The sequence below is a fragment of the Panicum hallii genome, chromosome 2 (genome assembly GCF_002211085.1).
Source record: "Panicum hallii strain FIL2 chromosome 2, PHallii_v3.1, whole genome shotgun sequence".
In the NCBI taxonomy this organism is placed as follows: Eukaryota; Viridiplantae; Streptophyta; class Magnoliopsida; order Poales; family Poaceae; genus Panicum; species Panicum hallii.
In genome coordinates, this window is record NC_038043.1 from 5555578 (window position 1) to 5612960 (window position 57383).

The 57383-nt window shown below is 47.2% G+C and overlaps 5 protein-coding genes across 5 annotated transcripts; 3 read left to right on the plus strand and 2 right to left on the minus strand.

Annotated features, from left to right (window-relative positions):
- Positions 1-5920: 5920 nt before the first annotated feature.
- On the plus strand, positions 5921-10741 carry LOC112882004. Its single transcript, XM_025946951.1, has 6 exons — positions 5921-6278; positions 6399-6472; positions 6570-6632; positions 8865-8966; positions 9076-9135; positions 9716-10741. Exons 1-6 carry the CDS (start codon positions 5966-5968, stop codon positions 10511-10513), a joined length of 1410 nt encoding a protein of 469 aa, XP_025802736.1. The 5' UTR covers positions 5921-5965; the 3' UTR covers positions 10514-10741.
- A 508-nt stretch (positions 10742-11249) lies between these two features.
- LOC112881558 (BTB/POZ domain-containing protein At4g08455) lies at positions 11250-13685 on the minus strand. Its single transcript, XM_025946302.1, has 2 exons — positions 13257-13685; positions 11250-11958 (listed from the first exon to the last, which is right to left on the minus strand). The coding sequence occupies exons 1-2, from the start codon at positions 13548-13550 to the stop codon at positions 11485-11487; spliced, it is 768 nt and encodes a 255-aa protein (XP_025802087.1). The 5' UTR covers positions 13551-13685; the 3' UTR covers positions 11250-11484.
- A 318-nt stretch (positions 13686-14003) lies between these two features.
- On the minus strand, positions 14004-19750 carry LOC112881734 (metal transporter Nramp1-like). The gene is made up of 13 exons (XM_025946569.1): positions 19091-19750; positions 18740-18818; positions 18617-18657; positions 18412-18490; positions 18227-18331; positions 17693-17802; positions 16408-16589; positions 16089-16158; positions 15798-15971; positions 15604-15708; positions 15070-15201; positions 14805-14900; positions 14004-14707 (listed from the first exon to the last, which is right to left on the minus strand). Exons 1-13 carry the CDS (start codon positions 19178-19180, stop codon positions 14411-14413), a joined length of 1560 nt encoding a protein of 519 aa, XP_025802354.1. The 5' UTR covers positions 19181-19750; the 3' UTR covers positions 14004-14410.
- A 6400-nt stretch (positions 19751-26150) lies between these two features.
- On the plus strand, positions 26151-28508 carry LOC112880790. The gene has a single exon (XM_025945542.1). The coding sequence runs from the start codon at positions 26151-26153 to the stop codon at positions 28506-28508; it is 2358 nt and encodes a 785-aa protein (XP_025801327.1).
- A 3522-nt stretch (positions 28509-32030) lies between these two features.
- On the plus strand, positions 32031-36963 carry LOC112879301 (metal transporter Nramp5-like). Its single transcript, XM_025943523.1, has 13 exons — positions 32031-32304; positions 32530-32608; positions 32689-32729; positions 32920-32998; positions 33084-33188; positions 33640-33749; positions 34045-34226; positions 34477-34546; positions 34667-34840; positions 34946-35050; positions 35539-35670; positions 35908-36003; positions 36417-36963. Exons 1-13 carry the CDS (start codon positions 32200-32202, stop codon positions 36738-36740), a joined length of 1602 nt encoding a protein of 533 aa, XP_025799308.1. The 5' UTR covers positions 32031-32199; the 3' UTR covers positions 36741-36963.
- Positions 36964-57383: the final 20420 nt, after the last annotated feature.

A 57383-nucleotide genomic window follows, 5' to 3' on the forward strand; every position in this document is an offset into this window, starting at 1 on the left:
TTTTACCGATGCAGTTGTTGAGTTGTCCACTCATATGTTGCTTTGGTGTTGTGGTGTTTTAGTATGTTTGCTATTGTTCTTTACCTGTGCATTGACTTCTTTTGGAGTGGCCTTGCATTGCAATGTCCTGAGTGTTGAAACTACTTGCATGCAAGACACAATAATTTTCCAAGAAGCAAGCTGAATTTCCCTACTATGCATCCCAAACCCATGCTGTGTTGATGGTATTTGACCATCTAAGAAGTTTTGTCAACTGTACTAGAGTAGATGGCTTCATGGCCGTTTCAATGGTTATATATCAAACATTAGCACACGAGGTTATATGTGTCTTTCTGATCTGTAGGGCGAGCACATCTACGCAAGACATTGTTTTATGATCCTATCATCGCCTTAAATGTCACTGTTACATATGTCTAATGAGAATAACTACGATTAGTACAGTTTTTTATATAGAGCATAGAAGGTTGCCATGGCCCCTGTCCCTGCCCATGCATGGCTCGTTGGAAATTCAGTGTAAACTATAAGGATGATTATTGTGGTCGAAGTTGGATCTAGAGATGTTGAATTCCTCAATATATTGCTTAAATAATTGGTTTGCGTTGGTGACCCATCATAACTGAATTTAGAAACATAGAAATTTAAAGCACAAACAAATGAAAGCACAAGAGGTAATGATGCGCGCAGTGTTATAAATCTCCGGCTACACGGGGTTTCAGTGGCAGCCGGACTTAAAACAGCTAATACGAAGAGAGCTAAATGGGGCTATATTGCAGGCTATAATAGCTAAATTATACGAGCATAAATATATAGATGTACCCGTCTCAAACAGCTATAGCCATTAGGGATGGCGACGGGTCGGGTATATATGGTGCGGGTAAGACATTTACCCGAAATTCCCATCTATACCCATACCCGCTACACGTTTTGGGCGAAAATTCCTACCCGTACCCGTACCCGCTGGGTACCTGTTGGGTATCGGGTACCCATCGGGTGATAGAAAAAATATATCAATAGGTTCATATCAATGAGTAAAACAGCAATTTGAAAGCCACAATACCATTTAAACAATAAACATAGTTCAAAGTTCACAACCAATACTCCATTACGTCCCTAACAACCAGTGAAATAGTTCAAAGTTCACAAAGATTACAGCCAAACATTGTGCAGTACTGCAGTTCAAAGTCTCACTTTCACACAAGCCAAATAAACATTACAATACAAGGATTTAATATTGTCCAGCCACACACAAGCCAAATAAATAGAGCAGCACAAGCACAGCTCTTCCAGCCATCTCATAAGTCATGGATCAATGATGTTGGATTCGATATCATCCTATGAACAACAGAAAAACAGTGCCAATTAGTCAAAGGTACCCATTGCATATTCAAGGCAAGTACAGTGATGTAATTTATAAAGATTAATACAAGAAGGGTAATTACAGAAGCTTCCTCTTCATCATCAAGACAAGTCATCAATGCATTGAGAAAAGGCGACTCAGGCCCTAATAGAACAAATCAACTCTTCAAGTTAGAGGGGGCAGCACGACCACATGCCAGCCCCCACTGCCCAACCCTTGCAAAGATCGGGTCGGCGGCGCTGCAAATCTTGCCGTGCATTGATCTCTTTTGGTGTGGCCTCGCACTGCAATATTCCAAGTGTTGAAATGGTCTCCCTGCAAGACACAGCAATTTTACAGGAGGCTGAATTTCTCCATGCATCCCAATCCCATGCACAAAGTTTTCAAGAGAAATTGTATTGTCCATCCTACAAAGTTTTGTCAGCTGTACGTGTGCTAGTGCAGAAGGCTTCACGGCCGTTCCAATGGTTAATCATCAACCATCTGCATAATAATGTAGTACATGGGCACGTGTGGAGATCAAGAGAGGTTAGCTGAACAATATTGTAGCATTCTCTTAGGACACGATCACATCTACCCATCAGACATAGTTTTATATCATCATGGCCATGTATAAAAAGTGCCATTTCCTTATGGGGTTGCCATGGCCCCTACCCCCTGCGGCCCTGCCCATGGCCAGTTGGAAATTCAGGGTCAACTACAGGGAATACGGTGATCAAGGGCGGATCGAGATATATATGCTAAACTATCCTCAAATGCAATATAAACAAATAGTGGATCTTGCTTAATGTAACTGATTTGGCCACGCATCTGAACTTAGAACCATAATAAAAATGTAAAGCTCGAACAAATGAAGGAAAAACGGTAATGCCAAAATGTTTTGTCTAGTACTAATATAATAATAGTTAGCTAAGCTAATAGCTGCTAACTATTAGCTGGCTACTGTATATTAGTACGTGGTTATTTGGATCCAGGTGGTTCGATAGTCGGATATACTGTTAACACCTATTAGCAGTCTCCAACCAACTAATGACCGAACTAATTGTTAGAAGGATATGCTGTAAATATTTAGCAGGCTTGTTTGGATCCCCACCTTCTAATATTAGGAGGCACATCACGGGAGCCGCCTCCTGTTGCTGCTGCTTGTTCGTCGTCGGCTCGCCAGTTGTGCTTCCCTTTGTCGGCGAGGCCCTCCCACGCTCTGTGTCGGCCTGCAGCGCCCTTGGGTGAGTAGCCTTGGTTGTCCAGGGGCGCAGGGGGTGTGGGGTCATGGTCTCCGGCATCATCCTTGTAGGATTCTGGGGGCAAGTTATTGAGGATTCACCATTGCTGGATAATGAAAGTGTCACGAGGTGCCCCGCGTCCACTTGGGGAGGTGCCCTACCTCGGCTAGCAGATCCGGTGAATTCTTGATGGTCTTATCCCTGCTTGCTACCTTGCAGCTGCTTATTCTTGCGGCGGTCCGACCGATAATGGAAGTGTCACGCCCAGTGCGCGGGGAGGTCCCGACCTTCGCTCGGTCCGCCATCTCGCAATCGCTTAAGCTACAGGTTCTTCTCCTTTAGTCTTGGTCCTTGATCTGCGTGATTGTTGATGTGCCCGCTTCTGGCACCTCTTCTTCGTCGCTGCTCTCCTTGTTGGTGGTCTCATCAAATCAAATGCCAGGTGCTCCTTGTTGCCGGCCCTCCCTCCTTTGAGGCTTCCTCCCCTTGTTGGACGTCGGATGGCGGTAGACGGGAACCCGGATGTGCTGTAAAAGGTGCTGCCATTAGCTTGAAGAGAGATTGGTGTTTCCGGTGAAGCTTCGTTTAGTGTTCTCCCCCATCATTAGTCCCCTTCCGTTGTGGCGGTCTCTCATTCCTTCGAGGCTTCCTTCTCTTTTGTTGGACGATGGAGGGCGGCGGCGGCAAGGCGTAGCTACGAGGGGTTGTGGGTAGCGCATTGGTTTTTATAAAGCTGGCAAGTTTGTTGCTTGGTTGCGGTGCTCAATGGAGAATAGTGAATTGCCTTCGACCGGTGTAGGTCTTAGTCTTTGGTCCAATTTGAGAGTTGTGTTCCTCCTTTCTATAGTCTTTCTTCTTATTTGTTACATCGTGCTTGCAATGTCATGTGTAATCCGTTATTCCTCTTATGTTGAGCTGCGCTAGCAGTTGCTACTGTACTTTATAATTTGCCACACCTTTAATATATCGTTCAGACTGGCAATGGCAGCTTGCCCGCCGTAATTCCTAAAAAAACTATTAGTACTTATGGATCCAATAACAAAGAAGAAGTGGAAACGACTTACTTATACGAGAGAGTGCACACCACCACATACTAACACATACATTTCACACCCCACCGTCCGAAACCCATGACCTAGTGTTCAAAACTGCCGAACACTAACCTATAGCGTGACTCTGGTCCTAGTAGTAACTAGCAAGCACGACAAATCATCTAGGTTTTTTAGATAATAGAGTATATATTTCTAACTTCGGGCGGCACCCTCTAATGAGGATAAACACACAATTATTAAAAAGAATTAGTTACCGCTATAAGGTTAGGCCCGAGCTCTAAGAAACATGTACCCAACACTTCAGGAGCCTATTTGAATAACCAAAAATGACAAACTAAATGAAAATAAAGAAATTCAAAATCACCAAATTGCAGCTTAAGTAATCCTCCTTTATTGAAAGCCTATTTCGTAATGTCAACTTCAAATGAACCAACTTCGCCTGAACTCGGGTGAATGTAGAACCTGAGTATAAGAAAAATCCAATCCAGGGGGAGTAGAAATATTTGGGAACCCCATCAAAAAAATAAATAAACAATTGGGACCACCAAACCAATACCGCTACTATGATGATCCTCAATTCTGAATCAGTAAAGTACACTACTTAACCAAATTATTTCTCTATTAAGGCTCATTAACTACTTAACCAAATTATTTCAAAACGTAGGAATAGAAACAAAAAGTACATGATTCAAGTTGGTTGTCAATTGCAATCCCATGGGAATTCAGAATGCATGAAACCTTCCAACGGAATGTTTGGATACAAAACACAAAATAAAAGAATTTGAGAGAAGAGAGAAAAAGGAAAGTTTTCAAGAGGTTAGAGCTCATGTTAGATTTTCTCTAAATTTCTATGGATTGAGGCATTCCATAGGGATTTTGTAAGCTTCTTGGATGTCCAATCCTTTATTTTAAAAAGAGATACATGGAATTCCTTGTACCCCTAGTTCTTCCTGTCCCTGACATTTGGTGGTCCTCACGCTTTTTCAATAAGGAAAGCTAAATCTCATTAGGGAAATCTAAATCTGTAAATGTTCCTCTCCTCCATTCTTCTGCTCAGCTACAAGAGATTAATTCGAAGAGATCCGTACACATACCCCCACACAGTTTGAAGAGAATCTTTGGATGGCATCTGGTGATAGGATGATGCTACTTGTATAGACTTTGAAAACAAATACAGACTGTGTGGGCAACTTTAAAGAACCCAAATGATCATTCATTTATTTATTTATCATATTTCACTTGAATTTTGTAGATCACCGTGGATTCAGCAGAGCAAACATTGAGCAGAGATAGGCCATGTAAATTTTTCTTTTGTCCAAAGATTTCGTCACATATTTATATGTAGGTTTCTTGCCAGAGATTGGATGTAGCTGTCTAGCTTTAGCAGCAAGAATGCATGGCCACCCGCCACTGTTTGATGAGGACATTGGGTGATTGATCTATCATCATTCTATCGTGGCATATGATTTCGCTCCAGAGGAGATATCAGCTGATGCAGGGTACGTAGCTGTCACCCTGCCAAATGCCAAATAAGAGGGGAGTCTATGGAACAGGAGAATTTTCAGAATTCGGGACTCAATTCTGAAACTTCTGCTGGCTGCTGTCCGTGCAACCTGGAATAAATCTCCCCAGAACTATGACGATACCTCTTTAAAGCTTTGATTCAGATGAAATTTTTCTGAATTGTAAACCCTTTCAGATGAAATTTTGTTGAAACTAGCCTTAGATAGCATCGATTGTTGAAGACTCCTAGTGAACTGATAAAAGGCCGCCAGTATGGCTACCAATTGCATTGGCTGAACTATGCTTGGGAAACCTAATTAGGGGGTAACTGTGGTGTGCCGGACAATCCGGTTGATAGAGTAACTGTGGTTAGCAGCTTAACAACGCTTTGCCTTGTGCAAATGGGTTGTGTGTGCGTGAAAAATTTCTTCATTGCACATACTACTATGCATGAACAAAATTATTTCTCTATTAAGGCTCATTTTTCCATTTAAAAAATACCTACCTTTCACTAAAAGTATAGATATGTTTAGGAGAGAGACACAGCTAGGTACTTCTTGCTTTCATAATTTATGGATCCTTATTTCTACAAAATTCCTTGATTCGAGACGATATTTTAAGATCTATTTTTATTACTCTCTTGGCGAAAGCTACAGCGAACGCCCACCAAACGCACCTAAGCCCAGGTCCGACGGCCCGTGCCACCTCCCCGACGCTGGGCCGGCTTTCGGCGCCATCACAAAACGAAGCCCACTACCACCAGCCCTCTTTTGCCGCCAGTTGCCGCCGGCCACCGCCTCTCCCCTCCCCTCGGCGGCTCGGCCCCTTCCATGGCGCAACTCCCAACCCCCACCGCAGCCGCCGTCTGGGAGGTCGAGCTGGACCTCGACGACTCCGGCATCCGCCTCGACGCTCCGTCCCCATCGCCCATCCCGCGCTCCTGCACCACCACACCCTCCCACGAGGACAAAACCCCGCACGCCGCCCGCCACCACCGCATCCCCGAGCCCGCCTCCGCCGTCCAGGATTCGATGCGGCGCCGCCTCGCCGACGGCTCACCTCTCGCTCTCGGACGCGCGGGCGCGCGGGCCCCGGACGCCGACTTCCTGCTGCCCCCCTGGCTCTGCGCCCTCCAGCTCCTCGGTGAGGGATATCTCCGAGCATGTCGCTCGGGTCTCGCCGCTGATGAGCTTCTTCACTTTTCTTACTGAGTAAGATCTCTATGTGTGGTTGGTCCAACATTGTGGGCTGGGTGGGATTCAGGGAAGGAACGCGCGTGGGCGCAGCCAGGGATCAAGGAGATCAGGCGTGAAGAGGAATTGCGTCGAGCACCGCTGGTGCGTGTTCCACACCTGCCTGGCTTTCAGCTTTTCATCTCATCCGAGCTTGATTTCGTGGTGCACTAACCATTTTGGGCGTTTGCATTGCCATCAGGTGGCCGGGGTGGTGACGTCGTGCAAGCCAAATGGCCTGGGTGATCTCCTGATTATGCTAAAGGTTAGCATCAGGCACTAACGCCGTATTCTGCTCCATGTGCTGTCTTTTTTCTTTTCAGTAACTAGTTTAATGCCTGTTCGATTGCTACTGCCACAGAATTCTGTGTCACCTAATGCGATGTGCCCCACTATCCATTCGTACCCTCAACTCTTGCCCGTACTTTGCGGCAGAAAAAAAAAACAAACCATGCACATGGTAACATCAGAGTTTCAGTCCGAACCAGTAGATGTTGCAAATTACAGGTTCAACAAAATTTCAAGCTTGTCTATGTAGATGAAAATTTCATAGGATGTGGTCAATAGACTTCAAGCTATTGTTCATTGCAATTTTCCACCATGTCCAGCATTACAACCTCTGCATATCATCCTTCTTCCACATTCATAGTTCTGTGTAACCTGATGCACTTTTATCATCTCATCTTCTAACTTTTGTCTACATAAGGATAAGGATAAGTGTTGTGATGAGCACAGCACCATCTATTGATGGTGTGTGCATGATGATTAGTATAGAAATATATGTAATACACATACAACTGCAATGGCAAGACTGGTCAAAATGAAACCTTGAGTGAGAATAGGGTAGAAAATGCCCCTGGCATTTCAGGCTGCTCAGTAAACAGAACAGCCATAAATGTGCCAATGCAGTTTTTTTAATGTGACATAAATCTACTCGACCCACCTAAAGCTCAATGAACTATAGGGACCAATTTAGTGCTGTACCCACAGGGAGTCCAACAACATCAATCACACTCCAATATTTACAGATCCACAGGCTGCCTTCCATGGTTTGTTTCCAACTTTCTCACACCAAGCAAACCAACTAATGAATTATATTTGATTGTTTCTTGTTATTTACATCCACTCAAGTAACATCCAGAAAATAGATAGAGATATAAAAATGAATGTAATATAGCCAGTCTGAGCAGTTTAAGTTTGCTAGTATATCTACCATATAGCTCTGTTCCATGGAGGCATTACCAATGGAGCATCTATTAGTACATCTTACTAAACTGAAAACATCACATCATGCGTACAAGGATTCGAACCTATCTTTGACTAATTCCATTATCCTAAACAAGTAAATTAGATTGAGTAAACTCAAATTGGTGTTTGGTTCGGTTTGCGGTTTTTCAGTTGAGTTGACACCAAAAACTCAAATGGGAGTATGGTGATTCAGCAAGGGAGAGGAAAGACGACGTCATCAGCCAACTGTGTGGCTGATACATGGCCAGGCTTCACAACCACCTTGCCTATGCTGGACAGCAGGACTGCCATTACCAGCAGCTTCATCCACGCCCTGAGCAAAAGTCGGCCTCCCTTGCATGGTGCGACAGATCTGGATGGAGGGAGCTCACCTCCTTTATGCTGGTCTTCGATTTCTGTCACCCACCCCTCACCTCGAGTCGATTGGGAATGATGTGCTTGATGTCCCTTGTGCCAGTCATCGTTCCCCCCTCCCGGCCTAGCAAAGCTCTGAGTCAATTGGGGACGGAGTCAAAGGAGCACTCTATTGCCACATGGACCGATGAAGAGTACTAGAAGTGGGCCAGTGTGATGAGAGGGCAGAAGGCCAATCGATTGGCTTGCCGTCATGATCGATGCACTTGCTGTGCCACCTCTATCATCAACGCACAATCCTTCACCACCGCACAACTGCCAACATGCTTATAGTTGTTAGCAAGTCCTTGGGGATGTCGTTGGTGGGCTGCTGGACCAAACTGGTGAACTCCTTTCGGAACCATGCACTGTTGTGTGGATGCCAATCTGGTGGTGATTGAGGGGGTGAGGATGGGCCATGGTGGGGAAGGGACAGGGAGGGAGGATTTCGCAATGCACGCAGGTGCGCGGAGGGTGCAAGTCTGGTGGATGGGACACGGTGATGCATGCAAGTGGTTCTTTTTTTTTATTAGATAGTGTGCGAGCAGTTTCATCCCTTTTTTTAGTTTTTTGTTAGAGAGTGGTAGATAGATGTGAGGGTAAAGAGTGGTTTTGTGCAATTTTTTTTAAGCTTTCCTGTTTCCTGAAAGCGAATTTTTACTAGGCAGGACGTAGGAAGCAGAATGAAGGTAGAGATGACCTACCACTGAGGGGTTACACAGGGACAGTATTTACTTTTTAAGTTGCAGGGATTTACATTCATTGATGCATGGACACTTGAAACAAGTAAAATGATATGTTCAACAGAAAATATCATCTCTTTACCTGAGTGACAATGGTTGTTAATTCTTGATAGGACCCTACCGACACAATTGCTGCTGCAGTACACAAAAAAGTTCTTTTGGAGGGTAATAATGGTCAGGATATTGCTGTTGGCTGTGTCATTCTTCTCAGTAAGGTAAAATATACAAGCTGTGGTTTCTTTTGTTTTCAAACTACTCTACTGACTACTGTGGTGGCTACTGGCAAGTGATTGGTTCAGCAGTTGAGGATGTTTTGAATTTCAGGTAGCTATTTTCCGTCCAACTCGCAAAGCATGCTACCTGAACGTTACCAAAGTGATTAAGGTATTATCCATACTTGCTACTAATGCCTGCAGTCTGTTTTCAGTGTTCATGATGGTCATGCTTTCCCAGTTTAATTGTTGTTGAAACCAATGACAGTGTTGAAATATGATTTTCCACTGAATAAAAAAAAGGAAAGGAAACTGATGTAAAATATTCTTATAATTTGTGGAAAAATATCTTTACTGTACACTGCAATTTTTCTGATTTAACTAATGATATTGGTTATTGACTGGAATTTTGTGCACTCGAACTGTGTTTAATGAGATACAAACCATTACTTTAAGGCAACAAATCAAGCGTGAATCCAAAGGTGCAATTTTTCAATCAACCAGTGATCTTGAATGGACTACATATTACTTGTAAAATCTTAAAATATTAGCGCTTTAGTCATTGCACGACTACACTGAAAAAGAAAACATGGCACTTGATATCTCCCTTTGAATTTAAGTGTATTGCATTCTTTCTGCAGCAATTTCACAGTGGTGTTTTGTCAAATCCAAATGCTCTCAAACACATTACATCATACTGTTTTGTACGAAAATCCTCTTATGACATGGGTATAATATGCAAATGTTTGCAGGTTTTCAGAAAGGATTGTGATGCCCCATCTAAGCAAGTGATTTCAGCAAATACTACTGAAAGAAGTGAAGATTCTACCAACAGTATAATGACAAGACTTTTAGGTCATGAAAGGATGATGGCCAGTAACAATGAGATGACAGTTATCGAGGTTTCTCTTCAACACCAGGGAAGATCTGATTCAAATAATAGCACCTCAGCACCAGATATTTATGGTAGATGTAGTACAGGAAATAACCAGGAAGGTGGACTACAAATGTTGGCAGGAGGTCCACGCAGAAAGAATATATTAAACTGCAGTGCTGATGGGCATTCCCAGCAAAATTTGAACAGTCGAAACATGACATCTCAGCCTAGTCTTTGTGGAAGCACTGTCATGTTTGGAGACAGATATTCTACTCAGGCTAGTGATAATGAAAATCTTAGGCGACCATTCGATAATGAAAAGATGCTCCATATTAGTAAAAAGCTGAAGAGTGATGCAATCCTTCCTGATGGCAGTGGTGAAACTGCAAGCTCCAGAATAGATACTGGGAACAATCAGGTTTCAAAGAGAAATATGAACACTGAGTTAGATGGTATGTCAGAACAGTTTAATGGTCAGCGCGCCTCAATCAGGGAGCCTATTGAGCAGCAGCAAAGGAACTTCACTGCTGTGAATGCAGGTGGTGTTCAGCCAACTAAAGAGTATGCTCCTTCCATCAGTGGTTTACTTCTCAACCCCAAAAAGGCACTGCCGGTTGCTTCTTTAGCAGAGTGGACAGATGACCAGGTTTCTGAGCTATTTGCTGACTACTAATATTGTAGTGTGTATCTGATCAGCAAGTTGATAGATTTTGGTAGTCAATTTGTTGCTGCTATATTAATGATACGAGCTTGTAAGAATTTCGCTATTTCTGTACACTAGCGCTTAGCATCTAGATTTGTATATGGTTGCTGTCCAGTTCACTTTTTTGAAATGTTTGTGCCATGCCATCTCAAGTTGTACATAAATCTTACAAGTGAGGGGAAGAAAAGACTTCTCGTATCCATTTTCCCTTGTGGAGACAGAAAGAGAATCCATAAGAAGATACATTGCATTTTTCTAAGCATTTTCAGATTTTCTTTACACGATTATGAATGTGGGTACAAAAAATATGAATTGAGTTGGACATGTAACTCTGATTTTGTCTTTATTTTCAACAATGTACATCAGCGAGCATGCGGTCCAACAATAATATCTGGCTGCCAAGTCTCACCAGATGCACGTAAAATGTTACTTTGTCACCTTGTACAATCTCTGTAAAAACGTGTACATGTCAGGTTTCGCAAACAAGCTGATCAGAGCAACAAAGAATTCTGAAGCCCCTATTATAATTGATGGGATCCTCAAATTGCAATGCAGTATATTATCGGCAAACGAAAATGCATAACTGTCTCAAAGTTTAAACCAATCCGGAGGCGAAGTGCCTTTTGTCATTAAAACCAAACCGCCACGAGATCTGCCCGTGGACCATCATCACAGCTGCCCCAAGATCAAGTTAATATGGAGATCGTTGAATGCCCATCACACATCAGTTCACTATATTACGTCAAGATGCCATTACATCAAATTTCATTATGAGCAGTAGCGCATGCTGTCACCAGCAACATCGTCTAATTGATTATCATCTAAAAAAATAGGCAGTGTGCATCTAAGCAAGCAGTAGAATTTGATGCTTAAGTTTTGCTTACATGAATACACAAAGGCATAGTTAGAATACTAATACTAAATAGTGCTGCTCGTAATCGTCATTTCCTGCCACTACAATCTGTGTCCTTCCCAGCTGCAGTGTTAACTTGTCGGTTGAGATAGGCTTCATAGATCTCCACGACGAGCCTTGGGTCCTTCTCAACAAGCTCCTTATATTCTTCCCGATCCGCTAGTGTGGACATATTGTCCATGAGCACAGAAAGGGAGGCCTCCAGCAGCTGCTTTGCACTGTGGCGATGCGCAAAGGCGTAGTGGGAAATGGCATTTTCGTTGTTCACTTTGGATGTTATGAACTTCTCACAGTAGGTCTTCAGATGCTTTACTTCATACTTCTCAGCCAACACCAAGAGATCAGATGCCATTTGCTCATCTAGAAGAGCTTCTGCTGTGTACATGTAATGGACAAAGGCACGAAGGACGTCATAGGAGACATCATAGATTTTGATGATGCCACTCCTGCTCTCTTCCATCTCATTCTCAAGCATTGCTCTGAAAACAGGAGATCTGCTCGCCTGTTTGAAAGGAAAAGGTCAGTTTAATGTACAAGGCAATTCTAATGCAACAAAAATTGCAACCAATCCTGAGAGGTACAGTTAACACAAAAATGAGGAATATTTTGAGCAAAACCATCTAAACAGCAAAACCAACTAAACACTGTTGAGGTGAAGCTCAAGCAACTGGAGAAATTAGAAGAATGTGCGAAAAGGCAAAGTTGCCCAGCTGAAATTTGCTTAGCTACCTATGCATATGGCTAGAATATGCAAGGCATATGGAAATGTAAAGAGTCAAGCACTGCAACCAAATAGTTCATAGATCTCGGATTCTAAACGAAAAGGTGCGGCAGTCAAAAATGAATATATTTCTTACCATGTGAAAATAACCCCATCCTGGAGCAAAACTAAAAAATTGAATGTGTATGTGACTATGATGCCATGTAGTTAATCAGCATTCAGCACTGACACTGGCAAGATTAATAGTGTATTATATGCATATGACTGTTCCATGGATCCCTTCTGTGATCTCCACCTCGCCCTCATCATTTAGATGATATGGCAAGTGGTTCAGATATGGTTGTTGGCATGTAGCATTATAGTTGCCTTCAAGCATTTTGAAAGTCTAAATTGTCCATCGCATGATCTCAAGAAAAAATAAACGTACGATCTCCTATTGCCCACTGCCTTGAATCAAGATCAAGATTGTAAATGAACACCGATATATGTATGGTTTGTTATATTCAGAAAAAATGCAAACCGCGATATGTGCAAAATTTGTTCCATCCACTAGCATCTCCCGGTAAATGTAGTATACTTTTTTATGTTTTACATGTTTGAGGTAGCTTCAGCTATTTCTCATGTGTCTTAGTCCGATCTGCAACTGAAATGACCACAGAGAAATTCACGAATAACAATATGTCACAGAACTCTCAGGGGCTCGGCATCTCCATTACGCAGTGGTATCAGTAGTGGCAAAATGCAAATTTTAACCAGGAACAGCCAGTGATTACCAAACTAGAGGAATCGATCAGTAGGACAGTGAGCTACTAGAACTATTCAACCGGCTTCTAGGAATCAGAGGTCTATGAATGAAGTAGGAAAGCGAAAAACAAGGGGCATCACGAAACACCATCACAAACTCACAATCTTATTTTTTTTCTAGGACTAGGCTTATTTCTTAGGCTAGTCGATCTAGAGGTCTGTCAAGAGCGGAACTAACAAGAAACGCACAAACTAAGCAAGCAATCAAGCATGAATCCCACCAGTAAATCTTCTAAACAGCGCAGGGAGAGGTTCAAAGGGGAAGAATTACTCACAAGGATGACCCGGTGGGCGGGGACGGCGGGTGTGTCGGGGGTGCGCGCGGCGTCGCCGTCGCCCCCCGCGCCGGAGGAGGAGCAGGAGGGGATGGCGTGGAGGAGGAGGTCAGAGTGCGGGGCGGATGCGGCGTCGAGGGTGGGGGAGGGGAGGCGGAGGAAGAGGAGGCGGGATCGGAGGTCGTCGATCTCGCGCTTGAGCTCCTCCTCCGTCTCGCTGGCCTCCTCGTAGCACTCCTTGCAGGTCCCCGCGTCCTCCTCCTCGTACTCCTCCTTGCACGATTGGCACCACATCTTCGGAGCTCCTCCTCCGCCGGCCGACCTCGCCGCCGAGCTACGAGAGCGTCCCTTTCCGGAGTGGTGGTGCGGCCGCCGCCGGTTGGACGGCGAAGTGGCGGCGCGGATGGGTGGGTGGTGGGAGCGTCGTGGAGGGCTGGGTGGGCTTTACCTGGGCTTGTCTCACGGGCTCTTTGCGGAGTCTGAATGTGGGCCTCAACTCATTGTCAATGAGCCCATGGTAGCCCGGCCCTCTAGTGACTACCAATTCCCTTTTCATAAACTCCATCAGTCCTCCCATCCAAAATTTATGATGAAGAACGATGTAGCTAAATTTTGATGAAACATCATGTAAATTGGAAATGTAAGGTTGATGTTGTTAGATCAATCATATAAAATTATATGTAGATTGGGTCCGGGTTGTTTTCCTGTTTCTGCATCGTTCTAAGCATGGCATATTCTGATCATTAATAATTCACAACTGAAACAGCATCGAAGTCATTCCAGATTAAAGATTCTTTTAAAAAATTATGCTTCTGCAGAAATTCCTACATGAACAACTCGGAGATCTAACTCCTTCATGCCCGTTTTCATCAATTATCTTTGAACCATTCCGAGCTTCCAAGTGTCAATCCCGGTTGTCGTGCTATCATTCTCTCCAAGCGTGCAGTATAAAGATCAGTTTAGCAGCAACATCGTTTCTTCAACTATTAGTCATCAAGCTTCTTAAGAATCGTGGAATCATCCTCCAGACTTTATTGATGCTTTGATTCTATTCTAAACATGCCGCTGAAGTACCAAGTCATTTCTGTGTCTCCATATGGCCCTTGCAACCGCGACATACAGGCATTTACCAAAGCATGCCTGCAAACATGGGACTAAACAAGCTGCTCCTTGTTTTCCTCATTGCTGCTATGATTGGCAACCTTTGATTTGTCAGTTTCAATGGCCTGCAGCTCACCGCGAAGCGCAAACTTGATGGTGTCCTTCCTGAACGTCAGGTAGATCACAGCAGAAATGTAGAGCAGCATAAGAGGGAACACGACGATGCCGATGAGCACGCTAGCGTAAATCGGCATCGAGTTGTGGAAGATCCAGCCAACTAGTTTAGAGCTGAGGAAGTAGATGTTTATCCCAATAATGATAAACCCGAGGATCCACGAGAACCCAATAATCTGCACGCGGTCAATACATGCATAATTAGTTAAGGAAGCAAATTAATTTGTGCATTCATACACAAAATTGTTAAATGCTGCTGACTTCCATACTTACATAGATGGAGTTCTTATTCTCTCCCATCTTGTTGCTACTACTGCTGAACTTTAGAAGTGGGATGAGAGCAAATGGTAGCTCAACGGACAATATCATCTGCACCAAATTTACAGTAAGTTAACCAAATAAATCATGTAACCAGAAGATTAAGTCGAAGCAATTGCTATTAGTTCATACAATTAGATCAGCTAATTAATCAGAAGATTTCTGTAAATGCTGTTTGTATAGACAAAAGGTGGATGCACCAGATGGTGGAAAATAATACCGATGCGATGATGATGAGACGGCCAGCACCGCTGGACCCACCGATGATGGCAACGATTAAGCTTGGTACAATGGCAATACTGCGAGTCATCAAGTTCCTCAACCACTGTTTCATCTTGATGTCCAAGAAACCCTGAGCAAAAGCAAAAGACATGCAAAACATAAATCAGGTATAGGTACGACTGCTTGTAGGTTTAGCACGTGACATGTGATGGTTATGTACAACAGTTTAGATACACCGGGGAAGAATATACTAGCTCTGATATGATTTGGTTTTCTGAGCGAAAACAGTAGGGGCAACCCCCTACTGATCTGATTTCCTTGGAGTTAGGACAGATGCAGATCCTTTGTGCATCTTCAGACATTATGTTTTTAAGTATATGTTAAAAAACCCAAAATGATATAGAACTTGTAAAGTTGATGATAAATTTACTAAATCCATTCTCACGTGACAAATCTGAGTTATTTTACAAATAACAAATCCCACTTGACATCAAACATTCTGTGACTTCATCTATCAGACCAGAAGTAGTACCTGCATGATGTATTGCCCAGCGTAAGTGCCAGTGATGGTTGAGCTTATTCCACAAGCTAAGAGTGCCACGCCATACACAACAGCACTGTTCTTACCTAGCACATTCTGAAATACAATATAAGTAGTCCATTATAAATGGTAGTAGACAATTTTAGCCAAAAAGCTAGTGACCAGGCAGTAATCACAGGTAATACCCTGAGGAGGAAGGACGAGGAGTCCAAGGTGATGTCACTGCATTTTGCCGAGTCATCAGGTGAGAGTTTGCTTGAGTTACAGACGGTTCCAGAGACAGAGACGATACAGATGTTGATGAGAAGTGCAACAAACAGCGCTATGCCACTTTCAAAAAGGAAGAACCTGCAAGCATCCTGAAGTGCAAACCAGTAAACAAATATATCTGCTGATTATTGCCCCTTTTCCTCACTACATAACATAACTTGAATATTTTCTGAATTCTGAACGTCTGTTCTATTTTATCTATTCACCTTGATTCCTCTTACTGATGAGGGTGTGTTCCTTGACAGTACCAGGGCAGAGTGCAAGAATAGATTGTGCCTGCAATTAATTTAGGAAATAATTTATTTATACTGAAAGGGAATTTGAACTATTTCATGCAACATTTAGAATATAAAATGACGTGATCAGAAATACAATCATAGAGTAACAGAGTTCTAGTTTCTAGCAGATAAACCAGTAGGTAGCTAAAAATAATTATCTAAAACAAAATCTTCTTCAAAGAAAAACAAAAGAAAGATACGCCGCATACACACAGATAAGCACAAAAATATTGTGAAGATTACTTACGGCATCACAAGAGCCCCAAGAAGGGCTATAGTGTCCCCAGTAGCACCGGAACCGCTCAAACTGGGGACGAATAGCCCATGGATAACCTCCTTTGAAGGAGGTTTTACAATGCTCATCTCTATGAAGAAGCATGCTGCCATGGTGAACACCAATAGCGCAACCAAAAGCTCCAGCTTCCTAACCTAGGTAAATGTACAAAACAAAGGCTACATGTCAGTGCATACGCATGAAAATTTTCTTTTATAAATGGTAAATTATTAGTACTATGCAGAGTTCAGTTTTGGAGGTAGTTTATGGTGAGTTTGGTTTTGTGGAGTGGGATGCATCATCTCACTTCTGATTTTTCTTGTTTGATTTGGGGAATGGGATGCATAGATCTACCACGTCATTCCTCATAAGCACAAGTTTAGTGTAAATATATTAATAGTGGAGTCAACCCACCAATATTCGTAGGATGATCTCATGATGGATCATCAAGGCCAAACTCAAACCAAACACACAATTGGATGAGGGGTTGCATGCCACATTGTTGGCTGAGCAGTGAGCACTGATATACACACAACCCATTTGTACAACCACAATTAGGAGATCAAATGGTTAGAATCACTTGGGTGGTGTTTGCTTATTTACCAAAGGGGTTGGATTACCTGGTTTGGATGTGGTTGTATTAATGGGATGTATGTGAAGCATCCCTTGTTTGTATCGCACTCCAAATTCTAAATGAAGTGCACCTTAGGTGGAATTTTTGATACAGCTCACAACAAACACAAAAGAATTAATGGTATCCATAACTCTTTCAGGTAAAGGACAAATGCCTTGCGTGTTTATAGGTGCTGCGTACACTACCACCAGCCCAAAACACAACAAACAGGCTGACCAAGTAGCTGGAAAAATTCCCCATCTGCTCTGGTGGCCATGGAGAACACCCCACCATGCGGCGATTTCTGGATGATCATGGCCAATCTCGAGTCTGAATATCTGTATGTTGCATGAGTATTTGAGACAAAATGGGTAAAAACATTTTTTATATGCAAAGCCTGTGTTAGAGAGGGGTTATTCAGCCGGTCCTTTGGGCCTTAGGTGCTGGCACAGGCCTGTTGCCATGCACCGCCCCTAGGGATAGATAGATGGTGTGCTGTTAGGCAAGGATTTCTTGATTGGTTCTGTTTCTATAAACCCTAGAGACCCTTGGCTATATATGTATATGTGCCTTGCACTCCCTAAATCAACCTACTATTCCCGAGCCATATTGCTTTCAGTATATGTCTAATAATAAGATGATTACCCCATATTTTTGCAGTCCAAGGAGGAGAAGCGTGCTTGAGCCGGTGATGAGAACCCCCACCCAAACAGGGATGTGGAACAAGAGGTTGAAAGCAAAAGCTGTCCCTATAACTGAAAATGCTAACAATTGTAAGAAGCAGATGGTGCAAACACCAAGCAGCAAAAAGTTAGATCATTGTTGTTGTTCTTTTCCAGTAATGAAGGCAAATGAAAATGGAAACTAACAGAGTTCTCTATATTTGTAAAAAAAAAAATCTCCATTGACTTGCATTTTACTAATTTCTGAAACCTTGAAATTGAACATATACACAACGTTTTCTAGAAAGAACCAGTGGATCAATTAAATTGAAAACTAGCCAGAAGAATAAATCTGTCATTTTAGCTTGTGCGTTAAGAATTAGTGATGAACAACACTACTGCTCTTTCCTTATATCCATCTAACCTCAGTAATATTATACATGACAAGCAGAAAATGAAACATGGCAGTTCAGCATTAAATTTCTTTTCAATTTAAGATTATCTTATTGGTTCTAACCTTCTGGGATATCTGCAGCAATCACAGCTAACTCTGCCAGCAGCCATAGGCAGATTCTAACCCATGTTGGATATTCCGCCTTGCATAGCTCGGCAAGATGCCACCCTGAGTCAGTGAACAGCCATCAACACTGTCAGATTTAACATCGCATTCCTATGCATGACAATTAGTTGTCTCTATAATACCTGTGACTACTCCGAGATTAGCAGATAGTGACTGAATGATTAGGGCGAAGACGAGGCCAATCAGGATCACCCAGAGGAGCTACAGATGAGGAAATTAAGAATAAACAGCAAAACCAACATAGTTAGTTTTCGTCTAGTATTAGGCCGGAATGTAGCTTGCTAGCTAGGATGACTGGCATGCGAAAACATTTATCTGAAAGTGTACCTCATATCTGTGATTGGATCCAGCCTGCAAATCCGTCTCCACTGTACAAATTTGACAAACATGAGAACCACAGCATGATGCAGATTTGGAGGTCGAGAGAAAAAGAAAGGGTGTGGCTCGTACAGTTCCCGGGATCAAGGTAGGCCAGGGAAACCATAAATCCTGGTCCAACGTGGCACAAAAACCTTTTCCATGCTGGCTCCTGCGTTAAGAAGCACCAGTGAATTAGTTCTGCAACAGACTTGGCTCGGATGGAACCAAAATTTGAGCTGGACAACAGAGGAGCCAGAGGACCAACTGCCCGTGAGGCTAGGAGCTACAACGAACATTCGCGGACCCTTGCCTCTCATGCACCAGCACGAAGCCAAGATCAAGCAGGCATTTCAACAAACAGGCAGCGCGCACGCGGAAAGGTTCCAGTTTTCCACTAACTAGCCGCTTGTACACGTATGGAAGGCGACGGGTCTCACTTACCTTGGGCGCAGCGGGAGCATCGCTCCCTCTCCGTCCGGCGAGCGCCTCGACGTCGACCACCACTCCCGCGGGCGCCTGCACGGCGTCCATCGGTAGCTCCCGTACGTGGCGCGGCGATGGATCGAGCAGGCTCGTACGTACGACCGGAGCGCGACGACGGGCAGGGAAGAGAGGAGGATGAGGCTGGCTTGCTGGCCGGCTACGCGTAGCTCTCCGACGGTGGCTGGTTGAGAGCGAGATCGATCTCTGCGTCTGCGGCTCCGCGCTCCGCTTCCCCCTCCGAAATCTTAACTAATAGGACGAGGAGTAACAACCAGTGGACGCACCGCGTCCGGCGGCGGCGGCGCGCGCGCTCGCGCCTGCCGCCGCGCGGCCCGAGGCGGGAGCGCGCGGTGCACGAGCCGCGGGGGCTGGCGTGGGCTGACGTGGCCGGGGCGCGAGCGCGCCGCCGGGGACTAGGGCCCACGTCACCCACCCCCGGCGCGTGCACGCACGCCGTCTGCGCACGGGGCGGCACTCCAGGGCCGGCCTGTGATCGGGATCGTCTCCATCTGGCTCCGTGCATGCCGCAAGGTTCCTCCGCCAAGATCGAGCTCCAGTTTTCCTTGGGTTGAGAGGGCAACATGCGTAGCTCAAACTCGGTCCCATCGACTTCAAACTTCAGTGCCGTTTACACGTACAAAAATACTGGCATCAACCCATGCATCCATCTACCTACCTAAACCCTAGCACACAAGCATTGGAAGAGTGAGGTGTGGTGAGCTCTGGTTGCATGGCAGATTCAGGATTAAAATCCACCTATGGGCTGGGGAACCTAAGCTATGTACAATGCACTACCAAAGCAAAACAAGTATTTTTTTTATAAGATTTGTAGTGGGAAATCATACAAAACGTTCCATTCTACAGCCAATGAGTGATGTAGGCCCCAATTTGATGAGGTAAATCCAATATGGGATTGGGTGGACAAGTCTATGAGGGATGTAGGCCCCAGTTTGCTTGACCTTTATCCAAGTCAGCTGGATAAGTTTGCACGTGGAAGGCATGGTAAAAACAAGAATGGGAAGTGTGCGAAAGTGGAGGAAGAGGAAGAGATTGAATTTCTGGACAGCGAAATGGAAGATGAAGTGGACGAGTTTGAGGATGGCTTCGATGATGATGATGATGTTGATGATGAGGGTGCTAGAGTCAATTCTGGTGATCATGGCAATGGCGATGAACCTGCAGAAACCTCACCGATGGTTGAAGAAAACATCAAAGATCCTAATGGCCGCAGATCTAGAAGACTCCAGAAGAAGAAGAGGCTCCAAACCCTCTACTAGATAGAGTAGTATAGCTCCTCTGTCAAGATACAATCTCTTGTTCATGCCTCTATTCAAACTGTGGAAACTGTTTAGATGTTGACTATGAAAAATATTTAAATTCAAAATTTTGGCTAGATGTTGACTATGAAAAATATTTAAATTCAAAATTTTGGCTAGATGTTGACTATGAAAAATATTTAAATTCAAAAATTTGGCTAAGACAAATATATCTATGCGTATTTGGCTCGTGCAAGATCTACTAACAATGATCTTTGTTTTTTCATGTATGTTTGCTAAGGTACAGTCCAGCAGCAATGGAGTAATTTTTTGGATGTATACATGGTGGTGATCGGATGCCATGAAACACAAAGGTGCCAGTGGCAATTGACATCTGCTAACTGACATAGTTTCTTTTGGGTGACTGAAATCTGTTGGACTTTGCAGTGTCTGTGATAGACTCCTGGGGACTTGTCTCCTAAATGCTTGGTGTAACTATTTTGGACTGTGGACTATTTGTGGTGGAGTGACTCGTGGGGACATGGCCCTGAAATACTATATTTAACTATTATGATGCTGTTATGTTGTATTGGACTTTAAAATTTGTGTTAGCTGGTCTGAAGTACATGTGAGCTGTGGCTTTATCATTCTTCTTATGTCTTGATGCATAGATTATATATTGTTATGTTTTTGTTACAATTTTCGGTCAAAATTCGGGATACTTTGGTCAAAATTCAAATTGTTTGACTAGTCAACTCAGTTGGATCCCGGCTCGAAATTTCCAAAATTCGTCCAATTCGGTGAGCTCCGATTTTTTGTCTTTTGAATCCCAAAACCTTGACAGCCATCACCTACGTAGAGGGGGGGGCAGCGGCTCTGTGCTGACATGGTGTTAGGTGTACTAGCAGGAGATGATCGACCACCAACTACATTATAATCACTAGTGCCAAAAAAATACAGTTTACTTCGTTCAAAATGACAGTTTATTAGTGAGGTTAAAATCAGCATTATTGCCTGGTTTTGGATCCGGCAGGTGCACACTTTGCAATGATGATCATTGTTCATTTCCCGTAGGGATGTAAATGGTACAAATATGTCCAAGAATTTTAATAGCACATACAAATCTAGATATTTTTATCAAATACCATATACGAATATAATATGTTCAATATTCATGGGGTATCAAACAATTTAATACGGAGATATGGGACAATTTGATAAGATGTTCAGTATCCATCGGATATGCAATTTAATCAGATGTTCAGCATAATTTATTTAATATATATTTTTAAAGCATGTAACATTGACACCTTAATTTTTTATTTAGTCCAACTTCTATCATTGATACGTGGATCTTGATCCATCGCGTATGCAAGAGTCGGACCAGCCCTCCGTCCACACTCGATCATATAGATATGTACAAATTAACGCACGTGTAGCTATACGCATCCGATACTTATGCAGCCTTTTGTACGTAGCAACGCACGGACATATTTATCTAGTTTAATAATATATTCAATATCCATTGGATGTCGGACAATCTGATCAGACAGGAGTATATATAGGCAAGTACTATCTAAATAAGTATCCAATCCGACTAATAACGATTATGAATTATTTTATTTACTAATCGGATTTTCTAGTGATTACTCGAGTTTTTTCCCTTTTATTTTCAGCCAATTTATTTTTTTTGAGAGGTCAGCCAATTTATTCTTGTTCCGCAGCTGTCCTGTCGCTGTGTCCAAGTTGTTGTTGTCTTACGTGTAGTTTGTGGGCCTTTTATCTTTGTTAATGTTACGCTCATTTTTGCCCATTAGCTGGCCCATCGCACAGCACGGTGATTTCAGACGGAACGGCCGAGTTCTTCACTCGGCGTCTCTGCATCTCCGCCCGCGCAGCCGAGTCCTCCTGGCTTCGACGTGGGCCTTTTTCTATGTGGGCTGGTACTTCCATGAGTGGAACACGTTTTTTTTTGAAATTAGTGGAACACAGTTAGTGGCCCAACCAGCATGTTAACGGGCTGCTCTGCTCGTCATTGTGCTCAGCTTACAGCTTTGCATGGATCTTATTATGCACGTGCTGTAAGCCAGTAATACTATTAACTGACGGGAGACGGGTCGTCGGTTCCGAAGGGACAGGCCCCTTTGGAATTGGCCCTATCATTAATTAGTAACTGCCTAATGACATCATTAATCACTAATTGACTATTACAATAAATTGATCAATAATTCTTATTTCTTCACAGCAATATTAAAGCTAGCTTTCATATCTGGCCAAATTGATTCTTTAGCTTGGTCAGGCCCTATTTATGCATGTGCTCGAGTAGCCAAATGACCTGCTCATATATGCTACCTGTAATTGAATTTACTTACTGATCTGACTGACACGAAAGACAGAAAATCAGAGACAAGTCCGGTTGTTGATTAGGAAAAATCTTAAGGTGCAGTGATCAGCGATGACGCCAAGAACAAAGGATTAAAAATTCTAGTACTCCATATATAGGGAGCTTTTAGTTTTTACATGTCATCTGTGGCATCGCATAGATATATATACCGAACAAGGAACTACAAAACAGCAGTAGTACTAACCGATTGCAGTGTTTGTGGTGAAGATTGAAGAGGACCTTTTGCACATATATTGCGATATCTAGCAGTAGCAGTAATGAAAGTTACTGTACAAGGAACTTCTTTATTTGCTCTGTCTTGCTCAGCAGAAAGATCCAAGAGGTGATGGCAGGTGAACTTGTTGCATCCTCCTGACAGACAGCCCGTAACTTCAGTGACCAGGCATCTTTCAGAATCTCAAAGTTGACACTTCAACAAATACATATCATTTAACGAACAGCAATATTAATTTATTGTTAATCAAAACTCGGCCTGATCTGTCCGACTTACTATACATTGGTGAAGTTCAGTTTCGCCTATTCTAAAGGAAATCGAAACGGATAAGCGAGCTCACATACATGTAGCAAGCCTGCGGCATGCAAGGTGACAGCATGCAGTGGAGCCGTCCAGAAAGATGCATGGCACTGCATTGACTTGTGATCAGAAATGCTTTACAAGCTCAACTGCCACAGCAACTGGGAGGTGGCGCTATGCATGCATGCAGCCTCTGGACTCCTGAAAAATCTGGAATTCATGGAATGGTGGAAGCAGCCATAAAAATCTACAGAAAGAGGCCCTGGATTTGTTCTGACCCCATGGTAAGATCTAAGGTTGTGACATGTGAAGTCATTCTAAATGCATGTGTAGGAATCATAGAGGCGTTGAATAATACCTGTAAATATATCTGAATTATTGAGCTCCACTCCGACTTGTCTTACCTGTAAATGCAAGTGGTTCGAGGCATCAAATGACCTCACTCTCTGAATTTTTTATTTTGAAAAGGACACTCTCTGAAATTACACTTACATGTTACGACTGAAGCCAAGTGAAAATTGGTAGGAAGCAATCCTATCCATTTGACCAGTAGGAAGCCAAGTGCTCTTGTTGGTTTCATTGAATATGGAACCATTGCATTTGTTTCTATGCAAAGCGACAGTGGGAAAATGTGCAAGTTAATAAAAGTTCGTAGCTAGGACAGATTATGTTCAAAAGTTGCATAGTTGCATGGTTTGATTGAAACAAGACATTGCATCACATTGGAGGATTGCATTTGTTGCTGAGGACCCAAATGATCATGTACGTACATCATCTTGTGCGAGCGAGTGAGCTAGGATTCTTGGCCAGGTGCACACAGGACCACAGAAAACTAACCTATCAGGCTTCCAACGAATCCTCAAAATTTTCAGTAAACTATGCGTATTGTCATATATATAAAAATTAAATCTAGGATCTCAAAAATCTAAGTAGCTAATATGATATCTCATTAGCAAAAGAAGCCTTAGCTTGTTATTCTAGAAATGCCATAATTGTGATTGGTGTATGTCCAAAGTTCTGAAAAAATTGAAAATGAACTCAAAATAATATTTATTACTGTATAACTTGCTAGATCATATAATATCCTTGATGAGGGAGATATAAATATCAATATATTAAGAAATTGTACATGCAACGATTACTTAACATATTTTTTGCGTGATTGACTAATCAACAACTGTTTAGACTGAGGAGGGTCGTCTGCTTGTCAGACAGAACACGTCCCGCAGGACATCAGTAGTACTATCAATGGGCAAACACGTAACACTACAACCTTTTTTACAACGTTGCAGGAATGGCAATGCAACGAAGGCATGCGGTCTCAGTCAACCGATGAATCGGTGTTTCGGTGCCTTATTAGAGCCTGCAGGTACACTGGTCCCTGATGGCCTGACGAGCACTACAGGAAAACGACTCACTTCCGACGGCCGCAGCTAAATTTCGACGGCCCCGTCAGAAGCTCACTAACTTCCGACGGCTACCATGCAGCCGTCGGAAGTTTCATAACTTCCGACGGCTGCAGTAACAGCCGTCGGAAGTTAACCAACTTCCGACGGTTTACTACGCGGCCGTCGGAAGTTAGGGGCACGCCGTTAGGGCTCGCGTTATCTCTCGTGCCCTTCTCTTTTTTCCCCACTTCTCCTCACCTCCCGCGCCGCTGCCGCCCGCCGCCCGTCCCCGCCGCCGCCTCCGCCCCGGGCCGCGCGCCCGCCCGCCTCCCGCGCCCGCCTCCGCCCCGGGCCGCCGCGCCGCCCCCGGCCGGGCCGCCCGCCTCCCGCGCCGCCCCCGGGCCGCGCCCGCCTCCGGCCCCGGGCCGCGCGGCCGCCCGGCCTCCCGCGCCGCCGGCCGTCCGCGCCGTCCCCCGCGCCGCGCCGCCCCCCGGCCGGGCCGCCCGCCTCCCGCGCCGCCGGCCGTCCGCGCCGGCCCCCGCGCCGCGCCGCCCCCCGGCCGGGCCGCCCGCCTCCCGCGCCGCTGCCGCCGCCGCGCCGCGCCGCCGCCGCGCCGCGCCGCCGCCGCGCTGCCCCGCGCCCGCCCGTCCGCGCCGCCGCCCTGCCGCCCGTTCGCGCCGCCGTCCGTGCCGCCCGCCGCCCGTTCCCGCTGCCGCGCCGCTGTCCGTGCCGCCCGCCGCGCGTTCCCGCCACCGCCCCGCCGCGCCGCCGCCCGTTCCCGCCGCCGCGCCGCCGTCCGTGCCGCCCGCCGCCCGTTCCCGCTGCCGCGCCGCTGTCCGTGCCGCCCGCCGCTCGTTCCCGCCACCGCCCCGCCGCGCCGCCGCCCGTTCCCACCGCCGCGCCGCCGTCCGTGCCGCCCGCCGCCCGTTCCCGCTGCCGCGCCGCTGTCCATGCCGCCCGCCGCTCGTTCCCGCCGCCGCCGCCCGGCCGCGCCACCCGGCCGCGCCACCCGGCCCCCCTGCCGCCCGGCCCCCGGCTGCCCGGCCGCTCCGCCCGGCTTGTCGCCGCCCGACTCCCCGCCGTCCAGGTTAGTGCAGCACCGTCGGAAGTTAAATAAAATATTATATTTGATATGCATATTATAGTGATTAAACACTAGTTTAGTAACTAAAGCTTTATAATTTTGATATATCTAATTTAAAATTAATCGCTTAAGATAACTATATTCTAACTTTGTAATTATTTAACTTAAAGTATGGGTGAGGATCGACGATGGATGTACGAAGATTGGCCTAATTTGTCAGAAAAATGGATAGCTAATACGGAGGAATTTGTTAAGCGTGCTTTTGCTATGTCAAGGAATGGAAATGATGTGAGATGCCCATGTAGCCGTTGTCGTATTTGCCATTGTCAAACTAGGAAAGTTTTGTCTTCACATCTGATAAAGTATGGTTTCATGCCTAATTATGAGGTGTGGGTGTATCACGGTGAAGCTTTAGCTCCTCAGAATGCACCAGAAGTCCCAATACCATTTGAAGTGCCAACATCACCACAAGTTCTAAGTAATGATAATGGAGAGTATGATAGAATGGATGAGATGCTTCGTGATTTAGGGGAAGATATGGAGCTCCCATCCGAGACTGAGGATCCACCCACGTCGGAGGCTAAAAAATTTTTCGAGCTCCTTAAAGCTTCAGAAGAGCCGTTGCACGAGCACACAACAGTTACTGTCCTTGCTTTCGTGTCTCGACTCATGGCTATTAAGTCCAAATTCACATTATCTCACAATTGTTACAATATGATCTTGAATTTGATTGGTGATATACTTCCGGCAAATCACAAGATGCCTAAAGATGTCTACCAGTCAAGGAAATTATTGTCTGGGCTTGGTATGGATTACAAAAAGATTGATGTTTGTCCAAATAACTGTATGCTGTTTTGGAAAAATGATATTGATTTGAAGAAGTGTCGAAAGTGTCAAGAATCGAGGTTCGTGGAGGTTGTAAATGAAGATGGTGAAAAGGTGACTACAGAGATAGCACAAAAGCAACTTCGCTACATGCCTCTTATGCCTCGGTTGAAGCGGTTGTTTTTATCAAAGAATACTGCTAAGCACATGAGATGGCATAAAGAGAGGGTGCGTGCAAACCCAGAGTTGATGGTGCACCCGTCTGATACTGATGCATGGAAAGCTTTAGATGATTTTGATCCAACTTTTGCTAGTGATGCGAGAAATGTTCGGCTTGGTTTGGCGACAGATGGTTTCTCACCTTTTAATATGACTGCATCATCATATTCTTGTTGGCCGGTATTTGCTATTCCGTACAACCTTCCACCACATCTTTGCATGAAATATGATTATATGTTCCTGTGTCTTGTAATTCCTGGTCCGGAACATCCTGGAACACGACTTCATGTGATGATGCAACCTTTAATCGATGATCTAGATAAGTTGTGGCAAGGTGTTGAGGCATATGACTGTTACAAGAAACAAAGATTTACCCTTCGAGCTGCATTTCTATGGTCGATCCATGATTTCCCGGCATATGGTATATTTGCTGGCTGGAGCTGTCATGGACTTTTAACCTGTCCGATCTGTGGTAAAGATACAGACTGTTTCCGCCTTGAGTTCGGTGGTAAGATATGTTATTTTGATTGCCATAGACGCTTTTTGCCAGAGAATCATCCATTCAGATTTCAGAGGAACGCTTTCAGGAAGGATACTATTGTCACGAAGGGGCCACCGAAGCGTATGAGTGGAACAGAGATTCTAGCTATGTTGAAAGATTTAAAGATGAATACAGATGGAAATGGATATGTTGGTTTTGGAACTGAGCACAACTGGACTCATATATGTGGATTATGGGACCTTCCTTACGTCAAATCGCTGATTCTAATGCACAATATCGATTTGATGCACCAGGAATGTAATGTTGGTGAAAGCATTATAAGTACATGCATGGAATTCACTGATAGAACAAAAGATAATGTAAAGGCCAGAAAGGACTTGGCACAGATTTGTAATCGACCGTCCCTAGAGTTGACTGAAAGTGGTGGTAAGCCACGGGCTGCTTTTTGTCTGAAATCCAAACAGAAAAAAGAGGTAATGAAGTGGTTGAAGAATTTGAAGTTCCCCGATGGTTATGCGGCAGGTTTTAGGAGGGCTGTGAATTTGAAGACCGGCAAAATAAATGGGTTGAAGAGTCATGATTACCATATAATTATGGAGAGACTTCTTCCTGTTATGTTTCGCGGATTTGTACATGATGATGTGTGGAAAGTGTTGGCTGAGTTAAGCTACTTCTATCGGCAACTTTGTGCTAAAGAAATCAAGAAAGAGATGATGGAGAAGTTGCAGAAAGAGATACCAATACTTTTATGCAAGTTGGAAAAAGTTTTTCCTCCAGGCTTTTTCAATCCAATGCAACATCTACTTGTCCACCTTCCATATGAAGCTAAGATAGCTGGTCCGGTCCAGTATAGGTGGATGTATCATATTGAAAGAGCGTTAAAAAAGCTTAGTGCAATGGTTGGCAATAAAGGAAGAGTTGAAGGATGCATTGCGGAAGAATTTAAGTACAAAGAGATATCATCCTTCACAAGTGTATACTTTGCACAGGAACACAATGTGAATGCACCTAAGTTGCGTTACCATGTAGATGAAGAAGTTCGATGCAGTGATCTTTCAATTTTCGAGTGCAAGGGAAAGACCGTTGGAGCCTCTACAGGATGTGACCCTGATCGTGAACAAAATTTATCTGCTTTGCTCTACATGTATGCTAATATTGATGAGATGGCTCCATATTTCGAGTAAGATTAAATTTTTACTTAATTTATGTTGTTAGTTATTGTGGCCGATATCTAATCCGTTTACTTCACAAACAGGGAATTTGAATTGCAAACTTGGTCATCTAGGCGTAAATTTTCTTCGAAGCAATATGAAAACATGCTTCGATATGGTAGAGATGGGAAGCCAAATTTTCTTAATTGGTTCCGAGATTACGTAAGAATTTATAATTTTCTGTGATATTTTCTTACTATGTTTCAAATATCTAATTGAGTCACATAATTGACAGTGCGACAGAATACCCCACATACACAAGGATTTATGTCAGATGTCGCTTGGTATTGTAACTGTTAGAAGCTATGGTCGGTATGATATCAATGGATTTCGGTTTTGTTCGACAAAATTTGAATCTACTCATCTTTTAGTAGCCACAACAAATACTGGAGTTGGAAGTGGCGGATCAATTCAACCAGGTGATGGAGGCGGCCAAACTTAAGTGAAACATTATTGTTCTATGAATTTGTTCCATATGATACTTGTATGAAGTTTGTGAACTTTGATTATGAACATATGTATGTGGATATATGAATTGTGTACTTGCGTGCAATTTCTGATTGTGAATTATAATTGTGGATTAAATCTGATTATACATATTGATGATATATATTGATTTGATGATATATATTGATTGTGGTTGGTTTTAGATTGGTTTCAGGGTTTGATATTGATCTGGGAATAAGCTTAACTTCCGACGGTTTCTCTATACCCGTCGGAAGTTAAATCCAACTAACTTCCGACGGCCGCGTTAAACCGTCGGAAGTTAACAGACGGACGTCAGCTGCCGTTTGCCGAGCTAACTTCCGACGGTTTAACGTGGCCGTCGGAAGTTTATAAACTTCCGACGGTTTTGGCTCTATACCGTCGGAAGTTTAAAACTTCCGACGTCTTTTTTCCGTCCAACCAACTTCCGACGGCCTGGGTCTAAACCGTCGGAAGTTAAGTAACTTCCGACGGTTTAGCCGTAACTTCCGACGGTTTAACCGTCGGAAGTTACGGTTTTTCCTGTAGTGGAGAGCCAAAGTTAAGTTCTTGTCTTGAAGATTACTGCAAAGATTTAGCCAGTTGCCTTTTTATGTTTCGATTAGTACGGAGGTAGTACGCACTTATATTGTCTCCAGGAATCTGGCAGATCATATGAGCATCAACAAGGACGAATAAGTACTTCGCCTGTGCAAGACCACTGAAAAATGAAACTGTCAACTTGGCAACGATGTTTATCCACAAGGTGCGTTTCCATTGTAGTACAAGTCTTATTTATTTCGTTTTCAGAAAGAGAAGGGACCCTTCTATATCTTCGTTGAAACTGAACATGTTTGGGTACTTTGCCACTATCTGCTCCACCTTCCATTCTGTCAGCGAAAAAGCTCAGCAAAAACAACAGCAATAGGCTGGCTAGGTATCGAACTTCTTTTGGATTACCATCTTGGCATTGGCATTCAGATAGCACAACAAAATCCAGCCAAAATCGAAAGGCCTAACTGTTACTTAATTCTAGGCTTATGAGGAATCCAGTCCAGATAGGTCCTCCCAACCAAAGATCTCTTGCAGCATATACCACATGAATGTTGCAATGTGACATCTAACATATAATAAAATGATCAGCAGTTACCATAGTGCCACACAGCATACAACATTCAACTCTTTCTTTCCCTCCTAACAATAAACAATTTTAGTCCCATCTCTCAGGGAGGACAAAACTAAACAAATCATTGCACTGCCGCTTACTCGTCAAAGGTGGTTTTATGAATTTTTTGTAAAGCATCAATCATACCATGTCGACACTTGACAGTACTGATCGCTATAGGACGATAACTCGCTAGTAAGTTAGCAAAGAAATGGTTGTCCATATAATTGAAGTATTATCAATACTTAGTTGACTGGCCAAGAATATTCCATCATCAATTACATACATATAGACAAAGCAAGCCATGCATCATCATCTCTGCATACCCAGCAAAAAAAAACTAAAATCCGCATCGATCAAAGAGAGAAAGAATGAGCAGGATAGAGAGCAAGCTTGGATGGCCACGCTTTCTATTCTGAAGTATAAAAACATGGCTACCTTCCAAGGAGATGAGCAATTGAAGTACAATATCTTGGGCGGCCAGTGGTTACATCACTGGAATATTTTTGTATCTGTTCTCAGACGAGCTTTCGCAACCGTTCAGTTGATGCACCCACATCTCTTAGCTTTTTTACTTGTTCTGTCCTTCTCCTTGAGGATTGCTGATGACTCTGAAGCTTGCCTTTCCAATGTTTCAATACTGCGTTAGACCCGTGCCTATCCATTGGTACCAATGCAAAAGGTTTTTGGATCGAAGTTTTCTGGCACCAAAAAAGTTGGACGAACATTTCAAAAGAAGTCCCAAATGCTAAGTGATCGAGATTTCCAGTTAAAAATTTACGGCGGTAAGTTCAATCCTGATTCATCAAGTGGTTGTCTCGAGTACACAATGGCACCATTTTTTGCTACGCACAACTCATGGCAGGGGAGACTATAAGGGAGGGAATATGATGACGGACCTGACTTAATCTATCTAGGCATGCCTCCACAGGTCTGAGTTAGCTTGGATGCTTATATGTGGTCTTGTTCAATGATTGAGCCCAACCCCAAAGGGCAGTACAAGCAGAATAACACATAGCCACTTCATTACAAAAATGGAATCATGTATAGCACACATGCCTCTGCAGTAGTAGGCAGGACCCATCCTGAGCTACAGTTCCAGATCATATGGATTCTTCAACGTTCTCTCTATAAAAAGAATCTATTTTGGCCAGATCAGATCTCAAGGACAAATGGTAAACTCTATCGTTTAGGAAACTACTGGTAAAGCTCAACTGGTTGTTTCTCTATCTGGCAGAGTAGGACAGAATTAACTGGAGATCAAGTGAGGATTTGGCAAAAGTTTACCTGACTCGAATTTTGTGCCAAACACATTTAAAATGCTAACAATCAGCTGGTACGGGATTTAGCACATCTAATGAATAAATTGAGGCAGCCCTTTTTTCCTCCAGTTCAGACTTTACTGAACTACAATGACTTCATTATCAGACCGGATGTCGCAACAATTAAGTAATAATACTCCCCCTTGTAGAAATAAAACTACAGTTTCACTACCTGTAATTACACGACACGATTCTCACCCACCACTACCACACGTCTACAAGAGGTTCGTCTACACCTACACAATGAAAACTAGTCACCAAAACGTTCATGCAGATTAGTATGATATTCGACAAATAAAGCAATGGCACCAAATTTGCACCTAAACCATCAGATATGCTAGCACACTAAATATAGCAACCAATGGCCCTAAAGCCCTTTCTAGTTAGTAGTGTAGATAAACTGCATGGTTTCAGGGTCATGGCACAAGCTATCACTCCCCAAGATAAACCTAGCTAGGTTCCATGACCGTGACCGGAAATAAACAAACTTGAGTAGAAAAGGAAGCAGCAGGTACATCCCTTGGCCCCTCCTGTTTGGCCTCGATAGGATGCCAAATGGAGCTTTCTTGTGTATGTTTTTTTAATCTCTTAGCAGCATCCATATGGTTGCACACTTGCATGGTGTGTATATAAGTTGGCCAAGGGGTGGCAAGACGACGGCCACTCCACAACATCTTCTCCAAGCCTTTGAGAGAGTTGATAGGCTGCAGGCATGGAGATTGAGAGGGAAACTCCGGGCAGCGAGAGAGCGAGAAGCTGGAGAGCTAATGCGCAGGAAGCCTCTAAGAAGCTCGAAGACGGTGATCGACTGATCAAGGTTACTTGTCTATCTGCATCCATGTATCACTTTTTTTTTCGATGAACATCCATGTATCACTTCAATCTTGTTGGATGGGAGTTTTGAAGTAACGAGTGATATTATTGTTGACAAGACTGTATGTAGGAAGTGCTCTCTGAATCCTTATCACGCTTATGCTCCTAGATAAGCAGATGGTCATTTCACTTGTTCAAAACTTCTTCCCTTTTGTTCTGTGTAACGCAGGAGCCTGCATGGAAAAGGTTCCTGGTTCATGTTGGACCAGGGTTTATGGTGTCATTGGCATATTTGGATCCTGGGAACTGTGAGTCTCTCTCTCTCTCTCTCTCTCTCTCTCTCTCTCTCTCTCTGCGTTGCTCATAACCTTTTTCCAAACTGAAACAGTGGAAACGGATCTGCAAGCTGGAGCAAATCACAGATATGAGGTACATTTTCAGTGCGTTCCAAAAGCAAAGAAGATTTTTGTTCCTTCCTTTTATGATTCTGTGCTTTTCTTTCCGCCACCATTTACTCTAGCAAATCTTCTGAACTTTTCTTCCAGAAGATTGCAAAAAGGTGAACCTAACTGAATGTTTGCCTTTTGCAATTGCCTGGTTCTCTTTGTGTCGTCTTTAGCTCCTTTGGGTGATTCTCATTGGTCTCATCTTCGCACTGATCATACAATCACTAGCAGCTAATCTTGGAGTTGTGACAGGTAACTAGAAGGCAACGCCTACTTTGTCATCTCTGCATATAGAAATATTAACAATTTGGAACTAATGGTATTCATTTTAAACCAGGGAGGCATCTTGCTGAGATATGCAAGAGTGAGTACCCAAAGTTTTTGAGGATCTGTCTATGGATCCTTGCAGAGGTAGCTGTGATTGCTGCAGATATTCCAGAAGGTTAGAAGCAAAAAAAATGATAAGCCAAAACTATAATATTCTCCAATGAAACAGCAATCATTAAATTTCTGAAGAAAGGCCACATTTGACCTTGTTCTAATTTAATTTAAGCTGACTGAGAGGAACAGAAAAGTATATGTATATTACTTCCAACGTCTGGGCCCACATTCTAATTGTTAATCCACAACTAGAGCTAGTTTTTGTTATAGTTCTTTGTCTATAGTCCACTGTTCCTTATAAATAGTTTTGTCACATCCCTCACAAATATTTGCGCTAAAATCAAGATCGTCTTATTAGGATGATGCAAGTTACTATCATACAAAATGTAATCTTCCACTGGCGTGTTCGATTGTCTTATCGTCGAATAGCAGCACTGGAAGAAGTTGCAAGGACCTAGAACAATAATCAATCCTTGTTTCTTACTAACATTTGATGTCCTACGTTGTTGCAGTTATAGGGACAGCCTTCGCTTTCAACCTTCTGTTTCACATCCCCGTGTGGGTTGGGGTTCTCATCACCGGCTCCAGCACTCTGCTGCTTCTAGGCCTGCAAAGATATGGGGTACGGATTCATGGACTTACCGTGCGTGGTTCAACTGCTATATTTTTCAAATATTGATGTGGACATCCATGGATATAAATTTCAAGATTTGACTGTATTTTAAAGAAGTTGAAGGCGAATTGACCCAATCGTTCCCACACTTTTTAGTTATTAAGAAATTGCAACAAACCTCATTTCAAAAAAAGAAAGAAAAGAAATTGTCACAAACCTTTCTTTCTTTAAGATAAAACGTGTTAACCAATTAACTAGTTTCTTAGTGTGATGATATTGGGGTCTTTTATAATAATTGAACTAGGTGCGGAAGCTGGAGTTTCTAATCTCGATGCTGGTGTTAGTCATGGCGGCGTGCTTCTTCGGGGAGATGAGCTTCGTGAAACCTCCGGCGGTGGAGGTCCTCAAAGGGCTCTTCATACCTAGGCTCAAGGGCCCTGGCGCCACCGGAGATGCTATTGCCCTCCTTGGAGCTCTTATCATGCCGTAAGCAAATGAGGATTGTGCTTTTAAAAATTACTGATCTGTCCATGGCAAATGAGGCGGCCAGGTCAAGGGATTATGAAAAATGGGAGTGGTTGGCAATGAATCTGCGTCAGAGCTCCACATGCACATCAGCAGTAGTTGCCACGAACATGTTTTGTATATAACTTGTTAGCTGTTGACTAAAACCAAAAGAAGTTCTTGTTTATTTGAGTAAAAAATTAATTAGCATTAATCAACTGATTGATTGCAGGCACAACCTGTTCTTGCACTCTGCACTGGTGCTGTCAAGGAAGACGCCCTCATCGGTTAGAGGAATCAAGGTAGGATACCTTATATCGACTACCTAATAAACATATTCTGTTCAGAAAAAAGGAAATGGTAATCATGTGCCATTCAACTCACTTCTGCACATGCATGATGCCCTCTTGGATCAAATTCAGGACGCCTGCAGGTTCTTCCTCTACGAGAGCGGATTCGCGCTGTTCGTGGCCCTGCTGATCAACATCGCCGTCATCTCCGTCTCCGGGACCGTCTGCTTCGCCGACAACCTCTCACCGGAGGACGCCGAGAAATGCAGCGACCTCACACTCGACTCCTCCTCCTTTCTCCTCAAGGCACGGCGATAGCTACTCGCTAGTCACCATTTACAGCTAGCTGGGAGAATTATTGTTAGAGATACTAACTAAGTTTTTTCTTCGTTTTATCTGTGCTTCGATCAGAACGTGCTGGGCAGGTCAAGTGCCATCGTGTACGGCATAGCGCTCTTGGCGTCTGGGCAGAGCTCCACCATAACAGGCACTTACTCCGGCCAATACATCATGCAGGTACCTTTCACCATTTTTAAGAATTGATTAAGTTAATTATGTAATCTATTAATTCCTTGATATTTACAACTTGCGGTTTGACTTGTCATGGTCTATAAGACTAAACTTATTTGATCATTAGTTCCTTTTGCACTTTTTTGTCAGTTACTCAAACTTATTTGAGTTACTGAACCTTCTCCTGGTACTTTTTTCAAGAACACAAATTTTCTTTTTTCAATGTAAGGTTCTATTTCTAATAAGTTACTAAACCATATGATGTTCAAGAATTGATGGCCGGTAGTTTTCCAAATCTAAAATCGTGTGGGCACCTTTCAGAGCTGGAAGTATCCACCCTTTCTCCGACAAACCAAAGAACCATCGCATTCTTCGCACTGTTTAGATATACAGCTCAGGGAGAGTCAACTATGGAAATCCTAGTAGGATTTCACCAAGAGCGCTGCAAGCTTTATTTTAAGCCTTGTTGCTTTGTTCCTGTTACGTATATACAGGGGTTTCTGGACATCAGGATGAAGAAGTGGCTGAGGAACCTGATGACCCGCTGCATCGCCATTGCGCCGAGCCTAGTCGTCTCCATCATCGGCGGTTCCAGTGGCGCCGGACGTCTCATCATCATCGCCTCGGTACGTCACATCCCACCTCATATATATGGACCGAGTGGCCCGTCCACTACACCCATATATAGCACCTGGTTAACCCTAACTGTGGCTTATCAGTAATTAGCAAGTGTTTATTACCTAACAAAAGGGCACTATTTGAGCATGTGATCTAAAAATGCACAATAATCAAGTGCTTCTTCTAGACCATCTAAATAAAGCAGGCCAATGATTGGTGATCTTGCCTTGTTATCTTCCCTGCAGATGATATTGTCCTTTGAGCTGCCATTTGCTCTGATCCCACTTCTCAAGTTCAGCAGCAGCAGCAGCAAGATGGGGCCCCACAAGAACTCCGTCTACGTAAGCACTCACTGCCTCAGGGAAAACTACGTCCTTAGCTTGTTGCTTGTTCGTGTCTGCACTTTTATCAACCTGTGATGCCTACCATAGGCTAGCCTTGCACAAGATGTTATCAGCACAACCTGCACCCCATGTTCTGGATCCATATATGATATATACAAAGCTCATCACATGCCAGCACTGGCAGTGTACGTCCAAGACGAACGAAACAAACAAACCGGTTGTATGAACCAGATCTAGCATCTGCAGCAACTGGACTCGAGGCATCATCCTTTCCTGCACAGGATCACGAGAGCAGCTTTTTTATTAAAAAATATTTGAAAAGAAAAAAGAATAATCGAAGAGTAGTCTTACTTTTACCACATGTTAAAAAGAAGAGTAGTAACAATGTTATTGAACGTATGTGTTTGCAGATCATCGTGTTCTCGTGGTTGCTCGGGCTGATGATCATCGGCATCAACATGTACTTCCTGAGCACGAGCTTCGTGGGGTGGCTCATCCACAACTCGCTGCCCAAGTACGCCAACGTGCTGGTCAGCCTCCTGGTCTTCCCCCTCATGCTCATCTACATCTTCGCGGTCATCTACCTCACCTTCAGGAAGGACACCGTTGTCACCTTCGTCGCCGACTCCGCCCAAATTGACACTGAGAAGGCCAAGGCGACCGGTGAGGAGGAAGAGGAGAACCAGCCTGTGCCATTCCGGCAGGATCTGGCGGACATCCCTCTCCCTGAGTAGAAAGACTGTAGAGTCTATATCTAGTACATGTAATATGTATGTTAATTCCATGCAGGATTCACTTATAGTATTAAGAGCGAACTAGTGTCGGATGTAAATGAAGTGGAGTGGTAATTTTACAATCTTGGTGCCAACCTTTTTCTCAAAAAATCACGATGGGGTCCAAACACTCAATCACATGTGTAATACTGCTGTTGATAGCGAAGCGGACCGCCCTTCTTCATTTCTTTGACATAGAGTAGCAATGTAGCATATTATCACTAAAAAAGTTAATATTATTGGACGTGTTATATGAACGATTTTTCATTGTTGGAAATCTTAATCAGCACAAGACAATTTACATGTCATGATTCTATTTCGTCAGCTGTTTGAGAAAAAAGCATCCATGATAATTTGTCATAGGTTTCACAGAAAAAAAACCAAATGGCCTACCACAGAATAAAGTTGAAGTAGGCATTCATACTCGTAGACATTTCTACTGAATGCATCTAGTATCCACCTTATTATTTCTTGTAGTACAGCCATTTCATCCCCCCCCCCTCCCCCAGGTCGCAAATGAGTTGGGACTTAGCAAACCTAGAGCATAGGAGGTAAAACCATCCCCATCACTGAGCAAGAGGAGAATTACATAGGGACTTTAATTATCAATAACCTCTTAATGGAGGGCCATCATTGGCACTGAGTTCGGAGGAGGAAGACAAGAGAAAGGAAGTGTTGGGGAATTGATCTAACTCGATGCAGCCCCTTGGACCGTTTCACAAGAACACCTTTGTATTTGGACGCAACATGGTGGCGAGCGAAGCGAAAAACTTGAAAGATTGGCATATGAGTTAACAATAAACAGAATGTGCATTGTACTTTGTTGATATGAAATTATCTAATTTAGTTATTCATAGTATGTACTAAGTTAAAAACTATCGGTGTTTTACTGCCACGCCCACTGAGGGATAGCCCCGAGGTGGTAAGTTTGTAGGTAGGGTATCGCCGAGATTAGGAACTCGAAGGTGTAAGGAACATAAAGTTTAAATAGGTTCGGGCCACCGAGAGCGTAATACCCTACGTTCTATGTGTAGTTTGTATTGCCTTAGGTGTTGATCGGAGTGATCTTGTTTGGAGGGGGTCCCTGCCCGCCCTTATATAGTTTGGGTTGACAGGATTACATGGAAATCCTAGCCAAATATGAGCTTAGGAGTCCTACCTGAGTACCATTTGGGTAGTTTCTTTCTGTTCCGACTAGTTCTACTACGGTATGAGTAGTTCTACTACAGTACGAGTAGTTACAATTGATGTAGCGTGTGGACCATATCCCATCCCTTATCATAGAATATGTACGCCATGTCCGCAGTCCCGTGGCCCTGGGTTTGACAAGCCCCCGAGCTCTTCGTAGTCGAGTACTGCAGGCTTCCGAGTACTCCTGGAGGCGTTTTCGAGTTCTCCTGAACTCCATCTTGAAGGTGTCTTCCGAGTACTTCCTTGGCTGCATCAAGGCTATGAGGCGCTCATGCCCTGAGTAGTTGTCAAGTCTTCTTTTATATGGGGTGCGATTAAACTCGCACTCCATATGGAATAGTCCCCAAGCCTTAGTTTGACTCGAAGAATCAGGCTGATTGTTAAATTAGTCTTCAAGTTTCCGTCCTTATCTTTCAAAAGATTTGAAAAATAAGTCGTTAGTTACGCGTGTCCCACAACCCTCGAGTCTTGAATCCAAATCCCCAAGGTTTGGAATAAAGGATCCAAAGAATCGTGGCATGCAATATATGACAGTAAAGATTTGATAGTTAAAATAGGCAAATTGGTTCACAAATTTGAAAACTGCTTTTTTCGAAATGAATTCCTAAAAAAATGGTTAAACAAATAGCTTCTCCAAAAAGCATCCTAAATTACCGCTCAAATTAAAATTTGTTCCCCGAGTCAATGGTTAGATAAGACCTCTAGGTTAAAATTTTGAAAAACCCTTTATTTTGGAAAAAATCCCTAAAATAATGGTTAAACAATTATCTTCCCAAGATAAATACCTTAAAAGCCTCTTAAATCGGGATCTTATGATTAGTTTTGCAGCCTCCAGCCTCAAAGATGAGAGCTTAAACGATCCGCCAAAAGTACACTGAGTGCCCTATCGAGCCCAGCCCCCGAGCATGGGAGCCAGAGAAGTCGCACGAGATACACCTAGTAGTCGGTGGCGCCAGCCGCCTAGCCTAGGCATTGGCCAAGTTGCCGCTGGATCTTGAACTGTTGATGAAGCCGACTAGTCGGAGTCGATTCCGACTAGTTTTCTAGGCGAGACGAGTAGTCAAAGTAGTCGTCAGCGTGTCGCCGAGTAGAGTCGATTCCGACTAGTTTTGTAGGTGAGATGAGTACTCGATGTAGTCGCCAGCGTGTCGCCGAGTAGAGTCAATTCTGACTACTTTTGTAGGTGAGACGAGTAGTCGAAGTAGTCGCCAGCGTGTCGCCGAGAATTCTTCACGAAGTCGAGTAGTCGTCGACGGTTGTTGATAAACCCATCTAGTCAGAGTCGAATCCGACTAATTACAGTCAAGCGATCAGTGTGCCGACAGCCCCAACAGGAGTCGTTCTGAGTAGTCGATGTAGTAAGTGACACAAGCTGAAGTTTTGCCTAGTAGTCATTGTAGTTGGCGACGTGTAGTTGAGCGTTCCCGTGAAGTCGAAGTAGTTGTTGGTGGTTGTTGATGAAGCCAACTAGTCGAAGTCGAATCCGACTCACCTAGCGACATGGTCCAGGTCAGGTCCCCTGCAAGGTAAACATAAAAGTATATTGTAACTGATATACATGATATCATGTTGGGAGCAAATCCCAGCATTGTAAAATACATATAAAATTTTTCATGTTTTGCTCTTGCTGGGTCACATAATTTCCCCAGGTAGGTAGCCTATTACGTTTAATCAACTGATCCCTGATAGCTGTAGCCCATAGCACAGGGAGCATGGCCGCATGCACGTGTAGAAACATAAGCGTACAGAAGAGTAGAAGTTTCATGGATTAAAGCGTGTGCTACCCGGGTATTTTAGCAACTGTTAAGAGAAAACTAGAGCAGTTGGTGTTGCGCGAAAAAAGAGAACGCTCGTGGAGTGCACTTATAGGGTGTAACCCGACTGCCCGTGTTGCAGAGTGGAACGTGCAGGTAATCGGGAACACGCATGATATGGCGTGGTGAAAAAAATTCGCGTTGCGCAAAAAGTAGGTGGTGAACCGTAGCTCTGGAGGGTTTCATGCCCATCGAGAGACTGTTATCGCCATTGGACGGGCCGGAAGTGGGCCATGGAGCAAGATGGGCTTGGAGGATAACTATAATAGGCTTGTGAATTGGACCTGGTACAGATGTTTTGGGGCCAGAGAGGCCGTGTAAATATAGATATAGATAGTTAAGATTTGTGTCGTGATTGGTTAGGGTTGGTTAAGAAAGATAAGTCTACGGACTATAAATATGTACCATGAATAGACAAGAGAGATAGAATCATTCATCAACAATTCTCGGCGCATCGCCTCCCCTGTTCTAAAGTTTTTCTCGGGTAAGTGCCGTGCGGCCCCGATCACGCTCTGCGTGATCGGGGTAGCATTACCCTTGCCCGTTTGCTTTATGTGTTTCTCGTTCTGAAGCCTTGTAGATGGCGAGTAGCACTAGTTATCTTAACACGCATAGAATAACGTTATTCTTTTCATATTCCGATCGTGCCTTGTTGTTGCTCATGAGTGTTTGGTGGTCATCGCGTCCGATCTTGGATGCGATGGTCACGTCTTGCTTCATCTTTATCAGTAGATTTAATCTGTTATGATTAGTTTTTGTTTATCAGAGATTTAGCTTGATATGTGCATGATTAGGCCTTGCAAACGAGTTGAAAGTTCCGGCAGTATGATTAGTATCGAATCGCAGCTTGAAAAGAGATTGTTCCAGGAATCAGCTCTTCGGCTGGTTTTTAGGCCTCTGCTTAGGTTGATTGTTCCGATGCTTTTTGGTATTTGTTAGGCTCAATCACGTGTAGGATATTCCGATCATGCAGTGAAGGTTTAGTCATCGTAGATTGGATTATATTGATATTTATAAAGCAGGATTTATATTGTCATCAAGTACATATGTTGCCTATTTATAGATCCGATCCGGTATTGATGCAATCGGCTCTTCATAGCCGATACCGGGGAGGAAGTGATGAGCCGATCACAGCTTGGACTAATCTTTACACGTGTCTGCACAGGAATTTAATATATCACACCTTCCTGATCAGGTACAGGGTCAGGTGGCACGCCTAGTGACTCCAAGCCAGGGTGTGCGCCAGATTACTGGGCCGTTGACTGAGGGACTGGGGCCCACCAGCAGTCCCGGAAGCCTCCCGGCTTCTCGTGTTGCCTGTCATTGCTCGCCGGTGGGTTTTGACCGACAACAGAGACGTACACAAATAAGTAGCCGGTCATGTGAAGAACAAGTCAGAAAAAGTATAAGTGACTTATCTTGTGAAACGAACCGGATTCCCGTATCGAGGAATCCGACTCCCTGTATCGTCGTGATAGTCCCTGGATCAAGCGCTATCACATACAGAACTCATTTCAGGCATAATATCACAGTCATACTCATTATGAGGTCAAACACGGGTTTAATTATTACATAAATCCAGCGGATCTGTAGTACGGAATTTATTACAAGCCTTTCGGCTAATTCGAACAAGCAGGAAGCGCATAGCGGTAGCTAGGTCTTCGGCCGTCCTCCGTTTTCGGGTTCCACCTCCACAGGCGACTTGAGTGTAGCTCGGGCCTCAGTCGTACCATCCGTCGTCGTTGGGGTCGAATTCCGGGTCGGATCCTGCATCGTACCAGGCTATCCCCAAGGAATGGGATAGGTTCACGTCACCATCCGTATGCAAGCTTTATATGGTCTATACTACGGATATAACAGAATTCAAGGGTAAAGCTGGGGGGTTTCCCTATGCATGCAATATAATATATATAAGAATACACATCTCCTTTCAGCTCCGACTCGGGCTCTTCCGGCATTCCGGACTCCCGGTCACACACACCTTCCAAAGCCACCAAGTCGATGCGAGAACTCCCACTCCTCGCATCTCAACTGCCCCCTGGCAGGACAAAATTCTAGAGGGAGGTAGAAATCATGAGTAACACTAACTAATAAGAGCAACAGAGGAGTAGGGGTGTCCATAACCGAGGACGCGGCTATACGCATAGTTTTCACCCTGCAGGGGTTGTACACCTGGTCCCACTCGAATCGACACTAGCCAGAGATCAGCCGACTAGTATACGAAACACCGGTCTACGAAACGGAAATAGGAGCCACGGTACCATCCGGCTTTCCCGGGTCTTGGGCGCATCCTCCCGCGAGAGGTCGCCCCGGGACTGTGAAGCCTCCCATGCGTCTCGGGGAACGTGAGGTCAGCACCTCCTTCCCCTGCACCGATACTCGATCCTCCTACCGGCTTGGTACCGCGCTTGCTAAGTCCGGACCGGGCCCACCCTCATAATGGGTAAGTGGTGTGCACGCTTGCAAAGTCCCACAAGTCATGGTTACTCTCACTCGGTCCTTAACTGCCGGAGCGGGCATCTTCGTCTCACGCGTATCCACCACGGTGGTCCGCAACTGCACCCTTAACGGGTGCCCCAAACACCTCAACACGTAACAAAATTGTACCCGCCACAGGTACTCCGTAGGGTGTGCCAAGATACACACCCCAAGCCCTCGATCCACGATCGAGTTAGGTCGCCCACTCCCGGCTAAACCCTAATCACCAACTCCTGAAGAGAACCACTTCACGCACGCCAAGACTATCCAACCATATCCCACACATACACTTTCAAGGATTTACAAGGTATATTATATAATAACAATTCAAGATGGGTTGACAAGGAGTAGGGATCGTAAAGAGGCCATGCAGGTTGATCTCGATATAAATATATATATATATATATACATATACAGCAATAGCATGACTACAAGCAAATGCCTAATAGGAGTTCAATTCGTAGATGGGCGTGAACCTGGAGTCTCCTCGAAGTCCTCCTGAGTCTCCGGGTAGTCCTGGTCGTCGGTCAGCTCCTCGCGGACGGGTCCTATTCGTAAATACGAGTAAGAGTAGGGTCCAAAGTGCAAAAGTGCACAAAAGGGTTGCAAATAAGATCCAAATCATCACAAAACCTACTCTAGCAGGTGGCTCATGATTTTAGAAGAATTATGAAACTGGTTTCATAATTTTCGGAGGTCCGGATAATTTATTATGAATTTTCTAAGGAAAATCCTATTTCTGAAATTAATAAAGGATTTTCAGAAAAGAAGGCTTGAAAACAGGGACACGTGGCAGCACCAGGGTGTGCCACGTGGCATGCTGACGTCAGCATGACGTCAGCATGACGTCAGCAGAGGGGGTCCGGGATGATGACGTCAGCAGTGGGCCCTGCTGACGTCAGCGTTGACCGGTCAACGTTGACCGGTCAACGGTCAACGGTCAAGGGTCACAGGGTCCACGGTCAGCGGGCCCCACCGGTCAGCCTCAGCCCGAGGCTGACGGATGGGCCCCACGGGTCAGGCCGGGTAAAAGGAAAAGGGGTTCGGTTTCTTATTGGGCTCAAAGGGAATTGGGCCGGCTCGAGGCCCGGTTAAGCTTGGCTCGGCTCGTGACTCAGCTCGGCCTGCGGCTCAGCAGGCCGGCTCGGCAGGTGGGCTGGCTAGGCGCGCGGCTGACTCGGCTCGGCTTCCTCCGCGGGCCAGCTTCCTCTCCTTCCTGGGCTGGGCCCTCTTCTTCTCCCTCTCTTCGCTTCTGGTTGGGCTGCCTCCTCGCCTTCTCCCCTTCGCGGGCCGACGGCGTCGTCTCCTTCTCTCCTCTGACAGGGCGGGCCCAGGCGCCAGCCACAGCGGGATCTGGTGTGGCGGGGCTCGGGTCCGGTGTGGCAGACGCGTGTGCGTGTGTGCGTGTGTGCGTGTGAGAGGGCGCCCGAAAGGTGCTCGGGGAAATGCCCCAGTGACCTGGCCGCGACGCGAACGCGACGTCGCGGTCGCGTCGCGGGGGTGGTTGCGCACGGCGTGGCCGTGGCGTGGGTGTGGCGAGGCTGGGCCAGCAGCTCGGCTTAGGCTCGGTCGGGGGTGTGCACGCACGCGCGCGGTGCCTGGCTGCCCAGGACCGCGGCGCGGCCGTGCCGTGCGCGGGGCACCGGCGCTCCGGGCCCGCGGCACGACGGCGGCGGCGGTGGGGCGACGGCGGTTGCGGGAGTGAGCAGCGGCGCGACGGGCTCCTGCAGAAAAGTGGCACGGCGGCCGGAGGGACAGGGGGAATCCTACGGCCTACTACTGAGGGTTCATCGGCGGCCCCAAGGCTCACGCCGGCAGCACAAGGGAAGGGAAGAGGGGTGGCGGCCGTGGTTCTCACCGGAGGGGCCGAGGGGGAAACGAGGCTGGTGCGGTGGCGGGTCGAAGCCGGCGGGTCGGTGCGGTGCAGGAAGAGCCGCAGCGCTGAGGTCGTCGTACGGGTCGCCGGCCTGGTGGTGCTCCGGTGCGGCGGCGGTGGCCTCCTCCTCGCGCAGCTCCGGGCGGCGTCGTCCTCCGGGCTCCTCTCCTCCTTCTCCTCCTCTCCCTTCTCTTCTCCTCGGGTGCGACGGCGGAAAGGGAAACGGGGGCTCGGGTGGTTAGGGTTTAGGGCGAAGCGGCCGTGGGGTTTTATGGGACGGCCCTAGGGCTCGGGGTCGGCGGCGGCTGGAGCTTTTGGGCGTCCGTGCCGAGACGCGTGGCGGCTCCACGGCGCGGCTAGGGTTAGGGCTCGGCTGCGCGGGTGGCCGAGGCGCGGAGGAAAAGGGAGCGCGCTCGGGCGGTTGCGGCGGGCTGTCGCGGAGCGGGGACAGAGGGGCGCGCATGGCAAGTGACGCAGGAGAGAGCGGGGCCGCGGCCGGGGAGAAAAGAGAAAAGGGGAGCGGGCGGTTGGAGGCTCCTGTCGCGGAGCGGCGGCGAGCGACGACGCGGGGCGAGGTGAGCCGGGAGAGAGCGCGGGCGAGAGGAAGGGGAAAGCTGACGGGTGGGTCCCGCCCGTCAGCTGCCCCGGGCGAAGGAAGACGTGGCGCCGGGAAGCATCGCGATGGTGGGCTGGGCCGGTGACGTTGGGCTGGTTCGCGTGCGGGGAGAAGAAAAGAAGGGAGGAAGGGCAGCTGGGCTCGGGTTCGTTTGGTTGGTGGGCTTGTGGCCCACAGGGGATGTTAGGGTTAGCAAATAGATTTGAATTTGAATGGCTCTTTCAAATTCAAATCTCACTCAAGAGAATCAAACAATTTCGAAAATCCAATTCAAGTAAGATGCAATAGCTATTCAAAACAAGTCCATTCACAAAAATTTTTTGAAATCCACAAATTTCGTTATTCAAACCCTAGCAAATTTTAACATGGAATGTTACAGACTCCCCCCCTCACAAGAATCTCGTCCCCGAGATTAAAGGTTTACCTGGTCCTCGAAAAGGTGTGGGTATTTCTCTTTCAGATCGGACTCCTTCTCCCAAGTGGCTTCCCGTTCGGTGTGATTACTCCAAAGAATCTTGCAATAAGGAATGGAGGTCCTCCTAGTCTCTTTATCTGCCCGGGCTAGAATCTTCACGGGGTACTCAACATATTCGAGCGTTTCCTGCAAGTCCACTGCCTCTGGGGGTATTGTCTCATCCGGTACTCGTAAGCATTTGCGTAACTGAGATACGTGGAAAACTGGGTGCACTCCAGCAAGTTCTTCTGGTAGCTTTAGTTTGTACGCCAATCCTCCGATCCTTTGAATGATCGGATACGGTCCAACGAACCTCGGGGCTAGCTTCCCGTTGACGTGAAACCTCTTGGTGCCTCGGAGGGGTGACACCTTCAGGTATACGTGGTCTCCGACCTCGAACGAGAGGTCTCTCCTCCTCTTGTCGGCGTAGCTCTTCTGTCTGCTCTGCGCTATCTTCAGGTTCTCCCTGATCTTGGCGACATTCCCCTCAGCCTCTAATATAGAGTCTGGACCAAAATACGATCTCTCTCCGGTTTCTGACCACATCAGCGGCGTTCTGCATTTTCTGCCATAAAGTGCCTCGAAAGGTGACATTCGCAAACTGGCCTGATGGCTGTTGTTGTACGTGAACTCAGCATAGGACAAACTCTTCTCCCAATCATTGCCGTAGGCTAGCACGCATGCTCTAAGCAAGTCCTCGAGTATCTGGTTCACTCTCTCGGTCTGCCCATCGGTTTGGGGATGAAAGGCGGTGCTGTAATCTAGTTGCGTCCCTATGGATTTGTGCAAACTCTGCCAAAATTTTGCGGTGAACTGAGGGCCTCGATCTGACACTATGCTTCGCGGTGCCCCGTGGAGTTTCAAAATATTCTCTATGTACAGTTCGGATAGTCGGCTCACGGGGTACGTGGTCTTGACGGGGATGAAATGCGCCACTTTGGTTAGGCGATCGACAATTACCCAAATGGAGTCATTGCCCTTCAGAGTCCGGGGTAACCCTGTTATGAAGTCCATGCAGATATCGTCCCACTTCCATACAGGGATATCAAGTGGTTTCAGCAGACCGGCAGGGCGCTGGTGTTCTGCCTTGATTCTTCTACAAATATCGCATTTAGCCACGAACTCGGCTATGTCCGTTCTCATGTCGTTCCACCAGAAACGGTCCCTTAGGTCTTGGTACATCTTTGTACATCCCGGGTGTATGGCGTACTTGGAGTTATGCGCTTCGTCCAGAATCTCGGCACGGATCCCTTGATCCTGGGGTACGCATATGCGATCTTTCAGCCATATGGTTCCTTGGTCGTCGACCCGATAGTCGGTCGCTTTCCCGTCTCGCATCGCTCGCTTGAGCTTCTGAAGTTCCGGGCATCGTCGTTGTGCTTGCCTGATTCGATCTTCCAGATCGTACTTGACTGTCATTGCGTCCAGGTGCCCTTGTTCCACTATTTCCAGCTTCAGTCTCTCGAGTTCATCGCACAGAGCAGGCTGTTCCTCTCGAACTAGCAGATTGCTGCAATAGTGTTTCCTACTCAAGGCGTCCGCTACGACGTTAGCTTTGCCGGGGTGATACTGGATGTTTAGATCGTAGTCCTTGATCAGCTCTAACCATCTCCTCTGTCTCATATTCAGCTCTGCCTGAGTAAAGAAATACTTTAGACTCTTGTGGTCGGTGTAGATGTCGCACTTGTTGCCAATGAGGTAGTGCCTCCAAATCTTCAGGGCGTGCACTACAGCTGCGAGTTCAAGGTCGTGGGTAGGGTAGTTCTCTTCATGTTTCCTTAACTGTCGGGAGGCATACGCCACAACTTTGCCATCTTGCATCAGCACACAACCCAGGCCTTGACGAGAAGCGTCACAATAGACGACGAAGTCCTTTCGGATGTCCGGAAGGGTGAGGACTGGAGTGGTAGTAAGTCGGGACTTGAGCTCTTGAAAGCTGGCTTCGCACTTGGATGACCATACGAACGGTACGTTGTTCTTGAGTAGCTCGGTCATAGGCTTGGCAATCTTGGAAAAGTTCTCGATGAATCGTCGGTAGTAACCTGCCAAACCCAGGAAGCTTCGGATGTCGGTCACGCTCTTCGGCTGTTGCCACTCGAACACTGCTTCGATCTTCTCGGGATCTACGGCAACCCCTTCAGCAGTCAACACGTGGCCTAGGAAGGCAACCTTCTCTAGCCAAAACTCGCACTTGCTGAACTTAGCATACAGCTGGTTCTGTCTTAACCTCTCGAGTACTACCCTCAGGTGCTCAGCGTGTTCTTCGGCTGTCTCGGAGTAGACCAAGATGTCGTCGATGAAGACTACGACGAACTTGTCCAGTTCTTCCATAAACACCTTGTTCATCATATTCATGAAGTAGGCGGGTGCGTTGGTCAGTCCGAAAGATACTACGGTGAACTCGTACTGGCCATATCTGGTCACGAATGCTGTCTTCGGGATATCGCTCTCCCGGATTTTCATCTGATGGTATCCGGATCTCAGATCAATCTTGCTGAAGAATTTGGCCTTCCGTAACTGGTCAAGCAGGTCATCGATCCTGGGCAACGGATACTTGTTCTTGATTGTCACGGCATTCAACGATCGGTAGTCGATGCATAGCCTCATGGTTCCGTCCTTCTTCCGCACGAACAACACGGGTGATCCCCATGGCGATGCACTAGGCCTGATGTACTGTTTATCCAGCAGATCCTTCAACTGATTCTTTAACTCGGTGAGTTCTTCCGCGGACATACGGTAGGGTCGCTTCGCGATCGGTGCCGTCCCTGGCACAAGGTCAATCACGAACTCGACGTCCCTGTCCGGTGGTAGACCCGGTAACTCCTCGGGAAACACATCAGGATACTCGCAAATCACCGGTACATCTTCGAGTGTCCTCTTCTCCAAGCTGTTCAGATTGTACACCTGAGGTACATCTCGGGACTTCAACGGTTCAACCTCAATCTTCTTCCCACTAGGGTGTTCCAGGGTCACCAACCTGGGCGAGCAAGATATGACACCCTTATGTGCTGTCAACCAGTCCATTCCCAAAATAACATCTATCCCTTCTGACGGCAGTACTGTCAGATCAGCTGTGAAGGGCAGTCCCTGAATCATGATCTTTACTCCTTTACATGCTAGTGTGCACCTATGATCCCCCAGCGGGGAGCTAGTGATGATAGGGTGGCTTCTCGGGGTCATCGGAAGGGATTTTTGTGCAACACACCTTGAAGAGATGTAGGAGCAAGTGGCTCCAGAGTCAAACAACACCAAGGTTTTAGAGCCGTTGATAAGATACTCACCTGTCACGACGTCGGGGGCATCCCGGGCTTCCTCCTCAGTTAGGTGAGTGAGTCGGCCACGGTCTGCGGAGCGCGGAGCTTGAGCGGGCCTGCCGGTGGAGCCAGGCGCGCGAGCTGGAGTCGAGGTCTTCTTCTCGGGGCACTCGTAGGACTTGTGGCCCGGTTTGTTGCAGGTGAAGCAAACAAACGGCGTCGAGCCACTGTTGGTCCTCTGTGCCGGCTGCTGGCGGTGGTAGTTGCCTCCTCCTTGGTTCTGTCCTCCGTGGGTCCTGTTGCCGGAGTAGTGGTTGCCTCCTCCACTGAAGTTCCTGCCCGGCTGACTGGAGCCGGATCGGAAACCGCTCCTCGGTGGTAGAGGTGGCGCGTTCCGAGTCTTCTGGGAGGGTCGGTCTCGAACCTGGTGGTCGGTCTGGCGCTTCTTGTTGCGCTGACGGTCCTCCCATCCTAGTCTCTCCCTCACCACAGCAATGGCACGGTTGACCAAGCTGCGGAGGGATGGGTACTCGCATCCCGTCACGATCTGACGGATGCCATGGTGTAGTCCTCGGAGAAACCAGAACTGCTTCTTCTCCTCGGTGTTGGTGTCATCAGCAGCGTACCTCATCATCTTGGTGAAGTGACGCTCGTACTCCTCCACCCTCATCGTACCCTGGGTCATGGTACGAAACTCCTGAGCCTTCTGGATCATCACTTGCCGGGGCACGTGCTGCTCACGGAATGCCCTGGCAAACTCCTCCCACGAGATGTGTGCTGGGTCATGGTGGGAGTCGCAGTAGCTGTCCCACCACGACTTGGCGGTACCCTCAAGCTGGTGGACGGCGAGTGCGACGCACTCCTCGTCGGTGCAGTTGGTGAGGTCCAACTTGGTCTCGATCACCCTTAGCCAGTCATCGGCTTCCAAGGGGTCCTCGGCGTAGCTGAAAGTCGGGGCCTTCAGGCGGATGAACCTCTCGATCTTGCGCTGGAGGTCCTCTTCGGGCGGGCCATGGCGGTTGGCTCCGTGGTTCCTCTGGTCGACTGACTCGGCCAGACGCTGAAGAAGCTGCGTCTGCCTGTCCATGATCTCTGCGAGTGTCGGCGGTGGTGGCGGTGGCTGCTGTGCTGGCTCAGCGTCGATCTCCTCATCGACCTCCTCCTCATCAGCTTCGTCTCCACGGCGTGCCTCCCCGAAGGCGCGGGGTGCGGCACCCGCGGCAGGTCCTCTGCCTCTTCCACGCCCTGCTGCCGGGGCACGTGCTGGGGCAGCACGTCCGCGCCCACGGCCAAACGGGCGTCCTCGTCCGCGTGCCTCGGCTGCGGCTTCCTCCTGGGCGGCTTGCTCGAAACGAGCCATCAAGCGATCAGATCTCCGGATCGACATCTCCTGTATAGGGTGAAGGGGGAAGTTCTCTTGCGTAAACGCCGGCACTCACCACCCAAAATAAAAGAATACACACATAGGCAAATATGCCAATTATCCGAGAAAAATGCAAGAATAAAGCAATAATGTCTTTAAAATGAGAATAATGATCGAACAAAATAATGCGAGAATGAAGAGTCATAACATCCATCCATTCAGACATCAAACAGGCAGTACAAGGAATCACCGGTGTTATCTCGAGGTCAACTCAAAAGCCTTCAAGATAACACCCCCAACTCACACTCTAAGAATACATCGTGAACGTCTACAAAAGAGTGGTGACTCCTACCGTGTCTACCTAGACTCGTGACATCATAGGACGCTAGCCGGAAACATGTCATCGGCTCAAAACACGACTCACGAGAACCTCTCGCCGGAATGGACCATCGGCGGCTACCTACCTACACCTACTCCTACCTAAGACACCAACTCACGCCCTAGAAGAAGGTGACGCGTGGCTTCTTGTAGGACAACACGCGCTTGTATGCTTCTGGGTAGTCCTCCGGGAAGATGGCGTCGATGGCGGCGACGGCCTCCACCACCTCCTCGGTCTCGATCGCGGGCGGCATCTCCTCGTGGGGGCACAGGTGTAGGCGAAGCTCCGTGGGGATGAGCTTGAAGTCCTCCTTCCTCACCAGGGGCTGACTCTCCTCGGGCAGCTGATTCCTCAGCTCGTGGATCTCGTCAACGCGGATGGAGTCAGAAATCTCCCACGTCTGCAAGGCGCGTGCGGCCTTGTCGCGGAGGTACACAGCGGTGCGGGTCAGCAAGGCGATGTTCTTCTTGTTCCTCTCCAGCCGGGTCTCCAGTTCCTTCACCCGGTCCTCGGTCTTGGCCTCGAAGTAGCCGTGTAGGGTCAAGAAGTCCTGCTGGTCGTCCACCTGAGTCTGCAGCTGGCGGCACTCGGCCTCACTGTCGGTGGCGCGGTCCTTGAGCTTGCTGACGGTGTCGAGGTAGTCCTTCTCCTTGAGCTTCCACTCGGCCTTCTCCTCTCGGAGCTTCTGGAGCTCGGTCTCGGTCTGGAGTAGCTTGGCTTCGGTGGCCGTCCTCAGCTGGGTCTCTGTCTGACGCATCATTTGCGCCTCCATGTAGTTCCTTTGGTTGCGTCGGGCCTCCCTCTGGGCTGTGGTGTAGAGCTGGTTCCACCCCTGAATCTCGTGCTGCAGGACGTGGATGTGCCTCACACTGTCGTAGAAACCCAGGTGTAGCTGATCGCTCTCCGAGGAGAGGTTCACAGCTAGGTGGTCCAGGTCGTAGAGGTAAGAGCCGGTGGTGTGGATCATGGGCTGGTCCCCTCCGGTCTCCTGAACCGGGGCAGAGTACATCTCCAGGTAGACGGCCTCGGGATCCTCATTGGGTAGGACGGACCGAGGTAGCAGGCGAAAAGAGGAGTTGGCGAACTTGGTCTGCCAGAACTGGGCGAGCAGCTCCATCGTCATCTTCCGAGCGGCTGACTGGACAGCGGTCTCGGTGAGTACGCCGAAGCTGTGGATCATCTTGCCCTCGAAGGCGGGCACTGCGGGGTCTGGCAAGACGACGAGCGTGGCCATCTTGGAGTAGTATGGGGGAGCGGTGGTCGACTTCAGGGAAAGCTTGATGTAGGCTAGGTCGATGCCGATGTGCTCCACCACACGCTCGAACCACCTGAAGACGCCTCTCTGGTGGTATTCCTCGTACAGCGCGAGGTCGTGGGTCACGCTCTCCATCGTAGTTGCCATCGCGGTTGCTACCCTGCGTAGGAACGCGAGAATTGAGTCAGCGTAGGTAAGAGAGTAACTCAAGAGTGGGGGAAACTGAGTCAAGGTGTCGACGGAAAGTAGTCCAAGGTTTTATAATAAGTGGATGGAGTCGTATAGATTTCCCTAGGTCTACCGACCATGTCTAAGGCTCGTGCTACGGTCAAGCATGGCTCTGATACCAACTGAAACGAACCGGATTCCCGTATCGAGGAATCCGACTCCCTGTATCGTCGTGATAGTCCCTGGATCAAGCGCTATCACATACAGAACTCATTTCAGGCATAATATCACAGTCATACTCATTATGAGGTCAAACACGGGTTTAATTATTATATAAATCCAGCGGATCTGTAGTACGGAATTTATTACAAGCCTTTCGGCTAATTCGAACAAGCAGGAAGCGCATAGCGGTAGCTAGGTCTTCGGCCGTCCTCCGTCTTCGGGTTCCACCTCCACAGGCGACTTGAGCGTAGCTCGGGCCTCAGTCGTACCATCCGTCGTCGTTGGGGTCGAATTCCGGGTCGGATCCTGCATCGTACCAGGCTATCCCCAAGGAATGGGATAGGTTCACGTCACCATCCGTATGCAAGCTTTATGTGGTCTATACTACGGATATAACAGAATTCAAGGGTAAAGCTGGGGGGTTTCCCTATGCATGCAATATAATATATATAAGAATACACATCTCCTTTCAGCTCCGACTCGGGCTCTTCCGGCATTCCGGACTCCCGGTCACACACACCTTCCAAAGCCACCAAGTCGACGCGAGAACTCCCACTCCTCGCATCTCAACTGCCCCCTGGCAGGACAAAATTCTAGAGGGAGGTAGAAATCATGAGTAACACTAACTAATAAGAGCAACAGAGGAGTAGGGGTGTCCATAACCGAGGACGCGGCTATACGCATAGTTTTCACCCTGCAGGGGTTGTACACCTGGTCCCACTCGAATCGACACTAGCCAGAGATCAGCCGACTAGTATACGAAACACCGGTCTACGAAACGGAAATAGGAGCCACGGTACCATCCGGCTTTCCCGGGTCTTGGGCGCATCCTCCCGCGAGAGGTCGCCCCGGGACTGTGAAGCCTCCCATGCGTCTCGGGGAACGTGAGGTCAGCACCTCCTTCCCCTGCACCGATACTCGATCCTCCTACCGGCTTGGTACCGCGCTTGCTAAGTCCGGACCGGGCCCACCCTCATAATGGGTAAGTGGTGTGCACGCTTGCAAAGTCCCACAAGTCATGGTTACTCTCACTCGGTCCTTAACTGCCGGAGCGGGCATCTTCGTCTCACGCGTATCCACCACGGTGGTCCGCAACTGCACCCTTAACGGGTGCCCCAAACACCTCAACACGTAACAAAATTGTACCCGCCACAGGTACTCCGTAGGGTGTGCCAAGATACACACCCCAAGCCCTCGATCCACGATCGAGTTAGGTCGCCCACTCCCGGCTAAACCCTAATCACCAACTCCTGAAGAGAACCACTTCACGCACGCCAAGACTATCCAACCATATCCCACACATACACTTTCAAGGATTTACAAGGTATATTATATAATAACAATTCAAGATGGGTTGACAAGGAGTAGGGATCGTAAAGAGGCCATGCAGGTTGATCTCGATATAAATATATATATATATATATATACACATACAGCAATAGCATGACTACAAGCAAATGCCTAATAGGAGTTCAATTCGTAGATGGGCGTGAACCTGGAGTCTCCTCGTAGTCCTGGTCGTCGGTCAGCTCCTCGCGGACGGGTCCTATTCGTAAATACGAGTAAGAGTAGGGTCCAAAGTGCAAAAGTGCACAAAAGGGTTGCAAATAAGATCCAAATCATCACAAAACCTACTCTAGCAGGTGGCTCATGATTTTAGAAGAATTATGAAACTGGTTTCATAATTTTCGGAGGTCCGGATAATTTATTATGAATTTTCTAAGGAAAATCCTATTTCTGAAATTAATAAAGGATTTTCAGAAAAGAAGGCTTGAAAACAGGGACACGTGGCAGCACCAGGGTGTGCCATGTGGCATGCTGACGTCAGCATGACGTCAGCATGACGTCAGCAGAGGGGGTCCGGGATGATGACGTCAGCAGTGGGCCCTGCTGACGTCAACGTTGACCGGTCAACGGTCAACGGTCAAGGGTCACAGGGTCCACGGTCAGCGGGCCCCACCGGTCAGCCTCAGCCCGAGGCTGACGGATGGGCCCCACGGGTCAGGCCGGGTAAAAGGAAAAGGGGTTCGGTTTCTTATTGGGCTCAAAGGGAATTGGGCCGGCTCGAGGCCCGGTTAAGCTTGGCTCGGCTCGTGACTCAGCTCGGCCTGCGGCTCAGCAGGCCGGCTCGGCAGGTGGGCTGGCTGGGCGCGCGGCTGACTCGGCTCGGCTTCCTCCGCGGGCCAGCTTCCTCTCCTTCCTGGGCTGGGCCCTCTTCTTCTCCCTCTCTTCGCTTCTGGTTGGGCTGCCTCCTCGCCTTCTCCCCTTCGCGGGCCGACGGCGTCGTCTCCTTCTCTCCTCTGACAGGGCGGGCCCAGGCGCCAGCCACAGCGGGATCTGGTGTGGCGGGGCTCGGGTCCGGTGTGGCAGACGCGTGTGCGTGTGTGCGTGTGTGCGTGTGAGAGGGCGCCCGAAAGGTGCTCGAGGAAATGCCCCAGTGACCTGGCCGCGACGCGAACGCGACGTCGCGGTCGCGTCGCGGGGGTGGTTGCGCACGGCGTGGCCGTGGCGTGGGTGTGGCGAGGCTGGGCCAGCAGCTCGGCTTGGGCTCGGTCGGGGGTGTGCACGCACGCGCGCGGTGCCTGGCTGCCCAGGACCGCGGCGCGGCCGTGCCGTGCGCGGGGCACCGGCGCTCCGGGCCCGCGGCACGACGGCGGCGGCGGTGGGGCGACGGCGGTTGCGGGAGTGAGCAGCGGCGCGACGGGCTCCTGCAGAAAAGTGGCACGGCGGCCGGAGGGACAGGGGGAATCCTACGGCCTACTACTGAGGGTTCATCGGCGGCCCCAAGGCTCACGCCGGCAGCACAAGGGAAGGGAAGAGGGGTGGCGGCCGTGGTTCTCACCGGAGGGGCCGAGGGGGAAACGAGGCTGGTGCGGTGGCGGGTCGAAGCCGGCGGGTCGGTGCGGTGCAGGAAGAGCCGCAGCGCTGAGGTCGTCGTACGGGTCGCCGGCCTGGTGGTGCTCCGGTGCGGCGGCGGTGGCCTCCTCCTCGCGCAGCTCCGGGCGGCGTCGTCCTCCGGGCTCCTCTCCTCCTTCTCCTCCTCTCCCTTCTCTTCTCCTCGGGTGCGACGGCGGAAAGGGAAACGGGGGCTCGGGTGGTTAGGGTTTAGGGCGAAGCGGCCGTGGGGTTTTATGGGACGGCCCTAGGGCTCGGGGTCGGCGGCAGCTGGAGCTTTTGGGCGTCCGTGCCGGGACGCGTGGCGGCTCCACGGCGCGGCTAGGGTTAGGGCTCGGCTGCGCGGGTGGCCGAGGCGCGGAGGAAAAGGGAGCGCGCTCGGGCGGTTGCGGCGGGCTGTCGCGGAGCGGGGACAGAGGGGCGCGCATGGCAGGTGACGCAGGAGAGAGCGGGGCCGCGGCCGGGGAGAAAAGAGAAAAGGGGAGCGGGCGGTTGGAGGCTCCTGTCGCGGAGCGGCGGCGAGCGACGACGCGGGGCGAGGTGAGCCGGGAGAGAGCGCGGGCGAGAGGAAGGGGAAAGCTGACGGGTGGGTCCCGCCCGTCAGCTGCCCCGGGCGAAGGAAGACGTGGCGCCGGGAAGCATCGCGATGGTGGGCTGGGCCGGTGACGTTGGGCTGGTTCGCGTGCGGGGAGAAGAAAAGAAGGGAGGAAGGGCAGCTGGGCTCGGGTTCGTTTGGTTGGTGGGCTTGTGGCCCACAGGGGATGTTAGGGTTAGCAAATAGATTTGAATTTGAATGGCTCTTTCAAATTCAAATCTCACTCAAGAGAATCAAACAATTTCGAAAATCCAATTCAAGTAAGATGCAATAGCTATTCAAAACAAGTCCATTCACAAAAATTTTTTGAAATCCACAAATTTCGTTATTCAAACCCTAGCAAATTTTAACATGGAATGTTACATCTTGATTCGTGGACGATTGTCGATGAGCTGCAGCGGTAGTCGATGGAGCCGTGATGGTTTGTTGATAAAGGCGACTAGTCGGAGTCGATTCCGTCTAGTTGTTGTCGGTGTGAAACCCACTCTCGACTAGTTTTCTTGTCGGGACAAGTAGTCGGAGTAGTCGTCGGTGGGTCGCCAAGCGTCCTTGCGGCGCGAGCTGGAGTCGAGCTGAGTCGTTGAGGTCGTCACTGCGGTGCGAGCTAGAGTAAAACCAGGTAGTTGCGGTCGACGGCGGCACGTCTGTCAGATCCGAGCACACGGGACTGTGCACGTGGCGTACTTTTCATAGGATAAGGGATGGAACATAGCCCACGCCCTACATCTGTTGTAACTACTCATAGTGTAGTAGGACTACTCATACAATAGTGAAACTAGTCAGATACAGTAGGGAACTATCAGAAAGCCACTTAGGTAGGACTCTAGGGTATGTATCGGACTAGGACTTCCATATAAATCTGATCCCTAGACTATATAAGGGTGGACAGGACCCCCTCCAAATGGGGTATTACGCTCTCGGCGGCCCGAATCTTTCTAAACCTTATGTTTCTTGCACCTTCGAGTTCCTATCTCGGCAACACTCTATCTACAAACTCACTACCTCGGGGGTATCCCTCAGTTGGCGTGACGGTAAAACACCAACAACATCGACGTTGTAGCTCGAGCTGGAGTCCAGCCGATCACGAATAGGAGCCGGGTTGGATCCAGACTCATCCTTACGGTTTCCGATTAGATCGGAAAGTCAAATTTCACCGAGATCATCGGCGAGGTCGTCAATGTCGCGGCAGCATGCTGGAGCGGATGCCATCGACTCCCTAGTTTCAGCGTGGTGGCTGTTGAAGCCACCGTGACCGTTGGCGATGCAGAACCAGGAGCCAAAGGTAAACGTCATGCCCACACCGAGTACAGTGCTGGTGAAGTTGAACGATGCCATCGAGTTCTTCGGAGGATCTTCGATGAGCACCTCTATCTGATGCGCCAGCTATCGGTGTTTTACCGCCATACCCACTAAGGGATATCCCCAGGGTGGTGAGTTTGTAGGTAGGGTGTCGCCGAGATCAGGAACTCGAAGGTGCAAGGAACATAAAGTTTAGACAGGTTTGGGCCGCCGAGAGCGTAATACCCTACATCCTGTGTGTGGTTTATATTGCCTTAGGTGTTGATCGGGGTGATCTTATTTGGAGGAGGTCCCTACCCGCCCTTATATAGTTTGGGGGATAGGGTTACGTGGAAATCCTAGCCAGATACGAGCTTAAAAGTCTTACCTGAGTACCATTCGGGTAATTTCTTTCTGTTCCAACTAGTTGTACTACGGTACGAGTAGTTACAACTAATGTAGGGTGTGGGCCATGTCTCATTCCTTATCATAGAATATGTACGTCATGTGCGCAGTCCCGTGGCCCCGGGCCTGACAAAAACAAAATTGATCCAATACATTCCATAATGACCAAATAATTAAATCAAAGATTCCAATAGAAATGAAAATAGCACTCTATTATCTAGATAATGTGAAATTGATGTTTTCCTGCCTATGCATCCGTGGACACACAAAACCAAGAATATTCTTGTTAATGGCCACAGGAGTAACAGAATAACCGTACAGATGTTCTTTCATTTTCAAGATATTACAATACCTTATTGAT

What these genes read in the sequence shown, in the direction of transcription:
- LOC112882004 (XM_025946951.1), top strand. Translation starts at nt 5,966, where the DNA reads ATGGCGCAACTCCCAACCCCCACCGCAGCCGCCGTCTGGGAGGTCGAG. An exon ending in AATTGCGTCGAGCACCGCTG is followed by an intron (nt 6,473 to 6,569) that starts GTGCGTGTTCCA and finishes CATTGCCATCAG; the next exon opens with GTGGCCGGGGTGGTGACGTC. An exon ending in ACGTTACCAAAGTGATTAAG is followed by an intron (nt 9,136 to 9,715) that starts GTATTATCCATA and finishes AAATGTTTGCAG; the next exon opens with GTTTTCAGAAAGGATTGTGA.
- LOC112881558 (XM_025946302.1), bottom strand. Translation starts at nt 13,550, where the DNA reads ATGTGGTGCCAATCGTGCAAGGAGGAGTACGAGGAGGAGGACGCGGGG. An exon ending in CCGCCCACCGGGTCATCCTT is followed by an intron (nt 11,959 to 13,256) that starts GTGAGTAATTCT and finishes CCTTTCAAACAG; the next exon opens with GCGAGCAGATCTCCTGTTTT.
- LOC112881734 (XM_025946569.1), bottom strand. Translation starts at nt 19,180, where the DNA reads ATGGACGCCGTGCAGGCGCCCGCGGGAGTGGTGGTCGACGTCGAGGCG. An exon ending in CTACCTTGATCCCGGGAACT is followed by an intron (nt 18,658 to 18,739) that starts GTACGAGCCACA and finishes AAATTTGTACAG; the next exon opens with TGGAGACGGATTTGCAGGCT. An exon ending in CTGGGCAATACATCATGCAG is followed by an intron (nt 15,202 to 15,603) that starts GTACTACTTCTG and finishes GCTTTTGCTCAG; the next exon opens with GGTTTCTTGGACATCAAGAT.
- LOC112880790 (XM_025945542.1), top strand. Translation starts at nt 26,151, where the DNA reads ATGCCTAATTATGAGGTGTGGGTGTATCACGGTGAAGCTTTAGCTCCT.
- LOC112879301 (XM_025943523.1), top strand. Translation starts at nt 32,200, where the DNA reads ATGGAGATTGAGAGGGAAACTCCGGGCAGCGAGAGAGCGAGAAGCTGG. An exon ending in TGCTGCAGATATTCCAGAAG is followed by an intron (nt 33,189 to 33,639) that starts GTTAGAAGCAAA and finishes ACGTTGTTGCAG; the next exon opens with TTATAGGGACAGCCTTCGCT. An exon ending in CCGGCCAATACATCATGCAG is followed by an intron (nt 35,051 to 35,538) that starts GTACCTTTCACC and finishes ACGTATATACAG; the next exon opens with GGGTTTCTGGACATCAGGAT.